The following is a 72,089-nucleotide window of genomic DNA, read 5'->3' on the forward strand; positions in this document are numbered from 1 at the left end:
TGCGGGCAATGTTGCAAAAATTTCGCCTAGGCACCGATTAATAGGCGCCTAGACGCTGGCCGACTAGCGTGTCACCATAATTGGTGGTCTAGGCATTTGGCTGGCTAGGTGACCGACTAGGATGCCTAGGCACTGATCGCCTAGGCCTCCTAAGCGCCGACTAGGTCTCCTAGGCACCGACTATGCCGCCTAGTCGGCCAATTAACTATTGGTCTATTCTTTTTTAAATGTGTTATTTCACTCAAAACAACATCGTTTTGAGCGAAATAACCTTAAATTGTTCAAATCTTAAATATTTTTTAAGTTAATATTTAATATTTTAATATTAACTATTAAAATATTAAATAATTTATAATTATCAAGTAAAATAAAAAATAAAATAAAAAATACACTGGTGCAAGGCGCCGATTAATCACCGATGTTGTTTGATAATAATACTAGACAGGTGGTGAAAAATAACAGAAAGACGGTGAAAAGATGGTGAAGTAATTTATCTGTATTATCGTGTGTGTGTGTGTTAATTTTTTTTAATTTTATGTTGGTAATGTAAAATGTAACGTATAGTATTGTGTGAATATTAGAGTAGTTTAATTATATTAATATATTATATGATGATGAGTTTTGCAAGTTTGTAAGTCAACTAGTGTTTGTATATACGTTTAGACTACTATACGTTTCATTAAGCACTAACTGCTTCAACTGGCTGTGGTTCTGAATCGCCTCCCCATTTCTTTATTCTGGCTCCAGCAAGCAAAGCCTGCATGCATTTAAGCATATATGATACATATATATAAACCAAAGATTGAGTGAGCTAGCTCATGGCTTAGAGATCGAAATCCAAAGATAGAGTAACAGAGAGCTTCAATAATAATATATATAATTGTACCTCCTTGTTCCAGTCAGTTCTGAGGACCATAACTATCACAGCAATGGTCTGAACCACATTTCCTATTAGCATTCCATACCAAATACCCTATATTAATCATTCACAATAAGTTTATTAGCTTTTAGAGGTCACACATGAAAAATTAAATTAAAAAATTAACTCTAATCTATCAAGCCTTGTTAACCGATCGAACACGACACATAAAATGGGACGGATATATTACTTAGAGCAAGCTTAATAGTTGAGTTTTTACCGCTCTAACAACAAAAGAGAGGAATGAAGGAGAAAAAATAAAGAAAAAATAAAATTCATTGTGGTTGCCAACACGCTAACGTGCCTAGTGGGCATGTGTAGTACTTGCACACCCCACTGAGTGGGGCTGTGCTTAACGGGCACCAATTGGCTTTGTTGTTGTTGTTTTTATGTTATATTTTAAAAAATTAATCATGAGTCTAAAAAAAAAAAAAAAAACTCTAGTCCCACCTTACTGAAAAATTTATAAAAAAAAAATCCACCTAATGGAACAAGAAACTATTGGGATGCCCTTAGCTAGCTAGGGTATGTAATCTTATGTTTCGTGAACTAATTAAACCTTTAGGGAGAAATTAAATTAAATAAAGCAAAAGTAGCATATATATACCTTGAGACCCTTGTTAAAGGCAAAGCCTAGTAGCAGACCAATAGGAATACCCACGAAGTAGTAGCATACAATGTTCACATATGCTACATGGCTTTGCCACCCTGCTCCAATGGCTACCCCTGCATTCAATTTTGAAACGTACGGAACTCAAAATATTTCATCAACATTAATATAATATAGGGCGGGGGACGAATTGAAAGAAGAGAATCGAAGATTTTTGCACAAATTACCAGAGAGTGTTGGCTGAAGGCTGTTGAGGGTAATGGTAAATCCTAACAATGGTGTAAGATCATATACAAGCTGCTGTACTGCGGAGCTTTTCGTAAACAATGGCGGATAACGGCTTCTGAGGACAATCGGAATGAGTCCTAGGATGATTCCGATGAATACCGAGGTGGTAATTGTGGCCACAATTACACAAAATTTTGCGCTTCTCGGATGTCTAGCGCCTAGCTCATTCGACACCCTCACACTACACACATTATGTTTAAGACTACGTTATTCTGTTAATTATATAAAAGTCATGATAAAAAATAATTTTGTTTCATATAACATTGTAGATCAATTACCTTATTGCGGCATTAAATCCAATACCCACCATTATCGTCCATTGCAATATATTAATGCTGCGAAGTGACCATCTTACATTAGTATAATCCTATTTGCACATAAAATTAAAAATTCTATACATAAATTAAATGAAGTTGGAAAATAAATACACACAAAACTCACCATATAGAAGTTGCATCAACTGAAATTTCAGCATTTTTAGTGTATCCAGAAATAAGAATAAGCGCCACAAAGTACCACATTTCTAAGCTGCACAAATCCCCAAAATATTGTGATTAGGGGAACATTCGAGAGATTAAAAATTGTATTAACATTTAATTCTGAAAATTTCTATTTTTAATTTCCCTAAAAATTTCCCTCAGCTCCATGATGTGGCTATATCATGAATTGGTTTTGATCTCACATGCATCTAATTAAACACTAAACTAACTAATTATAAATATTATTGAAAGAGACAATTTTGTTGAAATATCCAATTATATAGATATAGTAAGGATGAGAATTTGTTAAAACCAAACGGAGTAAAAGTTATTGGCATGATCCCCTACTACATAAAACCAAAAAAATAAAATCTTGACTTGTTAACTCCAAGGTTACAAATTCACTTTCAATGGTCTGCTCAGTTTGAGGAGACTAGTTTGTGCTGGTCAACTCTAGGCAATCTAGATAGATTTACTTCTGATGGTTCTTTGCCACGCTTAGTTTAAGCTGGTCAGCTCTAGGTAATCTAGAATGGTTTAGATCTGATGGTTCTTTGCCGCACTTAGTTTGTGCTGGTCAGTTCTAGGAAATCTAGATTGGTTTACTTTTGATGGTTCTTTGCCGCGCTTAGTTTGTGCTGGTCAGCTCTAGGCAATCTAGATTGGTTTACTAATGGTTCTTTGTCGTGCTTAGTTTGAGCGTGGTCAGCTCCAGACAACTTATATTAATTTACCTTAAGATGATTTATCTAGTATGTGATAGTGACAACGAATTTTCCTCCCTTAGTCACTAAAAAAACAATAATCTCTAAATTGATATTAAACTTACCAAAGCATTACTTCAGATGCAAGAGATAGGCGAAGAAAGGCCCTAAGATTCCCAAAGGCCTTCCGAGAAAATCCATTCCAAGCATCACCACAAGCCCAGGAGAAAATGTAAACCAGCTGCGCCACCATGATAAACAACCATGCGGCATTCAGCACCGCCCCCGCAGCCGGCAGCCCCCAATTGAACTTGAGCATAAATAGCCAGCTAAACACGACGTGCCCAGCCAAAGCCACGGCCGTAATACCAGCCATCACCAAGATCTTGCTCTGTGATTGCAAGAACTTCTGGACCGGAAAAATAATCACGTAAGCAAAGAGCTCCGGGATCATCCACAATGTAAACCTCCCAGCGGCTTTCGCAATTTGTGGATTTTGGTGAAGGGGTTTGAGGATTGGGGTGGCTAAAATGTATACTGATGTCAATGGTATGACTATAACCGTGAGAATAATCCATGATCTTTGCATGTAAATGCCCAGCATTTCTACTTTCTTTGCCCCAACTGCTTGCCCACAAAGTGTTTCTAGTGCACTTCCCATTCCATACTGCAACCAATTCAAGTTTGATAATAGAAGAAAAACCATTAATTAAATAGCTGCCAGAATGTTAGTAATTTGGTGAATAAATACATACCAAGATCCCAAAAGCAAAGCCAGCAATAAGATTGTTCTCCACTGCCACGGCTGCAAGTTGAATGTCTCCAACATGGCCGGCAAACACCTGAGTTATGGCACTAATGGAGTATTGGAAAACAAGAGTGCATATCGCGGGAACGGCGAGATACCATAGCTTCTTTGATTCGGAATAGAATTCCCTCAAGAATTCCTTAACGTTCTTGATTTCTTGGATATCAATTGCATACGCAGAACTCATGTTACGTATTCTCTGTGTTGAAGTTTGAGTATAGTACAAATTTAAAGGTGTCTCTTACGGTTAAAGTTTGTCCAGAACTAACCTAAATAACCATGCATGCCATCAAATGATAGTTGTATGTTATTAGGTTTCTTATCCTAGTCAAAAATAAAATCTAATTATTATTATTTCACCATATAACAAGTACTTAATATTATCCTAACTTACTTTAATATTATAATAATAAACTGGAAAATGTTACATGAATACTTTTATATTTTGAGAAATTTTTTTAATAAATGTTATTTTTTATTTGTATATGCAATAATATAAAATATGACTCAAATTAAGGTTTTTTTTTTTTTTTTTTACAAGCATATGACTCTCAGCTGTCGGGGAGTCAAGGCCATTGTTTCCTTCTTCAACCCACAGGCCACAGCTTCATTCGGCCAAAAGAAAAAAATATTCTATAGATGTCTACGTACGTTTTGATTAAAATTTAAGCTAATTGATCGAATTGAAAAAAAAAAAAAAAACAAATAAATCGATAAATATTTGATTTTTTTTTTTTTGAGATGATTAATAGTTTTATAATTCTAAAAGTTTTGTTTATTGATTAATTTGGTTCGTAAATATAACTAAAATTCTCAAATTCATATGCATGTTAAAGCAATAGTTATATCTTAGACCAGGATACATGCTCCAACTCATCCCTATTTTTTTTTTCTTTTTTACTTATACTTTTTTTTTTTCAATTTAAATTTATTTATTTACTTTTTTTTTACAAATATAATTATTGTATAACAAATATATCATTAAAACGTTTTAATTGAGATTTTTTAAATAACAACCATATTCATATATTTTTAAAAATTAATAATTAATTTATAGGTACATAAATTCATTACTTTAGTATAATGTTTATTTACATTAATTCATTAAGCTTTGTTTTTATAAACATATAGAAGGAACATTATGAATTACTATAGATTGAATGAAAAAATATATGATGTATATATTTATATATGATGTATATATGTATATATGATATATATATTTAGTTTAGTGTTTGTGGACATTAAAGTTTATGTTTGTGAATATAGAACAAATATTATAAACATAATACAAGATAATATTATTAGATATGATACAATATTTGACACTTAATATAAAATGACATCGTTCTTGGCCAAGATCCACCATACAAGGTCGATCATGGCCCAAAATATAATTTGGACAGGAACTTGTGTCAAACCGTCACACGAATCATATCCTTGCATGTGAGACAGGTCGGGTTGTCATACATGCTCGTTTACTAACGAAAACTGTTTTCTATTTTCTAATTTTTCAGTTTTCATTCTTGTTTTCCATTTTCTATTTTTTGTTTAGAAAACCTGTTTTTACTAACATTTATTTTTTTAGATTAACATTATAAAATTAACACAAGTTTAATTTCGAGTGATTTTTAGATATTATATTTAAAATATTTTAAAATATATTTTGTTTAAATAGAATAAATATAATTTTTACTTTTAAGTCCAATATATGTATGACTTTTTATATTTGATATCTGAACTAAATATATATATATAATATAACTAAAAATATATCTAAACCAATAACCTATTAAGTTCACATAAAAGTTAGTTTAGATAATATTAATATTTTTTTTGAGCTAATATTTAAAATATTTTTAGATATATTCATTTGAATGACATGTATATCAATATATAACTTTTTACTTTAAATTCTAATATAGTAATATATGTAAACTATCAATATCCAATATTTAAAACAAACTTGTATTACGATATAACATAACTAAAAATATCCGAACCAATATTGAGTCCAATCAAATTATAAAACTTGGTATATAGTTCAATTTTTAATTTTGATAATATAATGTGAATAATGTTTAACTTTAAGCATAAGCAAATAAGTTGTGTTTAAATAAGTAATGCATGTATAAATGATAAAAGATGGCGACTTTAGTACAAAACTTATGCACTTTAGCATAAGCACTTTGTAGGATCGCGTTCATGTGCGACTGCCTGCCCAGGAGAGAACTGAGAACTATTCAGCGCGCGCCACGTCCAAATCTAAAGGTGAGAAACACTGATTTTTTAAAAAAACGTGGCGGGATTTTTGTAAATAATTGAACATTGCAGTGCAAGTAAAATGTATTACAAGTGCAAGTAACAGTTTCATATATAATGCACCTCAGATCAGTGCATGTAAAATGTATTACAAGTGCAGGTAAAATGTATTACAGATGCACGTAAAATTTATACTGAGCATCAAAACTAAGTGCACCTGACATTATAACTAGGTGCACCTATAGTTATAAGTAGTTGCACCTAGGTGCATGAATGTTAACAAGGCAAAATTGCATGCACTTGTAGATGAAAGTAGGTGCACTTGTAAGTGATTTTACATGCACTTTTTACTTGCAAATGTGCACCAACTACTTGCACTTAAAACACATTTACATGCACCAAAGCTCGAGTTATTTACGAAATGTCACCACGTCATTTTTAAAAAAAAATTACATCTGATTTGTTAATCTGGACACATTGACGACGCTGAATGGTTCTTAGTTTTCTCCTGGACGGCCGTTCGCATGAGAGTGCGCCCATATATATATATATATATATATATATATATATATATATATATATATATATATATATATATATATATATATATATATATATATATATATATATATGGAAGGATTCATGTGCGAATATAGCTTCCCGTGCGGTTGTGCGGTTAGATCTGAGCCGTTGATCAAATCTAAATCAACGGCTCAAATCAATGAAAATTATAAAATAAAAAAAAACGCGTGTTTGGAAGAAAGCCACGTACCTTAAGTGTTAGATCTTAAGCACAAACTCACGCACATTAAGTACAAAACCCACGCACATTGTTGGAGAAGAAGACGCGCTTTTGGTAGACGCTTTTGGTTTTGGTAGACGCTTTTGGTCATTTAGACATGCTGCATGCTTCTTCATCCAACACACATTAAGCACAATCTCACGCAAACACAAAACCCACGCACTTTAAGTATTAACTACTAGACTTTAAGTTTCAACAATTACTGATATTAATCACTACCCTCACACACATTAAGCACAAACCCTACACAAATTAAGCACAAACTCCACTCACATTAAGAACAACTCTCACACACCTTAAACACAAAAGCCCACACTTTATGTTTTACTAACTACTCACATTAAGCATAACCTCACGCACATTAAGCACAAACTCACGCACCTTATGCACAAGACTCACACATATTATATACAAAACCCACGCACATTAATCACAGAATCGCTCACATTAATGTTGACCTAAATACAAAAATTACAAAATTGCCACCGCGTTTTTATTTTTATTTTTATTTTTTTTTTATTTTTATTTTTTAATTTTGGTAATCCTGGACGTTGATTTAAGCGAGATGAATGGCCCAGATTAAACCGCACAACCGCACCTAAGCAACCTAACTGCACCAGAACCTGATTTTATATATATATATATATATATATATATATATATATATATATATATATATATATATATATATATATATATATATATATACACTGAAGATATAAAATTATAATTGCACAATATTAGTATAATTGTCTAATAATTATTATAGTAATTAAAAAATTAATTACACAGATAATAGTATAATTAACTAATAATTATTAGGTTAAATAAGCACGTATATTTATATAATTACAATTAAATATAGGTCGTTTATTTTTTTAATAATTATAATTAATTCATTCAGATATGGAGGGATGAAAAAAGTAAAAGCAATATAATATAGTGAAAATGAATATAATCAAGGTATAAAAGAATAATTACATAGATATTAGTATAATTGCCTAATACTCCGTAATTATTATGGTAATTAAACTAAACATGTCTTTGGAATTTTTTTAATAATAATTACAATTAAATTATTTATTTTAGTAATATTACATAAATGATATTACATATCGATTTTGAAAGATAATTGCAAACAAACGAGTCATATTATTTAATTAATTGAGTGATACTTCTTATAATCAAATAAATATATATTTTCGTCAAAGGCCTTGTGATCGAGCGGCATAGCTGTGACCTCTCAAATGAGAAATCTTAGGTTAATTGAGCAATTATTTGCTCAAATTCAAGCAAAATAATATAAAAAAAATATAATCGATTCAATCTATTCATATTCATGGTTATAATTTATATAATTGTATATCGATCAAAATATTCTTAAAATATTACTATAATAAATCAATTTCGTGCAATTATATTATAAAGTTAAGTTGTACTCGAAAGATTTTAAAAAAGAAAGTAATACTAATTGAAGTAAAATATTAAGCGTAATTAATACTCGTCGTTACTAAAGCTGGCTAGAAGTCAAATCATAGAGATCTATTATTCCAACATGGAACAAAGAACAATGTACTGAGATTAGATAGATTGATAGATAGATAGGGTGTATAAAATGGTCATACCTTCCTCGTTGTAGCTTATCATTTCCCTCCTACTAAAAGTCGTTGGTCACGTCACCTTTCTTCGGATTAAAATATGCTTAAAGAAAACAACCCATCTCCGGTTTCGTCTTCTTGAAGCACGCGAATATTGCCGGTGATACGCTACCTTTCGTATCACCGGAGCCAGACTACTTATCACTTTTCATACTACTTATCTTGCGCGAGGTGCGTGATAAGTGTGCGTGCGTATCAGTGGCCCCTTTATTTACGAACTTAACACATGATAACGACTCGCGTTCAAACCCAAGACTAATTCGTGCAGTTACGTGGCGGGCTGTGCGTCCGCCACCTATATCACGCGCGCGTCAGTAGTTGCCACGTTCGGTTATTTGAAAGACGGGGATGTGGCTCCGCAGCACGCTCCAGGCCGCGCGTGGAGAGTATTGCCTTTTCCGTGAAAGCTCTCTCACGCTGTTTCGGTATTCTTTTCTCTCTCCTCTCTATTTTTATAGGTTGCATAGAGTGGAAATATGACTCATTTCGAGAAAGTTAGCTAAACGACGAGGGCCCACCGGAAAGCGCAGAAAACCTCTCTCTCTCCTCCGGAGCCGTTCGCCGCTCGCCGTTCACGGTTCACGTCTCCGATCTGTACTCTCTCTTACCTTCTATCTATATATGTGTCTAAGCTTTGAATCCGAGGTGTGTGTGTGTATGTCCGTATGGAGGTATTTTGTTTGATATCGTTTTTGTGATTGAGCTCATATGATTACGATTTGATTGATAGGTAGTGGAAACCCTAGTTGTTATGTGATATCTGGCGGTTTGTGAAGTGTTTGATTGCTGAATTTCGTGGATCTGTGAGGTTCTAGAGTCTTCTGAGGGGTTGATCAGTCAAAGTCATGTCTTCCTTGAGCAGGGAGCTGGTTTTTCTCATCCTTCAGTTTTTGGATGAAGAGAAATTCAAGGAAACAGTTCACAAGTAATGATTTTTATTTTTTGTTGATTTTTAACTTACCCAGGAAATGAAGTTCAGTAAAATTTTTTACTACTGCGGGGGTTTTTGAGATTGATTTTGTGTTTTATTGGTGATTGATTTTGGAAATGAAGGTTGGAGAAGGAGTCGGGATACTTCTTCAACATGAGGCACTTTGAGGATGCTGTGACAAATGGGGACTGGGATGAGGTAGAGAAGTATTTATCTGGTTTCACCAAGGTTGATGATAACCGATACTCGATGAAAATTTTCTTTGAGATCCGGAAACAGAAGTATCTTGAGACGCTTGACAAGTAGGTGCCATCTTGTCTTTGTGTAGTTCCATACATCTGTTTTTTTTTTTTTTTTTTTTTTTTTACGTAGTGAATTCTGATCATTGAGGTTGGCCTGTATGTTGGACGTCTGAATCAAGTTTTGAACTTTGCAGGCAAGATCAACCGAAAGCATTGGAAATTCTGACGAAGGATTTGAAGGTGTTCTCCACTTTTAATGAAGAACTGTTTAAGGAAATAACTCTTCTTCTGACTCTGAACAACTTTAGGTATATTCTTAACAAATCTTCTGTTGGGGAAAATGGTATATAGATGTCTTTATACACAACATGATGTTTGAATTAGCCAATTTGAGGGGCTAGCAGCATAGGATGCATAATTAATGGGACATGGACAGTTGAGCAAAATTATTGGGAAGATTCCATTGTTAGATAGTGCATGCTGTAACTGGGCTTTTAAATGTGTTGGGCAAAGATGTGTTGATGTAAGCCATGTAGGTTCAGCTGGCACTTGCTAGGGCAGAAAAGGAAATTGAAAAGATTACACAAGGGAGTAACTCAAATCATTATAATGGACTCATTAAATGCTATTTATTGCAGACTCACTCAATATTACCCATCCATTTACTTCTTCTCCCAAAACGTTGAATCCCCAACCCCAACGACCCCCCACATCCCGACCCGACAAAGCATGTGAGAGGATGTAAATCATGGTGACTCAATGGCTCAGTAGACAGGGCCAAATGCCGGTGTGGACAAGGGATCTGCCCACTTTGGGCATAATCCCACACTGCCGTTGTTGAGTTTCGAACCTTGTACCCATCCATTTACTTGTTTGGGTGTTTAGCAGTAGTATCTCACTCTGCCAGCAAGAGAATTCACAAGATAAATACTTTGGTCCAGTCCAATTATAGTCAGTGATATGGAAGTGAAGCAACCATCTAGACTTGGGGATTTATGAAAAGTAGGATGAAAATACAACATACTTTTCCAAAAGTATGGATTCACATGTTTCTCCAAGTCAATTTGTGAGTCATTGTAATGTCTACATAGTATGTGGGCCTGGTCTATGAAACACCTTCTGTATATTTATTAGTAGTTCGTTGACATTGATGCATATTTTGAACTTCAGGGAGAACGAACAGCTATCGAAGTATGGGGATACCAAATCAGCTAGGGCCATAATGCTTGTTGAGTTAAAAAAGTTAATCGAGGCAAATCCACTTTTTCGCGATAAGCTTCAGTTTCCTAGCTTAAAGAACTCTCGGCTGCGGACACTAATCAACCAGAGGTTGGTGGAAATAAAATATCTTCCTTCTATTGGTTCCCTCATCAATAGAAAACTCTAAACTTTTCTTTTTGAACTATCGTGGTGTTTATGATAGCGCAGTCTGAATTGGCAGCACCAGCTGTGCAAGAGCCCAAAGCCTAATCCTGATATAAAGACCCTCTTTGTAGACCACACTTGTGGGCAACCAAATGGTGCTCGGGCTCCATCTCCTGTCACTAATCCTCTGATTGGTTCCATGCCTAAAGTGGGCGGCTTCCCACCTCTAGGTGCCCATGGTGTAAGTATGCCCAATACATCTATTTGTTTTTCTATTGCTAGGGAAAGTTCAAAACTGCTATTTTAGCATACTATTGAGTTTCTATTTATTTTTTTTATTTTTTTTTGCCATTTTTATTAGCCATTTCAGCCAGCACCTGCACCAATTGCTTCATCTCTTGGAGGATGGATGACCAATCCACCCTCTATGCCACATCCAGCTGTTTCTGGTGGGCCAATAGGTCTAAGCCCTCCTAATAATGCTGGTAAATTTGTTTTCTTATTAATTGAAACCTATGCAATCATTGATATTTTTCTTTAGTGCTGTTTTGCCTTCCATTCTTGTTAAATTTGACTGATTATGTGATTACAGCATCTATGTTAAAGCGTCCTAGGACCCCTCCTGGTAATAATCCTGCACTGGACTATCAAACTGCAGATTCTGAACAGGTGCTGAAGAGGCCAAGACCTTTTGGAATGCCTGAGGAGGTACTCAATATGCGAGTTAATTAGGCCCCTTAATTAGTCTCTTAGAGTTTTATCATTGTTTTGGAGCTGTCTTACATTTCATTTATATATATGTGATTTTAGTCACCATATAACCATATTAGGAATTAGGATAAATCAATTCCCTTCTGGTGCATTCTATCTTTAGACATTTTAATGTCTAGTTGAGTCTCACTTGTATAGTGCTGTCTAATTTGGTATTGTTCTAAGGAATGTTGATATTTTGAAATTATTACAAAACTGTTTGTCTGCTCTCTAATTTATTAAATTTTCTAGTGCATGTTATTAATATTTGTTATGGATATGTGCAGGCCAACAATCTCCCTGTTAATATACTGCCTGTCATGTATTCTGGACAGAACCATGCTCGCCCGATGTATTCTTCTGATGACTTACCCAGGACAGTAGTAGCAAATTTGAATCAGGGTTCTACTGCTAAAAGCATGGATTTTCACCCTGTGCAACAAACTCTGCTACTTGGTAAGCTAACTAAGCTTTGTATCTGATAAATTTGTGTCGTGCAATTATTGTTTTTGCTTTTAATATCAAAGCTTGGTTTTGATTTGTTATTAAATCTTTATTGTCTTGGCCAAAAAATGGCGCTTTCATACTGGACTTTGATTGTTGTAACTTGTAACTAACCATTGTACGGAGTATTCCAGTTGGAACAAATACCGGGGATATTGCTATATGGGATGTTGGCAGCAGAGAGAGGCTTGCATTTAGAAGTTTTAAGGTTTGGGACATTGCAGCTTGTTCATTGACTCTGCAAGTAAGTTGCTTGTCTGAGTTCTCACATAGAAAGAAAAATGAAAATAATTTATCACTATGGCATTTCTCTGTTGTTCTCTTTGCTTATCTGTCATGGCTCATGTGTATATTTGTTGCATATAGGCTTCGTTGGCCAATGAATGTACTGCATCTGTCAACCGTGTGGCCTGGAGTCCTGATGGCACTCTTTTAGGTATGCATTCACAGTACTATTCTCTCTTGTATTTTCTACTCTGGGCAAGGGGCTGGGAGAGTTTGCTAGGGTTGGCCAAAATGGATTGTTTTAAGTGATATTACTAGGAGGGCTTCTGATTTTAAAAATAGAATTTCTGCTTTCGTAGGATAGGAGAACCTTAAAATTTGTTCTGATCTAAAAGCAAAGAATAATTTAAATTATTGGAGGTTCTGATTTCTTTATGTTCATTATGGATCTCTTTTATGATTCAGGTGTTGCATACTCGATGCACATTATTCATTTGTTCTCTTACCATGGAGGTGATGATCTACGCAACCACCTTGAGGTTTGTGTTGAATCTTCTAATCATTCTATTAGATTTTGTATTTCAATTGGTTGTCTGGTATCATAACTCATAGGGTTTATATGACTCTAGTTGATATAATTGTTTCAGATTGATGCACATGTTGGAAATGTTAGTGATCTGGCATTCTCTCATCCGAATAAACAATTGTGTGTCATAACTTGTGGAGAGGACAAGACTATTAAGGTATTTATTATTTTTATGAACTATTTGAGATTGATACAACTTGCATATTGAAACTAATGTGGTTGCTTTAGGTATGGGATGCTGCCTCTGGCTCCAAGCAATATATTTTTGAGGGTCATGAGGCACCTGTCTATTCAGTATGCCCTCACTATAAAGAAAATATCCAGGTAACAATTTGTTAAGGGTTTTCAATAATTAGGCATTTATTAATGGTTTATATAATCAGATCAAGGTTGAGACATAAAGTTGCAAGCCTCTTAGTTCTCTTGATTTTCCTTTTATACTTCTCTGGGAAGGAGACAAGGTTGTTGCATTCTGTTGGCTGCCATAAGGCTGCTGCAGTTAGGAGCTATGATTGGAAGTGTACATAAATAACTTTTTCTCAGTTGAGGAAAGGGAATTTGTGAACAAATTTTCTTCTTTTAGGTCTTTTTTCAGAATAAATTTGTTTCTTCTAATAAAATATCTGTTTTTCTGCTTTAGTTCATCTTCTCTACTGCTGTTGATGGGAAGATTAAGGCATGGTTATATGATAATATGGGTTCAAGAGTTGATTATGATGCCCCTGGTCATACTTGCACAACAATGGCCTATAGTGCTGATGGTACAAGGTAAGATAAACTTGTAAGTGCTTCTTTGTCTTGTTCATATGGCCATCAAGATGATATGTTTTTAGTTCTAAGTTGTGAGTATTTACTTTTGGTCAACAACAAATTGCAGGCTCTTTTCATGTGGTACTAGTAAAGATGGTGAGTCATACATTGTGGAGTGGAATGAAAGTGAAGGGGCCGTAAAGAGGAAGTATCTTGGTCTAGGGAAGAGAGCTGTCGGAGTTGTGCAATTTGATACAACGAAGAACAGATTCTTGGCTGCTGGGGATGAGTTTGTAATCAAATTCTGGGACATGGATAATGTGAATCTCTTGACAACTATAGATGCTGAGGGTGGATTGACAGTGAGAACTAGATCTTCATCTTTATAAATCTCCAATGCATGCATAGATAGCTTTTCATGTTTTATTTTAATCCATTTTCAGGCCTCTCCTTGCATCCGGTTCAATAAGGAAGGGATGCTGTTAGCTGTATCAACCAGTGATAATGGTATTAAAATACTGGCAAATGCAGATGGAGTCCGTCTGATCCGTGCTACTGAAAGCCGTGCTCTTGATCCTTCTAGAGTTGTTTCAAAGGTATGACTTGTCTTGATCTTTTAATTTCAAATCTAAGAAACACATTGGTTTTCACATTTATGATTCTCAGCAGGCCCCAATGATCACCTCATATTGTGCTTCTAATTCTACTGCTGGAACAAGCACTGCCGCTGCAGATAGGAATGCACGGGTCACACCTATTGTTGCACTGGTAACTTTGCTATATATCTCATTTGGTTGAGTGAGTAAGCTAAACCACATGTTTCTTGAAACTACACCATTATAAGAAAATTAATTAATTTACATTTTGGTAAGGAGTTCATGCTTCTGATTGAAGCTGGAGCATGTTTTTGCCTTTATGATGAGTCTCTGCATATTAGTAGATTGATTGTTGATGTAAATAATTTGTAGAATGGAGATAATTCCGGCAGCTTGCAAGATGTGAAACCTAGGATTTCTGATGAGCTGGAGAAGTCTAAGATTTGGAAGCTGACTGAAATTAGTGAACCAGGCCAACTTCGAACTTTGAAGCTTCCGGACAACTCATTGCCTGTAAGGGTATGTCTGTGCTGTCGTCCTATCTCTATTTATGGTGTGATAATTATATCTAGAGATTTCTCTTGGCCTTCCTATAGTGTGCCAGCCATTAGTGCATTATCACTTAAAATCACTGGCAAGAATCCATCTATGAGTTGTATGAAACTATTGTACGAGAATGAATCTACTTCACTCCTCTCTCAGAGGATGGATGAAGGTGTGTAGCCGTGTAGGTTGTGATGAAAGGTGTTAAGAGTCCCACATTGATAAAATAAGAGAGAACATATGGTTCTATAAGGCCATGGGTTAGACTAGCTAATTGATTGGATTCAATCTTTTAGTGTGGTTTGGCCCATGTGCATTATAGCCCAATTGAGTGACTCTAGCCCAATCTTAGTTGTTTATATAACAAAAGGTATGCACGTGGACAATCAAAGCAATTTTAATTAAGTCTTGGGTAGTTGGATGAGTGTTCTCTCTTTTTGTGTCTAAAAAGGAACCATGGAAAAAGTGAAAAGAGAAGAACGAAGTAAATGGGCTTGGGGGTGTTTAGGGTTATCAGAGAAAAAGAAGAACAAATTGATTTTCATTTAAAAACTGTTTTTAAATTTGACATTTGATAATATGATCAATATTGCCTGATTGTTCCTTGCAACATATTATTCTCTAAGATTAAAATGATCTAACTGTAGCTGTTTAGGTGTCACCTCTTATAGTCTTTCTCCCCCTTAATTGACTTACATTTGTTTTTTGTTTTTAATACATCCTCATTAATCTATGCATATATAACTACTTGAAGCATTACCATGGAACTCATTTTATTGTTTTATGCACATTTATGAATTCCTATCAGTGTGCTCTTTATGTATGTTTGTGGTTTAAGGGATGGTTTCACTGGCCTGCAATGCCCAATCGCCCATTGTTTCTCAATTTAATACAACCATTTAACCAAATTGTAATGTCCATTTCAGATTATTAGATTAATATATACAAATTCTGGAGGTGCAATTTTGGCTCTGCCATATAATGCGACACACAAACTTTGGAAATGGCAGCGGACTGAAAGAAACGCATTTGGAAAGGTAGTGGAACTTTGTGCTAAGTCTCTTTTCCTATTCTCTCATCAATTTCTTCTTGTTGCTTTTGATGTATGATTGTGTAATTTGTTTGACAATCCAGGCTACAACTACTGTAGCACCTCAATTGTGGCAGCCTACTAGTGGGATCTTAATGACCAATGATATAAGCGAAACAAACATTGAAGAGGCTGTTCCTTGTTTTGCACTTTCAAAGAATGACTCTTATGTTATGTCAGCATCAGGTGGAAAAATTTCCTTGTTCAATATGATGACTTTCAAGGTAGTGCTCTCTGATTTCTGTTCTTTGATTTTCTTAGATATAGTGCCAGAACAATGCTAATTGGCCATGACCATTAATCCAAAGAACTCTTTATCTTTAATTTTTATTTGACTATTTTTATGATATGTTTCCTTGCAGACAATGACAACTTTCATGGCACCTCCACCCGCAGCAACAAGTCTTGCCTTCCACCCTCAGGATAATAATGTTATTGCTATTGGCATGGATGACTCTTCGATACAAATTTACAATGTCCGCGTTGATGAGGTCCAATACTGTAAATATATATGCATGAGAGAATTTTTATTTTGAAGACAGTTATCATTCTAGCTAATTGTTCAATTCTTACGTTTTATAGGTTAAAAGCAAGCTTAAAGGCCATCAGAAGAGAGTAACTGGCTTAGCCTTTTCCAATGTTCTGAATGTTCTTGTATCAGCTGGAGCTGATGCTCAGGTACATACTTTCTGTACTCAGCAGGCTAGCAGACAACTACCATATCATTTTGTTAATAAGCAATTATGTTCTAAAATGTTTATCACCATTACCATTACCGGCCTGTCAATATGTCATCATCTCCCTTTCTGTCTATACCGCTTTTACTTCTTTGCAGAAACTAAACTTGTATATTCTGAGGATTTTAAATATTTTCTGCAAGTTTCTTTGCTGAGATTACACCTAGAAAGTAAGACTTGTGGTACAAATAAACTGTGGGTATTCATTTACCTTTCTTCAATTCATTTTAATTCTCAGCTGTGTGTTTGGAGCATGGATGGATGGGAGAAGAAGGCTAGTAAGTTTTTACAAAATCCTTCAAGTCGTGCACCAAATCCTGCCACTCAGACCCATGTTCAATTTCATCAAGATCAGATACATGTGTTGGTTGTACATGAGTCGCAGATAGCTATATACGAGGCATCAAAGCTAGATTGCATAAAGCAGGTAGGTTTGTACACTATATATTCTACAAGCAATGCAATAATGATTCATGTTATTTAACTGCCTGCATAAAGAATCTGAATTTACTAATCAAGTCTCGATCTCAAGTAGTGCTAGAAACAAATTGAAATGGATGATGAGGATGTCTTGTTGAACATATATACATGTGGTTTTCTGGCAGTGGGTTCCCCAAGATTCTACACTTGCAATCACAAATGCAGTGTTCTCATGTGATAGCCAGTCTGTATATGCATGTTTTGAAGATGGAAGCGTCAACGTTTTCTCAGCCACTGCTATGTCTCTCAAATTGAGGTGTCGCATCCACCCTACAGCATACTTACCTTCAAACCCGAGGTATGCCTCTTACCTTAACAACAGAACCGAATCAAAATATAAGTAGAATATACGCATCCTCAGTTTCTGTAATTATGATTTTACAGTTCCAGGGTGTTCCCACTCGTCGTTGCTGCTCATCCATCCGAAGCTAACCAGTTTGCGCTAGGCCTTACTGATGGCAGTGTGCATGTGGTCGAACCACTGCAATCAGAAGGAAAGTGGGGCACTGTTCCCCCACCGGAAAATGGTGCTGGCACTAGCATGAGCCCTGCCGCCGCCGCTGCAGCTGGTGGTTCTGATCAACCTTCAAGGTAGTAGTGGACAAATCTAACTCTAAAGAGGCCTTCTTGTTTGATTCTTCCTAGGATGTCGTCATAGATTGGTAGCACATACAGCTCCAGATGAGACAGACAGACAGACAGACATTGTGAAATATTGAATAGGTAGGGTGGGGGAGAAAAAGATGAAATGTTGATAGGCATAAATGTAAGACATGTGAAAGAAATAGGAAGTACCGTTTCGGGCTGTCAAGAAATTTTCCTTGTTTTGTGCATTTCTTTTAATTTATCCGAATAATGTTCATTTATATAATATAATATATATTTTTTATAGCTTCTTTCTTAATTGTATGTGTTTTTGTTTGTGCTTGATTCCCTCAAGATGTCTGTTTACTGATGTATTGTATTCAGTACTGCGCCAGAAGTGGCACAAGGGTTCCAACTTCCAAGGTATTTAGTACAAGGTTTCTCCGTATTAGAAATGCTCATAACTCTATGAGAATATATATATATATATATATATATATATATATATATATATATATATATATATATATATATATATATATATATATATATATATATATAATTGCACTCAGGTGCGAATGAAGCACCCAGGAAGGAATATGCGAACGAATCAGCGCGCGACACGTGTCCAGATCTAATGGATTAAAAAAATGCGGTGGCATTTTCGTAAATAATTGAACATCGAAGTGCAAGTAATTGTATTACAAGTGCATGTAAAATGTATTATAGGTGCAAGTAAAATTTACACTGAGCATCAATACTAAGTGCACCTATAATTATAAGTAGTTGCACCTATAGTTATAAGTAGGTGCACCTAGGTGCATGAATGTTTGCGGGAAGTGAATGCTAACAAGGCAAAATTACAGGCACTTATATGTGAAAGTAGGTGCGCCTATAGTTATAAGTAGTTGCACCTATAGTTATAAGTAGGTGAACCTAGGTGCATGAATGTTTGCGGGAAGTGAATGCTAACAAGGCAAAATTACAGGCACTTATAGGTGAAAGTAGGTGCACCAAGGCAAAATTACAGGCACTTATAGGTGAAAGTAGGTGCACCAATAGTTATAAGTAGTTGCACCTCTAGTTATAAGTAGATGCACCTAGGTGCATGAATGTTTGCGGGAAGTGAATGTTAACAAGGCAAAATTACATGCACTTATAGGTGAAAGTAGGTGCACTTGTATGTGATTTTACTTGCACTTCGATGTTCAATTATTTACGAAAATGCCACCGCGTTTGTTTTAATCCATTAGATCTAGATTTCGTTCGCATATTCCCTCCTGGACACTTATTCGCACCAGAGTACATATAAATATATATATATATATATATATATATATATATATATATATATATATATATATATATATATATATATATATATATATATATATATATATATATATATATATATATATATATACCAAAGCTAACGGATGACCATTTTGGCTTAAAATTCAATAGTCGAATGACCACTTTAGGTGCAATTAAAAGTCAAGGAACCAATTTGAGAAAATGTCATAGTCGGAGGACCATTTCGAAAATTAACTCAAATTTAAATTAAACTCATTTAGAACTTGCATTTTTTTTTTTTTTTTGGCACAAGTGTCAAATAAGCTCATCTATTACTTCGAAGTGTTCAATTCTCCCCATCATCTAAAATATAATGTAATTGGGCACATTTACATCTTAAAATTGTTCAATAAGCTTTTTTTGCAGGTTACTTCCGGTTTACGATGACTTGCCCGGTTATGATTAGGTGTCAGATTACATGGCATGATTATGTGGCATTAAAATAATTAAAAATTGTGACTAATTAAAATTTGCTCCCAAACAGTAAATAATTAAAATTGTTATTAATAAATGTTCATCATCATCATCATCATCATCATCTTCATCTTCATCTCTTTCAAATCGAATGCAGATACTCTTACTAGGAGCAGAAACCCAGAAGTCCCTCACTCTCTACTTGACTTCCCCTCGTCCAACATTTACGCCGACACGCTCCTCACGCTCGCCGCGCCTTATTCCGGCGAACTCACCCCCGACACCTGTTCGCTCTCTATCTCCGTCGTCGACCCGCCCTCACTTTCTCCGCTCCCCTTTTCGCTCTCCCCTTCCCTGCCAGAACCAAATACTCCGCGAAGCTGAACGTCCCACGGCAGCTCTCGGCGGTGATCTCTGCGAAGCATGCGGAGGCCGGAGGAGCGTGTTAGGATTCAATTTGGTGTGCGGATGATCGGATTGTGGAGGAATTCGTGATGGAGCAGCCAATTCCGCCGTACCTATTTGCGTTTGCAGTTGGGGAGTAAGGGTTCCGATTCCTCGCCTCCGACGCCGCCGCTGCTCGACGACGGATTGAAGAGGCAAATAGCTCCCTCGCCGCCGGAGCCTGAAACAGCAATGGAAACTGTCGAGTTATATGAGGAGCATAGGAGACGAGTGTGAAGTGAGATTTTTGTTACTGTACTCATCTGTATGCATATAATTTAGAAATTTGAAGAGATTTGTTACTGAAGAAATTTGAAGAGATTTGCATATAATTTGTTACAGAGCTCCCTCATCTGCTTTCTGATTTTCAATTTTTCTTTCTTTTTTCTGATTTTCAATTTTTTTTTTTTTTCTGATTTTCTATTTTTAATTGTTCATATTGAGGGAGAGATTTGTGAGTAATCGAACAAGTGCATCTCCTTTAAGATTTACGAAGATCTGTTTGGTTTGTTTGGTTTGGACTAGGGTTTTCTTGCTGTCAACAATTTAGGAAGTAAATACCACCTCATCACACACTTTTATTATATTAAAAATTACATGTAAGCAATGTGGATGGGTAACTTGGAGGTAACCTGCATACAAAGCTTATTGAACAATTTTAGAAAGTAAATGTGTCTAATTGCATTATATTTTAGATGGTGAGGGAAATTGAACACTTCCAAGTAGTAGATAGGGCTATTTGACACTTGTGTCTTATTTTTTTGTAAAAAACACAAGTTCCAAATAAATTTGTCAAATTTAACAAATACATTTTTTCGCATGAAATATGAGAAATGGGTTTCTTTGTATACAAAAAAAAAAAATAAAAAAATAAAAAAAATTGGCGCAGTCTATAGCAATGCAATAGATGTATTCTCCTAGGGATGGTAACGGGGCGGGAAATGGGGTCCCGTTCCCATCCCCGAAATAGCTCCCCGTTCCCCGGCCGAGATGGAGAATTATTCTCCATCCTCATCCCCGCGGCCGAGATGGAGAATTATTCTCCATCCTCATCCCCGCGGAGATTTTTCGGGGACGGGGAATTCCCGTCCCGTTTTTTGAGAAATATCAATGGGAAAAAAAAAAGTTTCAAGGATGGATGAAGAAACTGGTAGAAAAGTTACTTTAAGAAAAATATTGACAATTTTATACAATAACACAATTAACAAGCCATGGAATCACATTCCAAGAAAAACAAAAACATAAACAACTGATATTTCAATAAAAAATGAAAACAGCATAACTATTGATACTGCAATGCAAAAATAAAAAACAACGTGTGGGGGGTGGGGGGTGGGGGGTGGGGAATCGGAGGCATCGTCCCCGTCCCCGGTGGGGATGGGGAAATTCTCCCCATCCCCGCCCCCGTTCCCCGAACCCGTCCCCGTCGGGGACGGGTTGAATTGCCATCCCTAATCTTCCAAATGGAGTTGACGGTGATGGCGAAGTCGATGTCCTGGCCTTTTACTTTCAACAGACACAACTCTCTTCTATGATGAAACTATAGAGGAAGTTCCTATTCGTCGAAGTATCGAACACATGTCCCAAATGCATTTCTCGTATTTAATGCAAAAAAAAAAAAATGAATTTCTTAAATTTGACAAACTCGTTTAGGACTTGTGAAGTTGTGAGTCTTAGAGATTTAGGTATGTAAGGTATATGAAAACCAAACTTCTCCTACTTGTAATTTACTTTCAGACCCTAAGAGTAATTATTTTTATAAGAAAGAGGATACCTAATTACATCAAATGCCTCTACTAAGGCTCAAACATATCACCTCCCACATAGAAAAGCAATGTGATACCATTGGACTACAAAGTCCTTGGTTGAATTGTTGAAATGCACAAGTTGTGCACTACATGTGCACAAATTTTATATTACAAGTGCATAGTAGAGTAATATAAGTTAAAAAAAAATGTGTTGACATATTGGTAAAGTTTTTTAACTTTAAAGTGCATAAATTTTACATTACAAGTGCACAAGGTTATATTACGTGTGAAAAAAACGTTCTTTTTTTTTTAAAGCTGTTGATTTAGACAAATCAACGTCTCAAATTTGTCTGCAAGTTTTATCTGAGTGGCTCTTTTCACCTGATCTCAAGTTGGATCAAATGAGAACATGGTCATTTGTAAAAAATGAGGACTGATCTCAACTGTCCATTAGGATTTATTAATGGTTGAGAATTTTAGTAAAAAATAATGTTATCAGTTTTATAATTATTGAAAACTTTTAAAAGCAAGATTAATTTTATAATTATTACAAACTTGAAAGTTTAGTAATAAAAAGATCGCAGTCTTTGATTTCTCAATATGAAAGGTATAGATATGTTCACACTTTTTACAAAAGCAACACTTTCCATGTAAAGTGGTATAACTTCGCATCAATTATTACTCAAACTCTACATACTCCGTATTTATTAATGCATGCACAAATATTTGTACATTAATTATCATCAGATCATGTAAAAAGTAAAAGTAACTCGTTTTTTTTTTAATGCTACTAGCAAAAGTAAAAGTAAATAGGCTCGAACTCACAACCTTCCAAATGGAAGTCCAACCTAAATACCATTAGACCACAAAGTCCTGGTTCTCTTTCTTAACTTAAGTTTATTAAAACTATATTTAAAACAAAATACACACTCAACTACACATTGTCATCTAATATCTAATTATCTTTTCCATTTTATCATGCAAATATTAGGAAAATGTGTAAGTGTTGGACTGTAGTTAGCTTGTGCAAGTTACTGGATGATTTATTATATATGCATTTGACCTAGCCTTAATATGTGCAATAACGCAAACTGGTATGTGCATTTCACTGTGTTATACTTGCCGTTCTTTTTTGTGTTCGAAATCAATTTGTTGATTTTTTGGATACCTACCCTACATATAGAATAATTCCTTTAAAATAGGAGAGATTTGGCTGGCAATATTATCTCATTAATATAGAAGATAATAAAATTACTATATCACCCTTATTAAATTTATCCTAATTTAATTAGGGTTTAATATAATCTTAATCATTCATTTTCATTCATTGGATGATTAGGATGGAATCGATCTTATGATCATATATATATATATATATATATATATATATATATATATATATATATTATATATATATATATATATATATATATATATAATATATATATATAATATATATATATATATATATATATATATATATATATATATATATATATATATATATTATATATATATATTTATATATATATATATTATATATATATATATATATATACTAGTGTTTTTACGCGCATTGCGCGATTGGAATAATGCCCAATGTTTTTTTTTTTAAATAAATACTTTAAAGTATATCAAAACAAGATTATATTGGAATTGTTCATGCATAGATAATTGAATGTTAAATTTGCGTATTTAAATAGGCAATTTTAAGTTTACAAATGCAAGATAATATAGTCAAGATTGATTATAATTGTCAATAAAATAATTGTATAGGTATGGTTGAAACCAAATAAGGGATATAAGGGAGAGCAAATAAAAATTAGGGCATACAATATTAAATATATACTAAGAAGAGCTAACTGCTGATTGTCAAACAAAGATATTGCGAGATAGTTTCTCACTTCAATTTGTTGTGTGATTTGAATACTTTTTTTTTGTCAATAAATTTCCCAAATATTTAATATGGTTGGCTTAATTATATTTTTTAAAAACAATTATTATTATTATTATTATTATTATTATTATTATTATTATTATTATTATTATTATTATTATTATTATTATTATTATTATTATTATATACCCTTAGGTCATTTTACATGTTAATCTAAACAGCTAATTTTTTAAATATCTTTTTACCAACTGTTGATATAATTCGCTGGTCAAATTCGCTAATATAATCCGCTAGCGCTAACCGCTAACTCCTGATTGTCAAACAAGGACATTGCGAGGTAGTTCTCACTTTAATTTGTTGTGTGATTTGAATACTCTCTTTGTCAACAATCCCTAAGTAGTTAATATGATTGACTTTATTAATTGTATTTTTTTAATTTTTTCATTGGTATTAATAAAATACTTGGTAAATAAATATATATCATTATTTTGTATTATAACTTTTATATTTAATTAAAAAATAGTGCACAAAAAAGATAATAGACAATGAAGTGAATATAATCAATTGATGAATTTGAATGTAAAGAATTTTTACATTGGAGAAATATAAAGACAATATAACTAATAAAATTATTTCTCTTAATTAATTTATTGATAATGAATATTTTTTTTAATAAAGACACTGTAGGGACAATGTAGCGAATATAATCAATTGATGAATTTGAATGTAAAGAATTTTTATATTGGAGAAAAATAAATACAATATAACTAATGAAATTATTTCTCTTATTTAATTTATTGATAATGAATAATTTTTTTTTTTTGAATAAAGACATTGTAGACACATAATTCTAAATTAAAGAAATGCATATGTATTATTTTTTGTTGTAGCTACTAAATTATTATTTAATTTAAGGGAAAATGACACTTTTTCCCCTGTGTTATATACCTATAACATTTTTCCCCCTAAATTATTGAAGTGGCTGTTTTTTCCCCTGAAATGTTAAATGGACATATTTACCCTTAAACTAAATATTTAATTTATTTTTTTTCTCCAACAAATTATGACCATAATTTGGATCAAACCAAACAAACACTATAGCAACCAAACCGAAATATTCCAATTACAATTTAGAATCGAAATTCGATATTTAGAGTTTATTAAAATCGTGAACCGGATCGGACGGTTCATGTTCCGAACTGAAAACATAAAATACATTTATTGTTGAATTTATACTATTTTAAAATAAAAAATAAGATTTTAAAATAAAGATGGTTCAAAATCGCGAATCGAATCCGGAACCGCCGGTTCACGGTTCAAGATTCAATTTTTTTGATACATAATTTTAATAAATTGACATTTAAATATTGGGTTCTAGATTTGAATTATAACCGAAAACTATTAATTCGATTGCTTTAGTATCCGGTTCAATTCAAACCGATCCGTGGTCATCCCTACGTATACGCAATAATTTGTTGGAGTAGTAAAATAAATAAAATGTTTACTTTAATGGTATAAATGTCAATTTAATATATCATGGGGAAAAAGCATCACTTTTAGAATAATTGAGGGGGCTAATGTGCTTACCTAAATAATTGAGGGGGAAAGAGTGCTATAAGTATATAACTCAGGGGCAAAAAGTGTCATTTTCCCTTAATTTAATAATAGTAGAATAGAATACTAATTATGCCAACTTTGATTGGGATGGGGTTCGAACCTAAGACCTTTCTTATTGAAATCAATGAGGAAGTTAACGGTGAACTAACAGAAATTAACGGAAAAGTTAATATTTAACGGAAAAGTTAACGGATAATCATATTCATTAAGGATAAATTAGGAAATCTTAAGGAAAAATTAAAATCTGATCAATCTGAGCTATTCATTTGATTAAAAAATTTGACCGCCATTTTTTCTACCCATTATAGGCCTAACTCTCTTGGGCTCTTATTAGTATAGTAGATATATATATATATATATATATATATATATATATATATATATATATATATATATATATATATATATATATATATATATATATATAGAATAAGGATCAAAGAACTCCGTCCAGGGCAGTTTGGGATATGATGGTTGTTTGCCAATGCCATGTGTGGTGGTCAGGAGGTTCACAACGAAGTGGATTTCATGGACTACAGCTGATCAGCATCGAAGTACCATGCGTGTAGCGCATGTACCCCCGGGTCTGGCTTCAGTATTAGATGATGGTGTGATTTGTCGTGTGGATACGGGCTTTCACGGTCCAAATCATGCACCGGCTTATGGTTTTATAGTGCAGGAGATGGATGGAACCTTTGTGGCGGCAGGGAATGGTCCTCTTATTTGCCCATATGACCCCCTCTTGGCGGAAGCAATGGCTTTGTGTGAGGCTTTATCATGGCTAAGGGATAATGGCTACTCAAGGATTTCAGTGTGCTCCGATAGTCTTGTTTTAGTTTCTAGTCTTAAACATGCAAGTTCGTTTCGTACTTATTTTGGTTATGTTTTACTAGCTTGCAATCGTTTGTTATCGTCTATGACTAGATCAACAGTAATTCATGTTCGTAGGGATGATTTACAGGCTGCCCATGTTATGGCTAAGCATGTAACTGCCTCTTTGTCATGTTCTCTTTGGAGGGATATTCCTCCTTCTTTTCTTGAGCCTGGAATGGCTAATGCAATATAAGTTTATTGGCTTTCAAAAAAAGAATAAGGATCAAATAAAAAAGTTTCATTATGTAAAAAATGCGGATAAGTTACAACCATAGATGCAATCCAAATTAACAGCCCAAATTGGATTTTAATTAAAAACGTGTGGTGGCATATTTGTAATTTTGAGAAAATAAGTTAGTTTGTGTTTTGTTTTCGAGTATACATTTGTCCTTCATCGAGTGCACATTTCCCTTCTTCAAGTGCATATAATTTTTCTTCTTCGAGTGCATCACTTTTATTTCACTACTTATTTTCTATTTTGAGTGCACATCTTTGTGCCTTTGAGTGCAAATTTTTTGACCTTCAAGTGCACGTTTTGTAGCCTTCAAGTGCATGGTTTCCTTTCTAAGAGTGCATAATTAATTTCTCATTTTTTCCTTCGGTGCAGATTTTTTGTCTTCAAGTGCACAGTTTTATGCGTTCAAGTGCATGTTTCTTTGCCTTCAAGTGCACGACTTCTGGGCAGTATTTGTTATATCTTGTGCATTATTTTCAAACATATAATTAAATTTCTAATGAAATTTGTGAGATTTACAAATGATTTGTATAGGTAATTGGTTTAATAACACTTAAGTTGAATAATCTCCCTTTTTTGTACCATAAATTGCATCAATTGCATATCTATTTGAATTCGAATGCAAATTTTTTTTACCTTCCTCCAAATGCACCAATCCTATTTTCGCACGGAAAGTCTCGTGGGTTATATATATATATATATATATAAAAGGTTTTTTTTTTTTTTTTTTTTTTTTTTGCTAAGAAGAGTGAATGCCCGGCCTTTATGCGGAGAAGGAGAAGAACGAGGTAGCGGAAGACACCTTCCGTGACTGCTACTATAGGCATCTATCAGATTTGGTCAATGTCTGGCTTGGCAGTTAGTTACTCCTATAGCAGGTGAAAATTGCATTCTTTGGTTGGAAAGACGGTTAATTAGTAGGCGTGGTGTTGTGAGTGCAGTGAAAAGAGGAGGCTTAATCCATGCAATTTGGATGGAACACAACAATATTATGCTGTCTGGAATTGAAGGGTTCTAATTTGTATCTACACCAACATCACTTTGGCATGTTTTTCAACGTTCCTGGAGCTCCTGGCATAAACATGCGGTACAGATGGACAGCCAGACACCTAACAGTATTTCCACAAGGACCACATTACCACAACAGCAGTAAATTAATAGTATATATATATAGTACAGTAGACTACTAGTAGAGTAGATTTAAAAAGATTTTATCATCAATGCCTATTTTATGGGTTATATAATATGTGTGTCTAACACACACATTTCCATTAACAAATTCATAATATAAGCAATTAAATATTCATTAGTACATCCATGCTAAATTGCTAGCAAAAGTATTCATAAACCAAAATGAATTAAAACAATTAATGGCTTTTAACATGGCAAATTATAGAGTGACTTTCTTATTAATTAGACCATCTCACAGATCATCCTTATCTGTGAGATGGGTCGGGTCAAGATGAAAATGTAATACTCCTGAAAAATGTAATACTAATCAAGAACAAAGTGTTTGTTAATTGTAAGGGGAGCTGCAATACTTTTAAAAAAGTGTAATACTTTTAAATCAAAATGTAAAAATATTATATTTTTCTTCAAAAACGTCATACTTTCTTGTATAAGTAACAAACACTTTCGACCTTTTTACTAACTGGAAAATTTCTCCATTTTTCTGAAAACCAGAAAACTAGAAAATTGAATAACAGAAAATAGAAAACATGTTTACTAGCACAGTTTTTATTTTGAAACATGAAACAATTTCCTTGCTAGTTTTTTAAAAAATTGGAAAACTATTAAAAATTATTTTGTAAATGAAAAACAGAATCATTTATCATCTATTTGGCTATACATCCCACATTCTCACCATGATCTACTTATTTAGGTAAAGATAGAAATTTTAAATTGGAAGAAATAAAAGTATATAGAGTTTAGGCAAAAGAAAGTATTCAGAGAAAGTTTATAAGCCTGGATTTAAGAGATAAATTTTCATTATTTATATTTGAGAAAAAAAAATTTACAAATGTGTTCTAATATAAGTGTCTATAAAAATTATAACTTTTTGAATACCAATGGGTACTTATAATGCGTGGATGCTGTGACTGTACTGCAGCGCCATCTTCTAATTCCCAGTAGGTCCTATATATAGCAGGTGAAAGACTGGTGAAAGATTATTAGCAGGCCTGCTGTGACTGCAGCGAAAAGAGGGCAAACACAGTCAATTGACAAAACACAAACACAAAAGAGAATACAAATGAGTTCTGATACAAGTGATATCCAACAAATCGATGCAGATGCAACTGATATCCAACAAATTGATGCAGATGCAAGTGATATCCAACAAATCAATTCATTCAATAGAATTGATGCAGATGCAACTGATATCCAACAAATCAAAAACGTTAAGGAATTCTCGAGGGAATTCTATTCTGAATCAAAGAAGCTATGGTATCTCGCGGCTCCAGCCATATGCACTCTTGTTTTCCAATACTCTATTAGTGCCATAACTCAGGTGTTTGCGGGCCATGTGGGAGACATTCAACTTGCAGCCGTGTCTGTGGAGAACAATCTTATTGCTGGCTTTGCTTTTGGGGTCTTGGTATGTATTACTAACATCCGGACAGCTAGCTATTAGTATATTTAAATTCATGTACTAACAAATTGGATTAATGTTAACAATGCATTTTAAAATTTCAGATTATTGAAGTACATCTTAATCATTAATAGAACTTTATATATGAGATTTGACTCAAGCATTTTTTGTTTAACATACATCAATTTTAATAGTTTTAATTTTCTATTACATATCAAACTTGGTTGCAGTATGGAATGGGAAGTGCACTAGAAACACTTTGTGGACAAGCGGTTGGAGCAAGGAAACTAGATATGCTTGGCATTTACATGCAAAGGTCATGGATTATTCTCGCGGTCACAGTCATACCATTGACATCAGTATACATCTTAACCACCCCAATCCTCAAACTCCTACGCCAAAATCCACAAATTGCGAAAGCCGCCGGGAGGTTTACATTGTGGATGATCCCAGAACTCTTCGCTTACGTGATTATTTTTCCAGTTCAGAAGTTCTTGCAATCACAGAGCAAGATCTTTGTGATGGCTAGTATTACGGTTGTGGCTTTCGTTGGGCACGTGGTGTTTAGCTGGCTGTTTATGCTCAAGTTGCATTGGGGGCTGCCGGCCGCGGCGGTGGTGCTGAATGCCACATGGTTGTTCATCATGGTGGCACAACTAGTTTACATTTTCTCAGGGGCTTGTGCTGATGCTTGGAATGGGTTTTCTCTGAAGGCCTTTGAGAATCTCAGGGGCTTTGTTCGCCTATCTCTTGCATCCGGAGTAATGTTTTGGTAAGTTTAATATTAATTTAGAGATTTGCTTTTCTGAGTGACGAGCTTAGGGAAATTCTTAGTCACTGTCCAAAGGTGTATATTGGATAAATTTTCGTCTTGTGACTCTAGCGGGTAAATAACGAACTACAAAAGAGAAACCAATTTAGATTGCCTAGAGCCGATTAGCTCAAACTAAGCAGACCAATAGACAGTTCCTGTTGAAAGTTGAAGTTGTAACCTTGTGGTTATCAAGTCAAGATTTTATTTTTTTGGTTTTATGTAGTAGGGGATCATGCCAATAAATTATACACCGTACCATTTGGTTTTAACAAATTATCATCCTTACTATATGTCTATATCTAGATAATTGGATATTTGAACAAAATTGTCTCTTTCAATCATATTTATAACGGCATTATGAAAAATAATTTATATTTAATATGTTTTCTAGGAAAGTAATAATGCACACCCCTCTTAAAATTTCCCTCCTTATTTTCCTTCTTGATGGCAGTATCTAATTAGTTAGTTTAGTATTTAATTAGATGCATGTAAGATCAAAACCAATTCATGATATATCCACATCATGGAGGGAAATTTTTAGAGAAAAAATTAGAGGGAAAAATATAATTTTTCAGAATTAAATGTTACTTAATACAATTTTTAATATGTTGAAGGTTTCCTAATCACAATATTTTGGGGATTTGTGCAGCTTAGAAATGTGGTACTTTGTGGCACTTATTCTTATTTCTGGATACACTAAAAATGCAGAAATTTCAGTTGATGCAACTTCTATATGGTGAGTTTTGTGTGTATTTCTTTTTCCCCTTTTCCTTTTTCCCATTTTAGAAGCATGCTTTCTTTTTTCCTCCCGTGTTTTAATGACAATGAGGTATTAATCAATGATGATATAAACAATGTTATATGTGATAGCGTGACATAAATAAATTATTTCAAGATAAAAACTAATCATTTAATAAATATTCAATAAATATAATGATTGTGAAATCATGTAAGCCAATGTAAATTTATGTATAGAATTTTTAATTTTATGTGCAAATAGTATTATACTAATGTAAGATGGTCACTTTGCAGCATCAATATATTGCAATGGACGATAATGGTGGGTATTGGATTCAATGCCGCAATAAGGTAATTGATCTACAACGTTGAAAATATATCATTTCTGTTATTATAAATAAAATGAATAATATGTTTCAAAAAAATTGAATGATGGAAATTTTATTTTTATTTTTGTAAATTTGATGATATTTATAAAAATTTCATTGTCTATTCTTGTTAGTTTATATCATTGTCTATTTATAAAAATTTCATTGTCAAAAAGTATTATATTTTTCATTAAAAAATCACGTTTTTCTCATACTTATTACCTTTTTTCTCATAAGTAACAATAAAATAATTTATCCATGATTAATATTATATTTTTTTATTGAGTTAATACCCAAAATCGTCCTCGACTATAGTGGTTATTCTCAATTTCGTCCTAAACAACTTTGGTGACCTAATATCGTTCCAGACTTTTGTGTTTCGCTCAATTTAGTCCTCCATTTGTTATTCCGTCAAATTGGTGTTAAATAAAGGGACAATTCAGTAATGTCAATATTGATCTCTCTTTACTGTCTACTTGTGAAGTGCGAAATTCCTCTTTCTTGTACGAATTACACCCAGAATTACTCCCGGACCTGCAAATCAAATTTTATATTCGCAGTTTTAGGAGTAATTCGAAAAAAAAAAAAAGGATTTCGCAGTTCATATGTCTATGAGTATTTAATGCAAAAAAAAAAAAAATGAATTTCTTAAATTTGACAAACTCGTTTAGGACTTGTGAAGTTGTGAGTCTTAGAGATTTAGGTATGTAAGGTATATGAAAACCAAACTTCTCCTACTTGTAATTTACTTTCAGACCCTAAGAGTAATTATTTTTATAAGAAAGAGGATACCTAATTACATCAAATGCCTCTACTAAGGCTCAAACATATCACCTCCCACATAGAAAAGCAATGTGATACCATTGGACTACAAAGTCCTTGGTTGAATTGTTGAAATGCACAAGTTGTGCACTACATGTGCACAAATTTTATATTACAAGTGCATAGTAGAGTAATATAAGTTAAAAAAAAAAATGTGTTGACATATTGGTAAAGTTTTTTAACTTTAAAGTGCATAAATTTTACATTACAAGTGCACAAGGTTATATTACGTGTGAAAAAAACGTTCTTTTTTTTTTAAAGCTGTTGATTTAGACAAATCAACGTCTCAAATTTGTCTGCAAGTTTTATCTGAGTGGCTCTTTTCACCTGATCTCAAGTTGGATCAAATGAGAACATGGTCATTTGTAAAAAATGAGGACTGATCTCAACTGTCCATTAGGATTTATTAATGGTTGAGAATTTTAGTAAAAAATAATGTTATCAGTTTTATAATTATTGAAAACTTTTAAAAGCAAGATTAATTTTATAATTATTACAAACTTGAAAGTTTAGTAATAAAAAGATCGCAGTCTTTGATTTCTCAATATGAAAGGTATAGATATGTTCACACTTTTTACAAAAGCAACACTTTCCATGTAAAGTGGTATAACTTCGCATCAATTATTACTCAAACTCTACATACTCCGTATTTATTAATGCATGCACAAATATTTGTACATTAATTATCATCAGATCATGTAAAAAGTAAAAGTAACTCGTTTTTTTTTTAATGCTACTAGCAAAAGTAAAAGTAAATAGGCTCGAACTCACAACCTTCCAAATGGAAGTCCAACCTAAATACCATTAGACCACAAAGTCCTGGTTCTCTTTCTTAACTTAAGTTTATTAAAACTATATTTAAAACAAAATACACACTCAACTACACATTGTCATCTAATATCTAATTATCTTTTCCATTTTATCATGCAAATATTAGGAAAATGTGTAAGTGTTGGACTGTAGTTAGCTTGTGCAAGTTACTGGATGATTTATTATATATGCATTTGACCTAGCCTTAATATGTGCAATAACGCAAACTGGTATGTGCATTTCACTGTGTTATACTTGCCGTTCTTTTTTGTGTTCGAAATCAATTTGTTGATTTTTTGGATACCTACCCTACATATAGAATAATTCCTTTAAAATAGGAGAGATTTGGCTGGCAATATTATCTCATTAATATAGAAGATAATAAAATTACTATATCACCCTTATTAAATTTATCCTAATTTAATTAGGGTTTAATATAATCTTAATCATTCATTTTCATTCATTGGATGATTAGGATGGAATCGATCTTATGATCATATATATATATACTAGTGTTTTTACGCGCATTGCGCGATTGGAATAATGCCCAATGTTTTTTTTTTTAAATAAATACTTTAAAGTATATCAAAACAAGATTATATTGGAATTGTTCATGCATAGATAATTGAATGTTAAATTTGCGTATTTAAATAGGCAATTTTAAGTTTACAAATGCAAGATAATATAGTCAAGATTGATTATAATTGTCAATAAAATAATTGTATAGGTATGGTTGAAACCAAATAAGGGATATAAGGGAGAGCAAATAAAAATTAGGGCATACAATATTAAATATATACTAAGAAGAGCTAACTGCTGATTGTCAAACAAAGATATTGCGAGATAGTTTCTCACTTCAATTTGTTGTGTGATTTGAATACTTTTTTTTTGTCAATAAATTTCCCAAATATTTAATATGGTTGGCTTAATTATATTTTTTAAAAACAATTATTATTATTATTATTATTATTATTATTATTATTATTATTATTATTATTATTATTATTATTATTATTATTATTATTATATACCCTTAGGTCATTTTACATGTTAATCTAAACAGCTAATTTTTTAAATATCTTTTTACCAACTGTTGATATAATTCGCTGGTCAAATTCGCTAATATAATCCGCTAGCGCTAACCGCTAACTCCTGATTGTCAAACAAGGACATTGCGAGGTAGTTCTCACTTTAATTTGTTGTGTGATTTGAATACTCTCTTTGTCAACAATCCCTAAGTAGTTAATATGATTGACTTTATTAATTGTATTTTTTTAATTTTTTCATTGGTATTAATAAAATACTTGGTAAATAAATATATATCATTATTTTGTATTATAACTTTTATATTTAATTAAAAAATAGTGCACAAAAAAGATAATAGACAATGAAGTGAATATAATCAATTGATGAATTTGAATGTAAAGAATTTTTACATTGGAGAAATATAAAGACAATATAACTAATAAAATTATTTCTCTTAATTAATTTATTGATAATGAATATTTTTTTTAATAAAGACACTGTAGGGACAATGTAGCGAATATAATCAATTGATGAATTTGAATGTAAAGAATTTTTATATTGGAGAAAAATAAATACAATATAACTAATGAAATTATTTCTCTTATTTAATTTATTGATAATGAATAATTTTTTTTTTTTTTTTGAATAAAGACATTGTAGACACATAATTCTAAATTAAAGAAATGCATATGTATTATTTTTTGTTGTAGCTACTAAATTATTATTTAATTTAAGGGAAAATGACACTTTTTCCCCTGTGTTATATACCTATAACATTTTTCCCCCTAAATTATTGAAGTGGCTGTTTTTTCCCCTGAAATGTTAAATGGACATATTTACCCTTAAACTAAATATTTAATTTATTTTTTTTCTCCAACAAATTATGACCATAATTTGGATCAAACCAAACAAACACTATAGCAACCAAACCGAAATATTCCAATTACAATTTAGAATCGAAATTCGATATTTAGAGTTTATTAAAATCGTGAACCGGATCGGACGGTTCATGTTCCGAACTGAAAACATAAAATACATTTATTGTTGAATTTATACTATTTTAAAATAAAAAATAAGATTTTAAAATAAAGATGGTTCAAAATCGCGAATCGAATCCGGAACCGCCGGTTCACGGTTCAAGATTCAATTTTTTTGATACATAATTTTAATAAATTGACATTTAAATATTGGGTTCTAGATTTGAATTATAACCGAAAACTATTAATTCGATTGCTTTAGTATCCGGTTCAATTCAAACCGATCCGTGGTCATCCCTACGTATACGCAATAATTTGTTGGAGTAGTAAAATAAATAAAATGTTTACTTTAATGGTATAAATGTCAATTTAATATATCATGGGGAAAAAGCATCACTTTTAGAATAATTGAGGGGGCTAATGTGCTTACCTAAATAATTGAGGGGGAAAGAGTGCTATAAGTATATAACTCAGGGGCAAAAAGTGTCATTTTCCCTTAATTTAATAATAGTAGAATAGAATACTAATTATGCCAACTTTGATTGGGATGGGGTTCGAACCTAAGACCTTTCTTATTGAAATCAATGAGGAAGTTAACGGTGAACTAACAGAAATTAACGGAAAAGTTAATATTTAACGGAAAAGTTAACGGATAATCATATTCATTAAGGATAAATTAGGAAATCTTAAGGAAAAATTAAAATCTGATCAATCTGAGCTATTCATTTGATTAAAAAATTTGACCGCCATTTTTTCTACCCATTATAGGCCTAACTCTCTTGGGCTCTTATTAGTATAGTAGATATATATATATATATATATATATATATATATATATATATATATATATATATATATATATATATATATATATATATATATATATATATAGAATAAGGATCAAAGAACTCCGTCCAGGGCAGTTTGGGATATGATGGTTGTTTGCCAATGCCATGTGTGGTGGTCAGGAGGTTCACAACGAAGTGGATTTCATGGACTACAGCTGATCAGCATCGAAGTACCATGCGTGTAGCGCATGTACCCCCGGGTCTGGCTTCAGTATTAGATGATGGTGTGATTTGTCGTGTGGATACGGGCTTTCACGGTCCAAATCATGCACCGGCTTATGGTTTTATAGTGCAGGAGATGGATGGAACCTTTGTGGCGGCAGGGAATGGTCCTCTTATTTGCCCATATGACCCCCTCTTGGCGGAAGCAATGGCTTTGTGTGAGGCTTTATCATGGCTAAGGGATAATGGCTACTCAAGGATTTCAGTGTGCTCCGATAGTCTTGTTTTAGTTTCTAGTCTTAAACATGCAAGTTCGTTTCGTACTTATTTTGGTTATGTTTTACTAGCTTGCAATCGTTTGTTATCGTCTATGACTAGATCAACAGTAATTCATGTTCGTAGGGATGATTTACAGGCTGCCCATGTTATGGCTAAGCATGTAACTGCCTCTTTGTCATGTTCTCTTTGGAGGGATATTCCTCCTTCTTTTCTTGAGCCTGGAATGGCTAATGCAATATAAGTTTATTGGCTTTCAAAAAAAGAATAAGGATCAAATAAAAAAGTTTCATTATGTAAAAAATGCGGATAAGTTACAACCATAGATGCAATCCAAATTAACAGCCCAAATTGGATTTTAATTAAAAACGTGTGGTGGCATATTTGTAATTTTGAGAAAATAAGTTAGTTTGTGTTTTGTTTTCGAGTATACATTTGTCCTTCATCGAGTGCACATTTCCCTTCTTCAAGTGCATATAATTTTTCTTCTTCGAGTGCATCACTTTTATTTCACTACTTATTTTCTATTTTGAGTGCACATCTTTGTGCCTTTGAGTGCAAATTTTTTGACCTTCAAGTGCACGTTTTGTAGCCTTCAAGTGCATGGTTTCCTTTCTAAGAGTGCATAATTAATTTCTCATTTTTTCCTTCGGTGCAGATTTTTTGTCTTCAAGTGCACAGTTTTATGCGTTCAAGTGCATGTTTCTTTGCCTTCAAGTGCACGACTTCTGGGCAGTATTTGTTATATCTTGTGCATTATTTTCAAACATATAATTAAATTTCTAATGAAATTTGTGAGATTTACAAATGATTTGTATAGGTAATTGGTTTAATAACACTTAAGTTGAATAATCTCCCTTTTTTGTACCATAAATTGCATCAATTGCATATCTATTTGAATTCGAATGCAAATTTTTTTTACCTTCCTCCAAATGCACCAATCCTATTTTCGCACGGAAAGTCTCGTGGGTTATATATATATATATATATATAAAAGGTTTTTTTTTTTTTTTTTTTTTTTTTTTGCTAAGAAGAGTGAATGCCCGGCCTTTATGCGGAGAAGGAGAAGAACGAGGTAGCGGAAGACACCTTCCGTGACTGCTACTATAGGCATCTATCAGATTTGGTCAATGTCTGGCTTGGCAGTTAGTTACTCCTATAGCAGGTGAAAATTGCATTCTTTGGTTGGAAAGACGGTTAATTAGTAGGCGTGGTGTTGTGAGTGCAGTGAAAAGAGGAGGCTTAATCCATGCAATTTGGATGGAACACAACAATATTATGCTGTCTGGAATTGAAGGGTTCTAATTTGTATCTACACCAACATCACTTTGGCATGTTTTTCAACGTTCCTGGAGCTCCTGGCATAAACATGCGGTACAGATGGACAGCCAGACACCTAACAGTATTTCCACAAGGACCACATTACCACAACAGCAGTAAATTAATAGTATATATATATAGTACAGTAGACTACTAGTAGAGTAGATTTAAAAAGATTTTATCATCAATGCCTATTTTATGGGTTATATAATATGTGTGTCTAACACACACATTTCCATTAACAAATTCATAATATAAGCAATTAAATATTCATTAGTACATCCATGCTAAATTGCTAGCAAAAGTATTCATAAACCAAAATGAATTAAAACAATTAATGGCTTTTAACATGGCAAATTATAGAGTGACTTTCTTATTAATTAGACCATCTCACAGATCATCCTTATCTGTGAGATGGGTCGGGTCAAGATGAAAATGTAATACTCCTGAAAAATGTAATACTAATCAAGAACAAAGTGTTTGTTAATTGTAAGGGGAGCTGCAATACTTTTAAAAAAGTGTAATACTTTTAAATCAAAATGTAAAAATATTATATTTTTCTTCAAAAACGTCATACTTTCTTGTATAAGTAACAAACACTTTCGACCTTTTTACTAACTGGAAAATTTCTCCATTTTTCTGAAAACCAGAAAACTAGAAAATTGAATAACAGAAAATAGAAAACATGTTTACTAGCACAGTTTTTATTTTGAAACATGAAACAATTTCCTTGCTAGTTTTTTAAAAAATTGGAAAACTATTAAAAATTATTTTGTAAATGAAAAACAGAATCATTTATCATCTATTTGGCTATACATCCCACATTCTCACCATGATCTACTTATTTAGGTAAAGATAGAAATTTTAAATTGGAAGAAATAAAAGTATATAGAGTTTAGGCAAAAGAAAGTATTCAGAGAAAGTTTATAAGCCTGGATTTAAGAGATAAATTTTCATTATTTATATTTGAGAAAAAAAAATTTACAAATGTGTTCTAATATAAGTGTCTATAAAAATTATAACTTTTTGAATACCAATGGGTACTTATAATGCGTGGATGCTGTGACTGTACTGCAGCGCCATCTTCTAATTCCCAGTAGGTCCTATATATAGCAGGTGAAAGACTGGTGAAAGATTATTAGCAGGCCTGCTGTGACTGCAGCGAAAAGAGGGCAAACACAGTCAATTGACAAAACACAAACACAAAAGAGAATACAAATGAGTTCTGATACAAGTGATATCCAACAAATCGATGCAGATGCAACTGATATCCAACAAATTGATGCAGATGCAAGTGATATCCAACAAATCAATTCATTCAATAGAATTGATGCAGATGCAACTGATATCCAACAAATCAAAAACGTTAAGGAATTCTCGAGGGAATTCTATTCTGAATCAAAGAAGCTATGGTATCTCGCGGCTCCAGCCATATGCACTCTTGTTTTCCAATACTCTATTAGTGCCATAACTCAGGTGTTTGCGGGCCATGTGGGAGACATTCAACTTGCAGCCGTGTCTGTGGAGAACAATCTTATTGCTGGCTTTGCTTTTGGGGTCTTGGTATGTATTACTAACATCCGGACAGCTAGCTATTAGTATATTTAAATTCATGTACTAACAAATTGGATTAATGTTAACAATGCATTTTAAAATTTCAGATTATTGAAGTACATCTTAATCATTAATAGAACTTTATATATGAGATTTGACTCAAGCATTTTTTGTTTAACATACATCAATTTTAATAGTTTTAATTTTCTATTACATATCAAACTTGGTTGCAGTATGGAATGGGAAGTGCACTAGAAACACTTTGTGGACAAGCGGTTGGAGCAAGGAAACTAGATATGCTTGGCATTTACATGCAAAGGTCATGGATTATTCTCGCGGTCACAGTCATACCATTGACATCAGTATACATCTTAACCACCCCAATCCTCAAACTCCTACGCCAAAATCCACAAATTGCGAAAGCCGCCGGGAGGTTTACATTGTGGATGATCCCAGAACTCTTCGCTTACGTGATTATTTTTCCAGTTCAGAAGTTCTTGCAATCACAGAGCAAGATCTTTGTGATGGCTAGTATTACGGTTGTGGCTTTCGTTGGGCACGTGGTGTTTAGCTGGCTGTTTATGCTCAAGTTGCATTGGGGGCTGCCGGCCGCGGCGGTGGTGCTGAATGCCACATGGTTGTTCATCATGGTGGCACAACTAGTTTACATTTTCTCAGGGGCTTGTGCTGATGCTTGGAATGGGTTTTCTCTGAAGGCCTTTGAGAATCTCAGGGGCTTTGTTCGCCTATCTCTTGCATCCGGAGTAATGTTTTGGTAAGTTTAATATTAATTTAGAGATTTGCTTTTCTGAGTGACGAGCTTAGGGAAATTCTTAGTCACTGTCCAAAGGTGTATATTGGATAAATTTTCGTCTTGTGACTCTAGCGGGTAAATAACGAACTACAAAAGAGAAACCAATTTAGATTGCCTAGAGCCGATTAGCTCAAACTAAGCAGACCAATAGACAGTTCCTGTTGAAAGTTGAAGTTGTAACCTTGTGGTTATCAAGTCAAGATTTTATTTTTTTGGTTTTATGTAGTAGGGGATCATGCCAATAAATTATACACCGTACCATTTGGTTTTAACAAATTATCATCCTTACTATATGTCTATATCTAGATAATTGGATATTTGAACAAAATTGTCTCTTTCAATCATATTTATAACGGCATTATGAAAAATAATTTATATTTAATATGTTTTCTAGGAAAGTAATAATGCACACCCCTCTTAAAATTTCCCTCCTTATTTTCCTTCTTGATGGCAGTATCTAATTAGTTAGTTTAGTATTTAATTAGATGCATGTAAGATCAAAACCAATTCATGATATATCCACATCATGGAGGGAAATTTTTAGAGAAAAAATTAGAGGGAAAAATATAATTTTTCAGAATTAAATGTTACTTAATACAATTTTTAATATGTTGAAGGTTTCCTAATCACAATATTTTGGGGATTTGTGCAGCTTAGAAATGTGGTACTTTGTGGCACTTATTCTTATTTCTGGATACACTAAAAATGCAGAAATTTCAGTTGATGCAACTTCTATATGGTGAGTTTTGTGTGTATTTCTTTTTCCCCTTTTCCTTTTTCCCATTTTAGAAGCATGCTTTCTTTTTTCCTCCCGTGTTTTAATGACAATGAGGTATTAATCAATGATGATATAAACAATGTTATATGTGATAGCGTGACATAAATAAATTATTTCAAGATAAAAACTAATCATTTAATAAATATTCAATAAATATAATGATTGTGAAATCATGTAAGCCAATGTAAATTTATGTATAGAATTTTTAATTTTATGTGCAAATAGTATTATACTAATGTAAGATGGTCACTTTGCAGCATCAATATATTGCAATGGACGATAATGGTGGGTATTGGATTCAATGCCGCAATAAGGTAATTGATCTACAACGTTGAAAATATATCATTTCTGTTATTATAAATAAAATGAATAATATGTTTCAAAAAAATTGAATGATGGAAATTTTATTTTTATTTTTGTAAATTTGATGATATTTATAAAAATTTCATTGTCTATTCTTGTTAGTTTATATCATTGTCTATTTATAAAAATTTCATTGTCAAAAAGTATTATATTTTTCATTAAAAAATCACGTTTTTCTCATACTTATTACCTTTTTTCTCATAAGTAACAATAAAATAATTTATCCATGATTAATATTATATTTTTTTATTGAGTTAATACCCAAAATCGTCCTCGACTATAGTGGTTATTCTCAATTTCGTCCTAAACAACTTTGGTGACCTAATATCGTTCCAGACTTTTGTGTTTCGCTCAATTTAGTCCTCCATTTGTTATTCCGTCAAATTGGTGTTAAATAAAGGGACAATTCAGTAATGTCAATATTGATCTCTCTTTACTGTCTACTTGTGAAGTGCGAAATTCCTCTTTCTTGTACGAATTACACCCAGAATTACTCCCGGACCTGCAAATCAAATTTTATATTCGCAGTTTTAGGAGTAATTCGAAAAAAAAAAAAGGATTTCGCAGTTCATATGTCTATGAGTAAAGAGATGCCAATATTAAAATTACTGAATTGTCTATTTATTTAACACCAAATGGACAGAATAACAAATGAGGGACTAAATTGAGCAAAAACACAAAAGTCTGGGACAAAATTGAGTGAAACACAAAAGTCTGGGACGATATTAGGTCACCAAAGTCGTTTAGGACGAAATTGAGAAAAACCACTATAGTCGAGGACGATTTTGGGTATTAACTCTTTTTTTATTATAAATAACTATTCAACCCTTAACTAATAAATATTATGAAATACATTTTAATTTAAAAGTATTACATTTTTTCTTATAGATAACAAACAATTTATTCTTATTAGTTTTAGATTTAACAGTATAAATATTGCATTTCTATTGTGACTTTGACACATCTCACATATATATAAAGATTGGAGATTGGTGAGAGAGGCTCAGAATAGACTCATTCTTAAATTAACATAATGTGTGCAGTGTGAGGGTGTCAAATGAGCTAGGCGCTTGCCATCCGAGAACCGCAAAATTTTCTGTAGTTGTAGCCACAACCACCTCGGTATTCATCGGAATCATCCTAGGACTCATTCCGGTCCTCCTTAGAAGCCATTATCCGCCATTATTTACGAAAAGCTCCTCAGTACAGCAGCTTGTATATGATCTCACACCATTGTTAGGACTTACCATTACCCTTAACAGCCTTCAGCCAACACTCTCTGGTTTGTGCAAAAATCTTCTCTTCTTTCATCGCCCGCACTATATTAATGTTGATGAAATATTTTGAGTTCCGTACGTTTCAAAATTGAATGCAGGGGTAGCCATTGGAGCAGGGTGGCAAAGCCATGTAGCATATGTGAACATTGTATGCTACTATTTGGTGGGTATTCCTATTGGTCTGATACTAGGCTTTGTCTTTAAAAAGGGTCTCAAGGTATGCTTTTGCTTTAATTTAATTTCTCCCTAAGGGTTTAGTTTCTCAAAACGTAAGATTACATACCTGGCCTAGCTAAGGACATCCCAATAGTAGTATTGGGTGAGTTTTTCGTAGATTTTTTAGTAATTTGAGAGAGAAGATTTGAGTTTTTTTAGAATGTGGGACTTGAGAGTTTTTAAATTTGTAGACTTATGATTAAATTTTAAAGTAAATAATAAAAGCAACAACAACAAAGGCAGTTGGTGCCCATTAAGCACAACAACACTCAATGGGGGTGTGCACTGCACATGCCCACTAGACACGTCAGCTTGTTGGCAACCATCATGACTTTTATTTTTCTTTTTTTTCTTTTCTTCTTCTCTTTCATTGTTGGAGTTGTAAAAACTCAACTATTGAGCTTGCTCTAAGTAATACTCTCTCCATTACATTTTATGTGTCGTGTTCGATCGGTTAACAAGGCTTGATTGGAGTTAATTTTAATTTAATTTTTCATGTGTGACCTCTAAAAGCTTGTTGTGAATGATTAATATATGTAGGGTATTTGGTATGGGATGGTGACCGGAAATGTGGTTCAGACCATTGCTGTGATAGTCATGGTCCTCAGAACTGACTGGAAGAAGGAGGTACAATTATATATATTATTGAAGCTCGGTGTTACTCTATCTTTGGATTTCGATCTCTACAGCCATGAGCTAGCTCACTCAACCTTTGGTTTATATATATATATATATATATATATATATATATATATATATATGCTTAAATGCATGCAGGCTTTGCTTGCTGGAGACAGAATAAAGAAATGGGGAGGCGATTCAGAATCACAACCAGTTGAAGCAGTTAGTGATGATGATTAATGTAACCGATGGTCTCACTTTTAAATTCTTTTAATGAGACTTCTTTAATTTAGTAAATTGAAGATTGTCACTTTTCAATTAGCTAGCTAGTAGTTGTCCTCCTTCAACAGAGTGAACATTTTGAGTGCTATTAAAATCTCTTGAAACGTGTTGCAATACTTCTTCACTTATATATAAAAAATGAATCCTACTATCATACATGCTTGTAATTTGATCTATCATTATTTTCTTAATATCCCCGGCCTACAATTTTTTTTAATCAATTTTTGAAACATAATAATAATAATAATAATAATAATAATAATAATACTAACATTTATTTTTATTTTAAAAAAATCAGCCCCACATGACCACATGTTAGAAAATTCAAATCGGTGTTCTAGAAAATTATTGGTCATTGCATAAACCTTGGTTTAATCAATTCCAAAATATTAGCAAACCTATTTATTTGAGGAATTATTTTTCAAATAAAAATTCCTACAACTTAAAATCAAATCAATCAAAAATAGCTTCCACCGAAATTCAAATTAGACACCTTGGGCTACCCTCATGCCTTTTTTTTTTATAAAGGTCACTTAAAACATGCCACATTTAGCTAGAACCATGTCTTGAAGTAAGGTTTGCAAAAAAAAAAAAAAAAAAAAAAAAAAAAAAAAAAAAAGAAACACCTGCACTATATGTGATGGAGAAAATTGATCTAGGATATGACCCAGGGTGTGTATTTATATGGATCAATAACCTCCACCAAGAAGTGATTGCAGGGAATCAATAAATAAACACAAAGAATTTAACGTGGAAACCAAAACGATGAAAACCACGGGCCTTTTTGGGCTAAGCCAAGCCGGATTTTTTTTTATTATATTTGTAGGTGTAGTACATGTACATAGGTAGGTAGGCCATGGCCATGAAATATTTGGAAGAAGAAAGAACCTATACGTAGAAGAGAGGTCCCCAGTTTGAGACTGGCGTGAATCTTTATATAATGTTATTTGTGCAGTTGTAACTTCTCGTAGCATTTCCTCTTTTCTTGCCATGATGACCTCTTCTCTTTGACTAATATATTGTTATTATTATTATAAAATAAAATAAAATAAAATAATAATAATAATAATAATAATATGGCATGCATATTATATTATTCCATTATGAGTCCCCACTTTCTTAACCGCAAGTATTTTTCGGTATAAGAAAGTAGAAAAACGGATGTTCACCGAATAAAAATGATAACACTCGAAGTGCATCCTTAACGAGCAGTGTAGTCTGGACTGCATGTTTGTGCGCAGAGCACCAAGGTACGTTTGTACGCAGAGTACCAAATTAAAGTATGTTTGTGCACGGAGCACCAAATTAAAGTATGTTTGTGCGTGGAGCATCAAATTAAAGTATGTTTGTGCGCGGAGCACCAAAGTTCTGACTTCCCTGCTCGGAGCATTGAAGATGATAATGAAACTCACGGTCAGGTACACGGAGTACCTAGGGGTTCATTACGGTCATCTCCTGTAATTGCCATATGACAAATGATTAGCGGGGCATGCCCTTAGTATTTGTTTAAATGTGAAATTAAAAGTGAAGATAGGTTCGGAAATCCCTATATCTCCCTTTAATTTAATGTGACTAACACCAAACTTATTCGTTGAAACGATAGTTGTAAGAGGTAGCGCAAAACTTACCCTATAATTTAGGTGGCAGCACAGGGCTTGCCTTGAAATACAATTGGTAGCACAGAGCGTACCATATCATATTATGTGAGTGGCAGCACGGAGCTTGCCAAATTATGATGTTGTTCGAATAAATTAGCGGTTGGCCACATCAAATTATTAAATTATTAAATAATAATAATAATCATAACAATAATAATATAAAGAAATCTAATAATTAGAGAAACTTATCTCGTAGTGACAGTTAAGGTTGTTCACTTGCTTGGCAGAGATGAGAGACGGTGAGAGAGGCTCTGACGAACGTAACTCGGACTAACTTCAACATAATAGGATTGTTGGGCAGACCAATGTATATGGAATATGCTAATAATAGGCTCTTCCATTAAATGGTGAGCAGGGGCAGACCCTGTACCACCGCTAAAGAATGCAAGGTTGAAGCCGGCCGCGCGCGATCGCAACCATAGATTGAATACTTTGTTCATGGCTAAGTGATGTCGGACCTCATTATAACATCACTAGAGAGAATCAATGCCGGCTCTGCCGACACTGGGGCCGAGCCACCCTCGAAAAATAATCACATGTTAGAGGTGCATGCATGCGTACCACCTTTATCTCCCTGTTGCCACTTGCCAGCATGGAAACATTTCTTCTAGATCAATATTGAGCATCCAGATAAGCGCTATGAATTAGCTTACAACGAAGTTGGCTTGTGAATGGGCAAAGGACAGCATTAAGATCAATTACGTTCCCCCTATACTAGTATATCAGAACCTCCCCAACTGACAAACTAAGGCCTGCGATGCTGTTCGCCGTTTCCTGCAGCCTTCTCATCTGTATCCTCAGCGACGGAACAATTTCGGAAGACACCATTTTCACTTCGTTCTGGTTTTCAAAGAACAGATTCGCCAATGTCACCAACGCATTCACTAGGAAGAGAATAATAATAAGAAACAAGAACATTGCCATCGTGGGCGTGTGTTCCTTAGCTTGATCTTCATAGCCATGGTAGTGGCTACTGCAATCAGTATTACTACATCCCAGAAAGCCATGTAAGCAGCGTGCCATCGTACTACTCACAAACAAACTGGTATCAAAAGCCTCTCTAAATCAAATTAAAGAATATAAGAGTTTGGACACAAGAGAAACGCCATAAAAGGGTCCGCCATTGTAAGGGCCTTGCCCCTCTCCAGTTTTGCAGCTAGCGTTTCTCTTTTCCTCTATATTCGCCAGCGGCGCGCCAATGGTGGCCGCCGGAATCTCCGTGGCGCTCATCAACAGATTCAGGAGCGGTTCTTCTTCCACTAAGCCAGCCCGGGGATGATCTACGTTTTGGTGGTAGTCGCAGTAACTCTCACCTTAAAGTCTGGGAGAGGTGAAGATCCTCCGAGAGGAATCGCAATCTTCCGGCCTGATATTTATCGTCTGGCGTGCGTCCTCGGGCACGGGAGATCGTGGGGCCGTTGGGATTTCTCGGGACTACCGGATGGGGTAGAGGTTCCAGTGAGCTCCTACGTAAAGCCAACAGGGGAGATTGGACCATCGTGGGAGCGAGTTATAAGTTCTGGAAAAGCCTTATGGAAAGATAGAGATATATTTTGACAATGGGACGCTGGAGGAGGTGAATGGGGAGAGACCTCGTACGACAAATAAAGCAATGTGATCGTTAATTGCGATAGTTGTGATAAACTGAAAGTAGAGAGCATGCTTGAGTGTGAACAGCCGCTCTCAACAAGAGAGCCATTGATGGAGAAAATTGATCCGGGATATGACCCAGGGTATGTATTTACACGGATCAATAATCTCCCTAAGAAAAATATATAAGTAATGTAAAGAGATGATTGCAGAGAAGTGAGAGAATCAATAATTGAATACAGGGATTTATAGTGGAAACCAAAACGGTGAAAACCACTAGCCTTTTGGGCTAAGCCAAGCCGAAATTCCTTTATTATATTCGAAGGTGTAGTACATGTATACAGGTAGGCCATGGCCATAGAACCAAAGAGAGAGTAGAATGTGTAGAAGAGAGGTTTCCAATTTGAGACTGGCGTGAATCTTTATATAATGTTATTTGTGCAGTTGTAACTTCCTGTAGCATTTCCTCTTTTCTTGCCATGATGACCTCTTCTCTTTGACTAATATATTGTTATTATATAATAATAATAATAATAATAATAATAATAATAATAATAATAATAATAATAATATGACATGCATATTATATTATTCCATCAACATGATTGATGAGATATTCATGGTCAAGTGAAACCACAATTAATTATAACCTAAAATCCTATTTGTATATTCTAGTATTTACATTCTAACTGCATCTTCAAATCTTCATTAAATTTTAGATGCGTGTTTATGCACAACAGTTCATAAATGAGCTAAAAAGTGAAGAACATCTTACTATATTTAGGAGTTCATACCTGCAGAGAGTCCCATAATGATAAAGTGTTAGGGAAGAATCCTTTGGCTCTTAATTCCTGCCAAGTTCATATTTTTGCATTTATGAAAATTTGTTGGCAGCATGTCTGTTGATGTGGCAGCTGGAATGGGCTGTAAAATTTGTAAATATTTGGCTCTTGCTGCACTCCTATGTATTACATTACCACTCTTATAATAATCTAAATATATTATCTGCATTCCATTTCATTTTTTTTTTCTCTGAATTTCATTTCTTAATTATTATTTAAAACTATACTCCGTATTTGGTTAGAGGTAGATTACAAAAACAAGTAGATCTTAATTAGATCTAATATTTGTTATTTAAATTTTCACCATTTTGCCAGCTTCATAATTTTGCAGTTGTGGAAATTTGTTGGCAGCATATCTTTTGATGTGGTTGGATTAGTTGATGAATGGGCTGCTCGCTTCTTTGAAGAGCTTGATTACGTTAATGAGGGAGAAAATGAGACATTTTTTGCAGAGATTTTGAATTCAAGGAAGGTTCTTATAACATATCTCTGAGAAACATATCTTTGTTAGTATCATGTACATCATCTTTATTGCCTTTCATTTTCTACAACTGCTTGATACATGTTTCTTCCATGTTGATTGTCATATGGGAATTTGATATGCACTCCAGATGGAAAGATAGCTATACTTGATTTTGGTAAGAGTTCACTCTATAAGAGTACATTATGGAGAGTTCACTCTATAAGAGTCATTCTAGGTTATACTTGGTTCTATATGAGATCCTTCCATGAGGATAATTTGCAGAAAATCTCATTCTACAGTAAATATAGCTTTTTGCTTTGAACTCCTGAGGTTTGGGAAAGTCTTGTTTTCCTTTGAAAAATTTCAATGTTCAAATTAGTAGGTCAACAACAAAATGGTGAAAATTTAAATACTCTGTAACAAATACTGATCACAGAACTAATGCAAGCTATACAATTATATGGATTACAAGCTGTGGAACCTTGTGATAATCTCTTGGACTCTGAACTGCTTCTAAGGGATCCATGCCCAAGACAAAATGGTTGAGGACAACTTGGGTTACTGTTGCAATTATATTCGTCCCACCGCTATCTCCAATCACAGCAGCCAACTGATTATCCTATCAATATTGCAGAAGGAACAGCTACTTAGAACAGGTAACACAGTTATTACTTATTAGTCAAGAATTGAGGATATGGTTGTCGAAAGATCACAAGTATCCTTGTCTTTACTTTTACTGTAAACTGTTTTGCAGAGGAAGAAATGGGAAGATATTTTCACAATCAGCCATAGACAAGTAGAAAAGAACTTATTCACAATCATCCATGGAGAATGTACCTTAAGACCAACGATGGGGGTCATGGAGGATAATGGTTAATGAAATTGGCTGGGGAGGGAGGGAGCTTATCGGGGGATACTTCTGTAGTTCTGTAGGCGCTGAGAAATCTCCCATTTCGTTATTGATACTGCATTTCGATGAGAATCTAGAATACAGAAGTGGCCAAATTAATAAAAAAAAATTAGGGGGGTTTTTAAATTAATAAGGCTTTCTGGCGGCCTCGGCATAAGACGCCTACATGAGACTAATATGGCCTATATGGTCAAATTGGGGTGGCGGCTAAAATCAGAACCAGATAGTCTGTGGGCTCAAGTCCTGCTGACAAAGTATAAGCAAGCCATCGTCCATCAACCGGCGACGCTGGGGAGGAGGAAGGTGTCGAATGTTTGGAGAGGTATAAACGCAGCTTGGAATCACCTGGAGAGTGGCTTACTCGGGTGGTCCGAAATGGCAAGACAACTAGGTTTTGGATGGATAAGTGGCTCCTGTCAAAACCTATGTATCATCAAATGCTTAGTCCTATGAGTTTACAAGACCTCTATGGGAATGTGAATGAGTACTGGGACCGATCTCGCGGATGGAAGTGTGAAAAATTTGAGCACATACTGCCGCAAGAAACGATCGCGAGGCTGGCGAGCTTCATTCTGGCGGAAGATGACGCGGTTGATAGAGTAGGTTGGGAACCGGATGCGCATGGTTGCTTCTCAGTCTGGTCGGCGTATGAGAGTATTACGCAGAATGAGGTGACGCCGGTTGACGAGGAATGGGCATCCATCTGGAATTTACGCCTACCGGGAAAAATCTGTATTTTTCTTTGGCTTGTGAAACATGAGAGAATCCTAACGAACGCGGATCGAGTGCGAAGAAAGATATCGACTAATGACTTTTGTTTTCGATGTGCAAGTCGAATGGAGGACTTGGATCACCTTTTCAGGCGATGCCCCGCTGCGGAAGCAATATGGACCGCGGTGCTGCCTCGCCGGACTATGAACGACATGAGGATTCTGGACTGGAAAGATTGGCTCTCGGCCAACCTGCAAGGAGATGCAACGCTGGGATTCGCAGCTGGCTGGCCCGAAAGATTTGGCGCCAGGCTATGGTGGTTGTGGCGCTGGAGGAATGACGAGATCTTCAATAATAAGATGGTGCCAACCGAGAACAAAGTGGCTTGGGTGCAGAAGTATGATGCCGAGATCGAGGCTGCGTTTTCCAAATACAGGAACCAAGCAAGAACGACCACGCACCGCATGGAGACTTTGGTGGCCTGGGAATCACCGCCCTCTGGTTGGTTCAAACTTAACATTGATGGCTGTTGTAAGGGCAATGGGGATGCAGGCTGCGGTGGCATCCTCAGGGATACAAATGGCGATTGGCGTGGAGGTTTTACGTACAACATCGGAAAGTGCAAGATTGAGGAAGCAGAGGCCTGGGTGGTTTTGCAGGGCATCAGGCTGGCGAAGGATGTTGGCGTGAGGAAGCTAGTGATAGAAGGGGATTCAATGGCGATCATCAAGAGCCTGGACAGGAGAATGGAGGAGTTTGAGCCCCGAAATAATATTATTCGCCAGTGCAGGCGTGAGATTATGGCGTTTGTCGAAGTGGCGTACAAACATGCGTATCGAGAACAAAACAGGGTGGTTGATAAGTTGGCCACTAGATCCTTGACTCATCCAAGAGGGACTCGATACCTTGTAGACTCACCACGAGAGCTTTGGGACACTTTTTACCAGGACCAGATCGGCGCGAAGTTCCCGAGACGAATCCCTTGTGATAGGGGAAATGGCAATAGCTAGTCTTGTTTGGGTATCCCCCTCCTTTTTTATCAAAAGAAATATTAATAAGGCTTTCCGCGACCATACTACTGTTGTACAACATTTATTAAAAGCCCTTTACAACAGTTGCATATTAGTTGTTCTGTACTACCCTTCATAGATACCCTTCATTTATCTTTATACTATAAAAACCCTTCATTTATGTTTATTAATAGAGTTAATTCCAGCAATAGTCCTACGACTATTGTGATTTTATAAATTTGGTCCTCATCTTTTAATTTGGACAAAATAAACCCTTAACTATCAGAATTGTTCCATCATTGATTATTCTGTTAACCAACCGGTAAATAGATGTTCGCAAATTATGCCATGGAATCGTGTTCACCGAGAATGGTGAACACAAGGCAAAACGACGTCGTTTTTAGGCCAAAAAAAAAAAAAAATCGCGGATGTGGAGTTAACGGCACGCGTTTGATCAAATTATGAATTTTCTGTTATGAGATTATGAATTTTATGAAAATTCATAATCTCATAACAGAAAATTCATGAAAATTCATAATCTCATAACAGAAAAGTGAATGTGTAGGCATGGTTCCAAAGTGAATGTCCATACATGGATTCATAATTTATGAATGTCCGTGATTTCGGACGAGAATATGTAGGCATGGTTCCAAAGTGAATGTGCAGGCATGAATTCATAATTTATGAATGTCCAAAATTATGAATGTAATGAAAATTCATAATCTCATAACAGAAAATTCATAATCGCATAACAGAAAATTCATAATCTCATAACTGAAAATTCATAATCTCATAACAGAAAATTCATAATCTTATAACAGAAAATTCATAATCTCATGGTTCCAAAGTGAATGTGTAGGCATGGTTCCAAAGTGAATGTGCAGGCATGGATTCATAATTTATGAATGTCCGTGATTTCGGACGGGAATGTGTAGGCATGGTTCCAAAGTGAATGTGCAGGCATGAATTCATAATTTATGAATGTCCGAAATCTTTGTTCACCTCAAATTAAAGTGAAACCACAAAATGTGAAAATAAAGAAGAAAAGTCACACAATTAATTAAGAAAAAAAAAATCTAGTTACAAGTCAACAACGAACACTTCTTTTTTCTCTCTAGGGTTTGCTAGAGTTTTCTCCTCCCCTAGGGTTTGCTAGGTTTCCGACGGTTTCCTACGTTTTTCCGGTGATCATCACTGTTTGGCGACGCTAGTCGCAGCGGGCAAGTGCGTATGGCAGCGACGGAGGGGGACGGTGTAGCGGCGCTGACACGACGGTGGGCGGACATTGTTCTAGACGAGGAGGAGGATGCCGTGTTTGCGCCGGCAGGGATGGCCGAAGGCGGTGGCCAGGCGATGACGGAGCAGACGTGGGGCGTTGTGGGCCGTTTTCTGACGAACAAAATCATTAAGGCAGAGTATATGCGGCAAGTCATGGCATCCGTTTGGCAACCGGTACGAGGGGTTCAGGTTTCGGAAATTCAACCGAATCTGTTCCTCTTTGTTTTTTATCATGAGACGGATGTGGAGTATGTGCTGGAAGAGGGGCCGTGGTCGTTTAACAATCATTCGTTAGTTTGCAAGAGGGTTCCGGATGGTGTGATGCCGATTGATGTTGTGCTGGATACGATTGATCTCTGGGTACAAGTGCATGATTTACCGATGGGATACACGGGGATCCCGATTCTTGAGCAGGTTGGAAATTTTATTGGAACTTTTGTCAAACTGGACGAGAGGTTTATTGGGGAGCCTTGGATCACGTATTATCGTATTCGGGTGTCTATACCGGTTGATAAACCGATTAAGAGAAGGATGAAATTGCTGAAGAGGGATAGGACAACATGTTGGGTTAACTTCAGGTATGAGAGGCTGCACACTTTCTGTTTCTGTTGTGGTATGCTGGGTCACTCCTATAAGTTTTGTATAAAGGCTCGGGAAGCAAGAATACCGGTGGAACAGTATCCGTACTCTGCGGAACTACGAGTTGGAGGAAACCGAGGGCCACGGGAGATAGGGGATCCTTGGTTGGTTCCTCTCGGTGGAAAGCCGAAGGACTTTCCGATGCATGGGAATCCGAGCCGCCGACCGGTGGTACGGAGTAGCCCGGTTGAGGAGACCGAGAGGTCCGAGACCGAAGAGGTGGTGGTGGCAGTGGCCAAGCGTCGCCGTGAGAATGGAGGGGATGGTACAGATGTGACGATGGTGGATGGCTCAAAAAACTTGTTTACGGCGGGTTCTGGATCACAGACCCGCCCAACCCAATGAGTACGCTGAGTTGGAACTGCCGTGGCTTGGGTAATCCACGGACAATTCGAGAGGTGGTGGACATGGTGTCCAAAAAGCAACCCGACTTTGTATTTCTAATAGAAACTAAGGTAGCGCGAGATCATGCTGAGCGTCTTCGTGTTACGATTGGTTTCGAAGGCTTATTTTATGTTGACAATGATGGTTTGAGTGGTGGATTAGCGTTATTGTGGAAGAAGAATAATACGGCGAGACTCCTTAGTTACTCAAGAAACTACGTTGATATTGAGGTAACTATGACAGGTCATCCGGCCTGGAGAATGACGTGTTACTATGGTTATTCGGACCGTAATAGGCGTGCTGAATCATGGGATTTGTTGAGAATGTTGGCGGCAAAATCGAATCTCCCGTGGGTGGTGGTGGGTGATTTTAATGATTTGCTATACCAGTATGAGAAGAGAGGGGGAAATCCACATCCGAATAGCCTTCTTCGAGGTTTTGGGGAGACGATTGAGGATTGTGGATTGGCCCAGTTGCCAATGATTGGATACCCATATACCTGGGAGAAGGGGAAAGGGACTGCAAACTGGATTGAGGAGAGACTTGATAAGGTCCTAGTAACGAACGAGTGGCGCAATATAATTCCCCATGTAAAGGTTATGAATTTGAGAACCAGGAAGTCAGATCATTCAGCCATTTTTTTCACAGTTCAGGAGGAGGTAGGGAGGGATGGGGTTAGAAGAAGGGGTTTTAGGTTTGAGATGGCATGGTTATATGATGAGGGATGTAGGGGTGTGGTGGAGCAGGCGTGGCAGGAAGGGAGAGAGCAGGGTTTACAGGGTTGTGTTCAATACTGTGGAAACCGGTTAACACGATGGGGTGGGGATCGGTTCCATAAGTATGGGAAACAGATTGTGCAGCTGAAACGGGATCAACAACGTTTGAGAGGATGCACTGACTCGGCCTCTCTTGTCGAGTTTCAGCGAATAGAGCAACTTCTGAGTCGCACTGAGGCCCAGGAGGATGCATACTGGAGGCAGAGGGCCAAGCAGCACTGGCTCAAGGAAGCTGACGCCAATACCAAATTCTTTCACAGGTATGCCTCTCACCGAAAGAAAAAGAATACTTTACTTAGATTAATGAATGACAATGGGGATTGGTTGGAGGGGGATCCCATGAGAGATATCATTCTGGACTATTTTAAGAATATTTTCAGCTCTGGGGGTCCGGGAACTGGAGATGATTTTTTTGGGGGGATAGAACCCAGGGTATCACAGGCGCAGAATGACTCACTATTACGGCCATTTAATCTGGAGGAAGTAAAGGATGCATTGTTTGCAATGTATCCGGATAAAGCACCAGGACCGGATGGAATGAATCCAGGTTTTTATCAGCATTTCTGGGATGTGGTAGGAGGGGATGTTGCGAGTTTTGTGCTAAACTGTCTTGAATCAGGTGACCTCCCGTCTGGCTTGAATGAGACAGATATTGTGTTGATCCCTAAAAAGAGTAATCCAGAGTTAGTAACTGATTTGCGCCCTATAGCACTTAGCAATGTCATTTACAGAATAATAGCTAAAATGATGGCTAATAGAATGAAGCCTTTGATGGAAGGAATAATATCTGAGACACAGAGTGCTTTTATCCCAGATAGATTGATAACAGATAATATTCTATTAGCTGCAGAAGTGGGGCACTTTCTGAATCGAAAACAGTGTGGATTGAGGGGCTGGGGTGCACTTAAGCTGGATATGGCTAAGGCGTATGATCGAATGGAGTGGCCTTTTCTCCGTAATATGATGATGGCATTGGGTTTCCATGATAGATGGGTTGATTTGATTATGAAATGTGTGACCACAGTCTCCTATAGTATTCTGATAAATGGCTCAAGGAGTGACCCAATAATACCCACGCGTGGTTTGAGACAAGGAGACCCGCTATCCCCATATTTGTTTATTATCTGTGCAGAGGGACTCTCGTTGTTACTACAACAGGCTAACAGAGCGGGATTAATTCATGGATGTAGGGTAGCAAGAGGTGCCCCTCAGATTTCTCATTTGTTTTTTGCGGACGATAGCCTTTTATTCTTTAAGGCTAATGTGGAGGAGGCTAATGAGATAAAGAAATGCCTGACTGTATATGAGGATCTATCGGGACAGGTGGTTAACTACCACAAGTCGAGTATTTGTTATAGCAGGAATACGAGTAATGTGGATAGGGAAAGTGTGGCCCAAGTTTTGGGGGTGGAGCAGGCACCAAACTTTGGCAAGTATTTGGGTCTACCTTCGTTTGTGGGTAGGAATAAAAAGGCAGCTTTTGCATATATTGAGGATAAAATATGCCAAAGAATTGGGTCGTGGAATAAAAGGCTATTGTCTCAGGCAGGGAAAGAAATACTGTTGAAAAGTGTGGCACAATCTATGCCTACCTTCTCAATGAGTGTTTTTTTGCTACTTATATCAGTATGCACGGCTATAGAAAGAACGATGAATAGATATTGGTGGGGTTCTGGGACGGACAACCGAGTTCACTGGAAGGCTTGGGACAAGCTATGTGTTCCTAAGAAGTATGGTGGATTGGATTTTAAGGACCTACGTGCATTTAATCTAGCTATGTTGGGGAAACAGGCATGGCGAATGCTCACTAAGCCTGATTCCTTAGTAGCTCGTGTTTACAAAAGCCGATATTTTCCCAGGGATACTTTCATTGATGCGCAGGTAGGAAATAATCCCAGTTTTTGTTGGCGGAGTATAATGGCATCAAAGAGCATAATTTGTAGTGGGGTCAGACGAAGAATTGGGAATGGGGAAACTACATCTATATGGACCCATCCATGGTTACTGGATGACCAGGACCCTATGATACAAACAGAGATGCCTATACAGTTACGAGAGGCCAGAGTAGTGGGGCTAATAGATCAACAAACTGGTACATGGGATAATGAAATTTTATCGGATTTATTTCAACCTACGGATGTCGAGAGAATTATGAGAGTACCTGTATCTCGGGATTATAATGATGCATGGTATTGGTACGGGGACCCGAGAGGATTATATTCTGTGAAAAGCGGGTACAGACGATTGGTGGGAGATTATGAGAATAATCAAGGCCCCTTTATTAATTGGTTAGCTTTATGGAGACTAAAAATTTCACCAAAGTGGAAAATGTTTCTCTGGAGAGCTATTTGTGATATTTTGCCTACAACTACGAACTTGCTTTTAAAGAGGGTGGAGGTGAACCCATATTGTGCTATGTGTGGGATATCACATGAGAATACAATGCATGCATTAGTTTTGTGTGATTTTGCAAGAAACATTTGGGATCAATCCAACCTTACAATCCCCAATATTGTCACGGATATTTTTCATGTTTGGTTTGGGGAACTTCTAAATATTTTAGATTCTGATGGAATGTTATATGCAGCATCAATTCTATACAATATTTGGAAAGCTCGAAATGGTGCAGTTTGGGAAGCATTTTTACCACGCCCGGGGTCCCTACTCAGAGCCGCAGCGGCAGCCAAGACCGCATGGACTCAGTCCCGCCCAGCCGTGGCTGCCACTGCCACTGCCACGCTGCCGACAGAAAACCGTCACGCTGCCCAGGCGAGTCCCACCGCCGGCCGCGGTGCTGCCGACGCCGCCGGATCCTCTGTGCCGCCAGTGAGAAGATGCAGGGTCGATGCGGGATATCTACACGAGACAGGGAATGCAACTGTAGGGGTCGTTTTATTAGATGGAGATGGAACCTATATCTCGGCACTAACCGCGCCGCTACCGGCCTGTACGTCACCACTTATGGCTGAGGCTTTGGCGTGTAAGGAAGTTTTATCATGGCTAAAGGATCGAGGTGAACAGAATATTGAGATCTACACGGATTGTTTGACACTACAACGCTACCTTACATCATCAACCACTGCATTTCGCTCTTACGTTGGCTATGCCATTGATAGCTGCAGGCAAATTGCCGTTTATTTTCACTCATGTTCTTTTAATTATATTTCTAGATCGGACAATTATTTAGTTCATGCTTTAGCCACTACGGCTTATCAGCAACCTGATACTATGTACTGGGATACTCACCCACCAGACATTATTTCAGCATTTTTCTAATGAAGCACCGCAGAAAATTTTCAAAAAAAAAAAAAAAATTAAGAAAAAAAAAAAAAAAAAGATAACGGTGTACTAACACCGTTGGAACCGTGTTCACCATGAATGGCACGGTTCCATGGCATAACGTCTCATAGATGTTAATGAAGGGTTAAAAAGATAATTTCCCCTGCTGGGTCATTTCCTCACTGTCCAAATCCCCCATAGCCAATCTGGAGCATGATGCATTTATTGAAGAAGAGAGCACTAGCATGTGAGAGCATGAAAAATCCAATCTGGAAGTCTTCTCTCTTGAAGATTAAGCATTTACTCCGGAAACTTCACATCGACGGTGGAGTAATCATCACTATCATCACCCGCACCACCGCCCACCACCGTTTGATCTGCCGCGGTTTAGGGAATCGGACTCCGCTTTGGAAGAACACAATGTTCTGAGATCAAAGAAGAGTGGGTTTTGTGTGTACGACATGAGGGGATTGGACTGCGACAGAATGGACAAGGGAATGGAGGATGTTTGGTCATGGATGTCGGATGGTGTTCGACATAACCAGCCATGTTGCAGGGGGAGTGATGATGATCGTGGGATTGCCGACTATGGAGAGATGATTATGGAAGCCATGGGGCGTTGTGCCAAGTCTTATTGTAAGAGGAGAGTTAATTGTTTGCTGGTGGTGGCTGACATGGAAGAAGCTTGTAAGGATTTCAGTTTTGGTGATGTGAAGCATGTTGAAGTTATAAAGATGATCTTTTCATTAATTAATGTAACAAAAGCAAAAAGGTCATGCATGCATGGGCCAAAAGTAATTAAAGCAACTAACGTATGTAATCTGTTATCTGTGGTGTAAAATGGTGGTAGATGAGAACCCAATGTTGATACTGACACATGGCGACATGTTAACTGTGGAGGAGAGGGTGGAAACTAGGCTGAAGCTATGCAAATGTGTGGGCATATCGGAGACCACCGGCGCCTATGACATAGCGCGTCTGTCGGAGGGTGGGATTCTGCCGGAAGAAGGCCATCCGGTGTCGGCATTTGTATGGTTCTCTATATTAAGGAGATCGTCGGAGAAGGGAGTAGGAAGAAGCTAACGAAAAGACCATTTTAGCCCCTATATTAACACCTAACAAATTGATCTTTTAACGGAAGGATCAATGCTGGAACAAATCTGATAGTCAAGGATCTATTTTGTTCAAATTAATAGACAAGGATTAATTTTGAAAAATCACAATAGTCGGAAGACCATTGTTGTAATTAACTCTTTATTAATATTACCCTCTCCTTTCAATTCTTAAAAAGAAAAAAAAAAAAAGTATCATTTATTTTAGGAATAAGAGTCAAATAGGTCATCCAACTGCACAGGATAATACAATTAGGCCACTGAACCTAAAAAATCAACAATTAGGTCCCTAAACTAATCAATTTCAAACAATTTTTTCAATTTCAAGGTTTCCAACAGGTCAACAGGTCATTCTCTCAAATTAATTATTTTTTTTAAAAAAAGTAAATTTAAAAAATAATTAATTTTAAATTTTGTTTAAAAAAAAAAAAAACTCCGGCCGGAGACAATCCGGCCAGTCAAGTTTTTTTTTTTTTTTTAAATATTTTTTTAAAATTTAAATAATTAATTTTAAAAATTTATTTTTAAAAAATAATTAATTTGAAAGGATGACCTGTTGACCTGTTGGAAACCTTCAAATTAGAAGAATTGTTTGAAATTGGTTAGTTTAGGGACCCAATTGTTAATTTTTTAAGTTCAGTGGCCTAACTGAATTATTGTGTGCAGTTGGATGGCCTATTTGACCCTTATTCCTTTATTTTATCATTCGTCTCATCCAAAGCCGGTTATGAAAAAACAGGCATCTTGTACAATCACTTAATTTGAGTCATATTTTATATTATTGCATATACAAATAAAAAATACGGAGTCCACAATTATTAAAAATTTCTCAAAGTATATAGTATTCATGTAACATGTTTATTATTACTCCGTATAATATTAGGATAATTTATAATAATATTAAGTGTTTGTTATATGGTGCACTAATAACTAGACTTTATTTAGGATTAGAAGTCTAGTTAAGTTTAGGAGATCTAATTACATATTTAAGGTCCACAATTCCCTCACTACTAACAATTATTATACATCATTTAGAAAGAGTTTAGCAGAGAGATACTCAAGCAAACTCTACCTGTTCCTCACTGTTAACGTTCATTCTTTATACACCATATAGGAAAAGCATAGAAAGAGCATCTTTCTGAGATATTCTTACCAGCAGAAGACTACTCAATGGTTGGAGGTTAGTATTTATGTTATGATCCTAACTATTATGTATTTATGTTTCAAAATTTATTTTTTGATATCAACTTTTAACAAAAAAAAGTTTAACGAATTTCTTTCTTAAAAAAAATGCTTAAGTCTTTTAAGAGGAAATATGATTATGCTTTTTGAAATATTCACGTACTTTAGAGTCAAGATTAGTCTTAAAATTCCTCCCAAATGTTCTGTCGGGCCGAGGTGTAGGGGACCCTTAGGGTTGGGGTTCAGCCTTTTGGAAGATTAGTCTTAAAATTAAATCGATGAATATTGAACCATGTGTATTCCGACCCGAAAGTTTAATTTTTTCTTTTGAAAGCAACCAAAAACGACATATATTAAAGGTAAACTGAAATAGAGTCAGATTAGATAAAATTTCAATACATAACAGTAGACTGAATAAAAAATATAAATGTAAAAGTATGAGCTATTAAATTCCTTGATCTAGGGTCAATCTTGATTAAACAATTATTAATTAAAAATAAAGAAAGTCCTTAGGGTTGGGTTTAACCTTTTGGAAAGAATTAAAAATAAAGAAATTCATATTTCAGCCGAAGGACATACATAATTACATACTTACGGGTTACGCCAAAATTGGCCTACTCAATAAAGAGGCAGAGGTCAAACATGACTCCTGGAGACTCTGTCTGCTACGAATAAAATCTTTGTACTCTAGTCTCTAGCAAACCAAACCCAAATCGCGTGCGCCAAAAGCCAAAAGCCTAAAGCATCCCTGATCCATCTTGACTTGCAATACTTGAATAACACTTTAGGGCTCGTTTAGTTCGCGAAAATAGTTTATGGGAAGTGAAATTGAAATTTCATGAATTTCATTGTTTGGTTGGTGGAAAAAGAATTACTGGGAATACTAATTCTATTGTTTGGTTAGCTTTGAAATGATAAGGAATAACGAGTATAAAAATTTATATGCCCCTACAAATTAATAAAAGTAATATAATTAAAAAAAATTAAACAAGAATAAAATAGACATTTTATCTCACTTTTTCTTCTCATCTTCCATAGAAAACAAAATCCTTGTTTTCCTCAAATTTGAGGAATTTATTTTCTAATAAAACAAACACAAGAAAACAACATTTTCCTCCACTTTAAGGATTTCCATGAACCAAACATCCCCTTACGGTTTCTTTCTTGCGTTTGAGGATCAAAATCCTTCTTTGATGGAAATTGCTGCTCGATCAGCTTCTTAGGTATGCACTGTTTAGTCTGAATTTCGATCCTCTTTTCCCTTATTTTAACCGGCCCTGTTCGTTCTTTTTCTTTGTTTCTTTTTGCTGCTGAATGCTCCCTTAATCTGCCCGATATCTTGTTCCAATAGCGTGACTCTGCCTCTATGCTTGCTCTTAGCTTTTAATATCAACTTCTTTCAAAATTTATTTTTGAAATACAATTTAAGCCAATTCTTTGACTCTATCTTACAACATATTTGACCATAAAAATTTTAAGTTGGAAAAAAATTGAGGGCCTTTTTGCAATGGCCTTAGGGCAGATGTCTCTCTAACACAGAGAATACATCGATGGAATCCATGCAGATATAAGTGATATCCAACAAATCCATGCAGATATAAGTGATATCCAACAAATCGAGGATACAAGTGATATCCAACAAATTGAAGATATAAGTGATATCCAACAAATCGAGAATGTTAAGGATTTTTTTAAGGAATTTAATTCGGAATCGAAGAAGCTATGGTATCTCGCCGCTCCGGCCATATGCACTCTTGTTTTCCAATACTCCATTAGTGCCATAACTCAGGTGTTTGCCGGCCATGTGGGAGACATTCAACTTGCAGCCGTGTCTGTGGAGAACAATCTTATTGCTGGCTTTGCTTTTGGGATCTTGGTATGTATATATGTATCCGGGCCTTTATTTACCAAATTACTAACATTCCGGCAGCTAGCTATTAGTATATTTAAATTAATGCTATTAGAATATTAAAATTCATGTACTAACAAGACATTTTAATCATTTTATATATATAGACTAAAATTGTTATTTTTCCTAAATTTAATTAATAGAACTTTATATATGAGGTTTGACTCAAGCATTTTTTGTTTAACATATGTCAATTTTAATAGTTTTTCTATTACATATCAAACTTGGTTGCAGTATGGAATGGGAAGTGCACTAGAAACACTTTGCGGACAAGCAGTTGGAGCAAAGAAACTAGATATGCTTGGCATTTACATGCAAAGGTCATGGATTATTCTCGCGGTCACAGTCATACCATTGACATCAGTATACATCTTAACCACCCCAATCCTCAAACTCCTTCGCCAAAATCCACAAATTGCAAAAGCCGCCGGGAGGTTTACATTGTGGATGATCCCAGAACTCTTCACTTATGTGATTATTTTTCCAGTTCAGAAGTTCTTGCAATCACAGAGCAAGATCATTGTGATGGCTAGTATTACGGTTGTGGCTTCCGTTGGGCACGTGGTGTTTAGCTGGCTGTTTATGCTCAAGTTGCATTGGGGGCTGCCGGGCGCGGCGGTGGTGCTGAATGCCACATGGTTGTTCATCATGGTGGCGCAGCTGGTTTACATTTTCTCGGGGGCGTGTGGTGATGCTTGGAATGGATTTTCTCGGAAGGCCTTTGGGAATCTTAGGAGCTTTGCTCGCCTATCTCTTGCATCTGGAGTAATGCTTTGGTAAGTTTAATATCAATTTAGTGATTTTTTTTTTTGAGTGACGAGTTGAGGGAAATTGCCAAAGGTGTATACTGGGTAAATCTTCGCCTTGATCCTAGCCAGCAAAGAACTAACATTACATTGATAAATCAATCTAGGTTGCCTAAAGCTAATCAGCTTAAATTAAGCGGGGAAGTCGAACTTGTAACCTTGTGGTTACCAAAATTAGGATTTTATTTTTTTGGTTTTATGTAGTAGGGGATTATGCCAATAACTTATACACCGTACCCTTTGGTTTTAACAAATTTTCATTCTTACCATATCTAGATAATTAGATATTTTTCAACAAAATTGTCTCTTTCAATAGTATTTATAACGTCATTATGAAAAATAACTTACATTCTCAAAAAATGAAAAATAACTTACATTTAATATATTTTCTAGGAAAGTAATACTACAAACCCTTTCTCAAATTTTCCTCCTTATTTCCCTTCTTGATGGCAGTATCTAATTAGTTAGTTTAGTGTTTAATTAGATGCATGTGAGATCAAAACTAATTCATTATATAGCTATATCATGAGGGAAATTTTTAGAGAAAAAATTAGAGGGAAAAATATAAATTTTCAGAATTAAATGTTACTAAATACAATTTTTAATGTGTTGAATGTTTCCCTAATCACAATATTTTGGGGATTTGTGCAGCTTAGAAATGTGGTACTTTGTGGCACTTATTCTTATTTCTGGATACACTAAAAATGCAGAAATTTCAGTTGATGCAACTTCTATATGGTGAGTTTTGTGTGTAATCATTTAATAAATATAATATTCATTAAATATAATGATTGTGAAATCATGTAAGCAAATGTATATCTATGTATAGAATTTTTAATTTTATGTGCAAATAGTATTATACTAATGTAAGATGTTACTTCGCAGCATTAACATATTGCAGTGGACGATAATGGTGGGTATTGGATTCAATGCAGCAATAAGGTAATTGGTCTACAATGTTATATGAAACAAAATTATTTTTTTACCAACCATGACTTTTATATAATTAATTGATACTCCGTAGAATGCTCTACAACATTGAAAATATATCATTTCTTTTATTATAAACAAAATGAATAACGTGTTTCATAAAAATTGAATAATGATATTTTTTTTGTAAATTTGATGATATTTATAAAAATTTCACTGTCTATTCTTGTTTATAGTTGTCAGAGTACCTTTTCAACATCTAATAGGGCGTTTGGTTGGAAGGGAGGAATTATGTGGGAAAGGAATTGTAATTCTATGGGAGTTGAATTACTGGGAATAAAGTGGGAATTTAAATTCCAGTGTTTGGTTGACAGGAATAGAATTACTGGGAATTTCAATTTCAATGTTTGGTATACATGGGAATTGAAAGGGAATAAGTAGTATAAAGTCAAAAATGTCCATTATTGTTGTTAGACATTAATTTTAAGTTAAAAAGGGAAGGGGTAATTTTGACTCATCACTATCTTTTTTCCCCAGGAATTAAAATACCAGGGGGGGCATGGGATTTTAATTCCATGAAAATGGAGGAATTACAATTCCATGGAATGGCAATTCCCTCCAACCAAACTACGGAATTTAATGGCCTTTGGAATTAAGTGGGAATTAAGTGGGAAGGGAATTTAAAACCTCTCCAACCAAACGCCCTGTAAGAATTTTACTATAATTAAATCGTTAATAAAAAAAGTGACACTCATTTCATGTTACATTATTATATAAAATATTTGATATAAAAATTTGATCAAAATAACATTTTCTTGAATTGCATCTATTTGATTTAGGCTTTAAAGTGCATAATTATGGAATAGAATCCAATGCAAGCTTTAAACATAGGCAAATTCTTCGGAAGACTTGACGTGTTGAGTTTTTTTTTATAAGTATTACATTTTTGCCTACATAAGTATTATATTACCAATTTATCATTTTTCATCATAAATAATTTTTCAATTTCTAATATTATATTTGATTTTAAAATATTACATTTTTCATTAAAAATATTACGTTTTTTCTCATAAGAGACAATTAAATAATTTATCCATCATTATTAGATTGGACGTTAATGGCTATATGCCCCTCACGTGTACGGTGGATTTCAACCAACACGTGGACCGGTTTCTTACAAGTGGCGTTGAGTTTCGAACCTATGATCTTTGGTCTGGCTCTGATACCAAATTGAAGCATGTGCTCCATCTCAACTAAAACCCTAAGCTGATAGTTAGATTGCACGTTAATGGCTATATGCTCACAATTAATACTATATTTTTTTTCTTATAAATAACAATTCAACCCCTAAATAAATAAATATTATGGAGTATATTTTAATTTAAAAGTATTATATTCTTTTCTTATAGGTAACAAACAATTTATTCTGATTAGTATTAGATTTTTGGTATAAATATTGCATTTCTATTGTGACTTGACATGTCTCACATATATGGGTTCGTGAGAGTCACTCTTAAATATAATGTGTGCAGTGTGAGGGTGTCGAATGAGCTAGGGGCTGGACATCCGAGAACCGCAAAATTTTCTGTAGTTGTGGCCACAACCACCTCGGTATTCATTGGAATCATCTTAGGACTCATTCCGGTCTTCCTTAGAAGCCATTATCCGCCATTGTTTACGAAAAGCTCCTCAGTACAACAGCTTGTATATGATCTCACACCATTGTTAGGATTTACCATTACCCTTAATAGCCTTCAGCCAACACTATCTGGTTTGTGCAAAAATCTTCTCTTCTTTCGTTGCCCGCACTATATTAATGTTGATGAAATATTTTGAGTTCCGTACGTTTCAAAATTGAATGCAGGGGTAGCCATTGGAGCAGGGTGGCAAAGCCATGTAGCATATGTGAACATTGTATGCTACTACTTCGTGGGTATTCCTATTGGTCTGCTACTAGGCTTTGTCTTTAACAAGGGTCTCAAGGTATGCTTCTTTTGCTTTAATTTAATTTCTCCCTAAAGTTTTAGTTCACAAAGCGTAAGATTACATCCCTGGCCTAGCTAAGGGCATCCCAATAGTAGTATTGGATGGGTTTTTTTGTAGATTTTTTAGTAAGGTGGGGGAGAGAGGATTTAAGTTCTTCTCAAATGTGAAATTTGGGAGTTTTTTAATTTGTAGACTCTTGATTAATTTTTAAAATATAAAATAAAAACAACAACAACAACAAAGTCAGTTGGTGCCCGTTAAGCACAACAACACTCAATGGGGGTGTGCACTGCACATGCCCACTAGCACATCAGCTTGTTGGCAACCACCATGACTTTTATTTTTCTCTTTTTTCTTTTCTTCCTCTCTTTCATTGTTGGAGCTGTAAAAACTCAACTATTGAGCTTGCTCTCTCTCCATTACATTTTCTGTGTCGTGTTTGATCAATTAACAAGGTTAATTTGATTGGCTTGTTGTGAACGATTAATATATGTAGGGTATTTGGTATGGGATGGTGACCGGAAATGTGGTTCAGACCATTGCTGTGATAGTTATGGTCCTCAGAACTGACTGGAACAAGGAGGTACAATTATATATATTATTGAAGCTTGCTGTTACTCTTTCTTTGGGATTTCGATCTCTACAGCCATGAGCTAGCTCACTCAACCTTTGGTTTATATACATGCTTAAATTCACGCAGGCTTTGCTTTCTGGAGACAGAATAAAGAAATTGGGAGGCGATTCAGAACCACAGCCAGTTTGATGCAGTTAGTGATTAACGAAACGTAGTCAAAACAAGCACTAGTTGACAGCAACCTTTGGTTTATGCAGGCTTTGCTATAAAGAAACTGGGAGGCGATTCAGAACCACAGCCAGTTTGAAGCAGTTTTCTGTTATAAAGATTAATTATTGTGGATATTATGAGGATTGATTATGTAACGATTAAATATTTATGTTTGCATTATTGCTTTCCGTTACAAGTGTATATTATATATATTGTTGTAATATGTAAAAACAGATGAGGAATGAGATGATCTACCTTCCCTCTTCATTCTCTATTCCTTCTTCTCCTTACTTACGTTTATATTATTTTATTTAACACGTTATCGGTATTTTGCTCTACCTCTTGCTTCGACGCATTGGTGGATTTTGTTTTTATTACATTATTGGAAATTATGGATTTTCCGACCATCTGAAAATTATCTTAAATCAAGTCGAAAGCTTTGTTCCGACCACTTTTGATATTAAAATTTATATTTAGTATTACTGTATTGAACTTTTTAGAGCGGCGAGCTGAATCCTTTGCAGACGACTTAAATACGCGACGGGGTATTGTAAGTGGTAGGGTGGCCTTGCTGCCACGATCCTCTGAGATTCAGTCATTTGTCACTCCGATTCGTTCCTCCCACCCCATATCTCAGGGCTCTTTGTCGCTCCGATTCGTCCCTCCCACCCCATACATCCTGCATTTCATCACTCTCTCCCAATCAACCCAATTCTCGCTCCGATTCGTCCCTCCCACCCCATACATCCCGCATTTCATCACTCTCTCCCAATCAACCCAATTCTATCCACATTATTAAGCGAGAGGTTCCGCATTCCTAAGTTGCGGACTGATGCGGAACGATGGTGCCTAAGTTGCGGATTGATGCGGAACGATGGTGCCTAAGTTGCGGACTGATGCGGAACGATGGTGCCTAAGTTGCGGACTGATACGGAACGATGGTGCCTAAGTTGCGGACTGATGCAGAACGATGGTGCCTAAGTTGCGGACTGATGCGGAACGATGGTGCCTAAGTTGCGGACTGATGCGGAACGATGGTGCCTAAGTTGCGGACTTATACGAAACAAATTATAAAATTATTTTTAAGAAGATCATATTGTTTAGAGAAATGAAAAATGGAGGAATGGAAAAACAGAAAACTGGAGGAGGAGAAGAAAAACTGGAGAAATGAAGTAAACCACCCCAAAATGTCTTTAACTATAACTAATTATGGAGTTCTTAATTGTGTAATACGTATCGTCAAGTATCCTTTCTTTTAGTTTTCCATTTGAAATATTTGGCTACAGTGCTCAAATATTTTGTTGTAAATCATTGTATTATGGACACTTACGTGTCAAATCAGTGTTTTAGAAAATTGCTCATGGTATAAACCTTGGTTTAATCAATTCCAAAATATTATCAAACCTATTTATTTGAGGAATTATTTTTCAAATAAAAATTCCTACAGCTTAAAATCAAATTGATCAAAAATAGCCTCCACCGAAATTCAAATTAGACACCTTAAACAACTTCAGTTCTCTTTGCCTATCCGCATGCCTTTTTTATTATACTCATAAAGTTCACTTAAAACATGACACCACATTTAGAACCATGTCTTGAAGTAAGGTTTGCAAAAAAAGTATTGTGTTGTATTATAAACAATCAACCTACAATATTTTGAAAATGAACCAATATTATATTAAAAATAAATATAATATAAAAACATATATTAAAATAAAAATATCAATATGAGTGTTATTTAAAAGATTTTAATTAGAACTTTTTAATGATATCTTTTATATATTAATGTTTGTATATAAAAAAAAATGAACTTAATTAACTTGAAAAAAAAAATTAATTTTTTTGAAAGCAAAATAACACGGAAATATTATTAAAGTAATGCAGTCAAAAAGTATGGTGGGAATCAGACCACTCAAAGTGAGACAACCAAGCTCCATCAACCTTAGCAAGTGAGTGAGCAGCTTGATTCTGATATTTGTGTAAATACTAAACCTAGCGATCTACAATAGAAGAAACGGGACTAGGACACTCATGCATAATAGAGCCTACATAAGAATGATCAACATAATGTTTTAATAAACTAGAACATACACATGGAGCCAGAAAACTCAAGTTGGAGGGGATAATATAGTAGAAAAAATTTACAATATTAATCAACATTATAATTAATTGTACCATATTATTATATATATCATACATTATTATGATTATTTCTTTAGAATTTTCTCACATAATAATAATAATAATAATAATAATAATAATAATAATAATAATAATAATAATAACACCATTTATTTAAAGAGTAAATACTAGGAATGACAATTCTACTCGCACCCAACGGGTTACCCGCATCCCCGCCTCAATGGGTAATAAAATACCCGCATAATTTAGGTAATGGGTCCGGGTATGGGGGAAAAGTTTTAAACCCGCGCGGGTATGGGGGCGGGTGCGGGGAGAGGTATTCCCGCCCCCGCATGTATATATATATATATATATATATATATATATATATATATATATATATATATATATATATATATATATGTATGTATGTATGTATTGTGTTATTTATTTAATCTCTTAGATTTTTGGGTAGTAAGGGAAGGTCTTAACTCACTAATATTACAACTACTAATTATTTTTTGGTGCTAGTGGCTAAGATTTTATACACTAATGTTGAAGTTGGAAGCAAATGTAATATTCAAGTTGGTAGTTATTTGGTGAAGACTTTGATGCATTAATATTATAAATTATAGTAATAAAAATTTTATTAGATGTAAGTTTCATATTATTAATGAGACTAAGCTAATGTTACATGCAAAATCCCCACGGGTATTCCCCGCACCCGCAAAATCCCCACGGGGGCGGGTATGGGAACGAAATTCATTACCCGCGCGGGTGCGGGTGCGGGTGCGGGTGGGGAGTGGGGTGGGATTGCGGGGGCGGGGGTATCCCCCGCCCCGCCCCATTGCCATCCCTAGTAAATACCCAAAATGGTCCCTCGACTATAGTTAAATTCACAAATTGGTCCTCGACTTTCAATTTCAACCAATTAAGTCCTTAACTTTGCAATTTTGACACGATTTGGTCCTCCATCTATTTGACCATTTGTTGACTGTGATTTTTGAGGGTATATATGTAATTTCATGGTCCATCGTCGGTTTTTTAAGGTTCTGGTTGCATTTCCAGACCGCACTGTTACATTTGAATCCACTTCCGAAAGCAATCTACCAAATCCGGTCGCCTTTCTTCATCCTCCCTTTGGATTCAATGTAGTTGAGTTCGTACCAGAGTGAAGAAGACGGCGTGTTTCCGAACCAGTGCAACATCATCCTGAGGCCTCCACGTGCTCCGACGAGAGCTGAAGGTTCTTCTGGAGATCGTCGATCACGGTCAACAAACGGTCAAATAGATGGAGGACCAAATCGTGTCAAAATTGCAAAGTTAAGGACTTAATTGGGTGAAATTAAAAGTCAAGGACTAATTTGTGAATTTAGCTATAGTCGAGGGACCATTTTGGATATTTACTCTTATTTAAATATAGATTGTCAATTTTTATCAAATAAAAAATTTTGTCAATTATTTTGTCACCAATTTTTTTCATAATTAATTGATATTCATTTTACTGATTAATTGAATATTTCAAAATTTAAAAAATAAATGTCAAAATCAAGATCGCGAATTAAATAATCAATATTAATTTTTGTCAATTTCAAAACTAATCATTTAAACTAGCAAATGTACATATTCAAAGTATAAATAAATAATTAAAACACACAATAAATTACTAATTAATTAGTCAACATAACTAATAAAACTAAAGCATATATCTCACGTTTGGAGAATTTTTAAATTAAAATGGATAATTGATGACCTCCATTATTAAAATCTTGATAAAAGAAATAAGATAAAAAGAAAATAGTGACTTTAATTATTTGATTTATTTTTTTTATTTAATGAATTTGAACTTTATTATATATATATATATATATATATATATATATATATATATATATATATATATATATATATATATAAGAGCGTTCATATGTGGTCATGTTATTAGGTGTGGCGGTGTGGTCGTATCTGTGTCGTTGAATCAGTTTAATCTAACAGTAGTGGCTAATTTTGAGGATTTTCGCGCGTGGTGGTGTTATAGTAATTATAGTGGCCATTTATAGCGGCCGGGTTCCTGAATACACCAATAGTGTTGACAACATGCACCAATAGTGTAATAAAACACACCACAGTGAAACACACCAATAGTGTATTCCCGAACACTGTATGGTGTATTTATTCATATCTAATGGCGCATTTTTAGTGATGTGTACCCAATTGGTGCATTTCATAACATGGATTGTGTATATTTGTATAACAATTGGTGCGGCCGCACTGACCACACGGGAAAGCGTTGCCGCACCTGAACTTGGCACCAATGAGAATCTACAAATACACTAGAGTAAGGTTAATAATGCACCAATTACACAAATAAAACACGCTCTAATGTGTGAGTAGTCAAGCTGTTTGATCTACGCAAGCGCCTCTCAAATTGCTAATGCTTTCGCCATAAGAGGGTCTTGAATTGGATGCATGGACAAATTATTCTGTTGACCCAAATCCAAAGATACACAATTTAAATACTAAATATTCACAATTTATTTTTTTGAAAAATTTATATTTACAAATTTCTAAAATTAGAAACACAATTTATATTCTAGAAATTAACAATTTCAATACTATCTAGGATGCATTTAGCAATTATATCGCGGACCATGGTCCAAAAACGTCGTTGTTTCTTTAAGTAAAGAAACGATAGCCGTTATAGCTTAACGGAACACGTATTTTTTGTGTGTTAATTACCAAATGAAACTACAGTGTATCTAAATTGACACTGCCTCACGTATTATTTTTATATTTTCAAATGAAACTGCAATTGAATTGGAATAAAACTGTAGTTGTGTTGAAATGAAACTGCAGTGTATATAAAATGAAACTGAATAGTAATTTCACATATTTAAGTGTATATTGTCCAGCGAAACATATCAAAATGATATTGTAGTTTTGTTGAAATGAATCTGCAATGTATATAAAATGAAACTGAATAACATTTTACATAGTTGAGTGTATATTGTGCAATGAAACTGTAGTTATATCGAAACGATAATGTAGTTGTGTTGTAATAAAACTATAGTGTATATAAAATGAAATTGAATAATACTTTCACATATTTGAGTGTATAATATCGAATTGAACTGTAGTTATATCGAAATGAAAATGTAGTTATGTAGAAATGAAACTGCAATGTATACAAAATGAAACTGAATATGTTATTAACCAAAGTTACTTTTTGCGGACGGCACGGAATAGGTGCATGTTTCTTTTCATAGATACGACACTGTTTTAATGTCTGAACTATAATACATTGTGGATCGCGGTCTACAGTATAATTTGCCGGATGCATTGCAGTGGGCCATTTCTTGCGACCTTGAACCCACCTTGGGCCGAGGAAATAACGAAGCCGTACATACGTAGGCTAGCTGACCGCCTTTCCGGTTGAAGTCCGGCGTCGACGTTGCAAATCACAGCATCCACGCCTAGCAGTCACGCAAGATGCATCTTCTCCTTATTCGCCCTCTTCTTCTCATCAATCACAGCATACTCTTTATCTTTTGGAAAGAAAGATAAAAGAGTATGTAGTCACGCAAGGTGCACTTTCTTAAATTAAATTGCCTAGGTAATTGAAGTTGCTGAACTAATTTAAAATTTAAATAATTAATTTGAGTATTTAAGACTGCTATAGTCAGTATAGTGTTGTACGTACTGTTGGTTGAGTTACTAGGTAAATCAAGTAAATTTGAAAAATTCTCAATTATATTCTTTGCAATTGAAAGTTTGCAAGCAGCACAGAATTTGGTTTTAATTTATTATTTGCTGTTTCAACGTCTCCCAATAGTAGTGTTGTACGTAGTGCTCTTTGTGAGTTACTAGGTAAGTCAATTAAATTTGAATATTCTCAATTATATTCTTTGCAATTGCAAGTTTGCAGCACACAATTCGGTTTTAATTTATTCTTTGTTGTTTCACGTCTTTCAGGCAATACAATTTAGTGAATTGACACAAAGACAACAGGTTCAGTTTGTGTGTTACTGCTTTTTCAATTTTTTTTTTATCATACAAACTTCCAAGTTCTTCAATTCTCCATATAATTAAATTACGTATTGTTTCACAATTATTGTTTATTGTTTTATTTACATGACATAATAATTATGATTTCAGAATAATATATTCAAGAATTTGTTTCTTGATTAATTATTTATTCGTAAAAATTAAAAATAAATTTTTATTTTTTCATTAGGATTTTATGTCTTTTAGGAAATATTCATTTGAGTTTGAGAAGCGTAAAAAGAAAAGAAGAATTAGAATTGAGCAACTAACTCAATCTCAAAATGGAGCTCTTGAAAAATTCATTAAAAAAAAAAAAAAAAAAAAAAACTCAAATAGATGAGCAAAAATGATAATGTCGAGGAAAAATTGTTAGATGTTAATCTTCATATACAAGATCAAGATGATTGTGAGATTGGAAAAAATTTAAATGATATTGTACACAACAATGATAGGTATCACTGTGACAATGGAAATAATAAGAATGTTGATAGTTGTTTAGATGATGTTGGTCACAGTGATAAACC

At 34.9% G+C, this 72,089-nt stretch overlaps 6 protein-coding genes across 8 annotated transcripts in view; 5 read left to right on the forward strand and 1 right to left on the reverse strand.

Annotated features, from left to right (window-relative positions):
• Nucleotides 1-679: 679 nt before the first annotated feature.
• LOC109164753 (protein DETOXIFICATION 29-like) lies at nt 680-3,995 on the reverse strand. The gene is made up of 8 exons (XM_019313302.1): nt 3,756-3,995; nt 3,126-3,667; nt 2,259-2,345; nt 2,096-2,152; nt 1,757-1,998; nt 1,527-1,645; nt 887-973; nt 680-757 (listed from the first exon to the last, which is right to left on the reverse strand). The coding sequence occupies exons 1-8, from the start codon at nt 3,993-3,995 to the stop codon at nt 680-682; spliced, it is 1,452 nt and encodes a 483-aa protein (XP_019168847.1).
• Nucleotides 3,996-9,009: 5,014 nt separating this feature from the next.
• Nucleotides 9,010-18,233, forward strand: LOC109165628 (topless-related protein 4-like). Of its 3 annotated transcripts, none has more exons than XM_019314476.1 (26): nt 9,010-9,175; nt 9,261-9,455; nt 9,584-9,763; nt 9,898-10,011; nt 10,874-11,032; nt 11,132-11,309; nt 11,430-11,553; nt 11,661-11,776; nt 12,106-12,274; nt 12,457-12,566; nt 12,689-12,758; nt 13,013-13,086; nt 13,195-13,290; nt 13,362-13,457; nt 13,774-13,901; nt 14,011-14,245; nt 14,327-14,479; nt 14,550-14,651; nt 14,852-14,998; nt 15,949-16,059; nt 16,157-16,336; nt 16,475-16,603; nt 16,695-16,790; nt 17,088-17,276; nt 17,455-17,627; nt 17,714-18,233. In XM_019314476.1, exons 2-26 carry the CDS (start codon nt 9,376-9,378, stop codon nt 17,922-17,924), a joined length of 3,420 nt encoding a protein of 1,139 aa, XP_019170021.1. In that variant the 5' UTR covers nt 9,010-9,175; nt 9,261-9,375; the 3' UTR covers nt 17,925-18,233. The 3 variants fall into 3 exon arrangements, with proteins under 3 accessions (XP_019170021.1, XP_019170020.1, XP_019170022.1); XM_019314475.1 differs by having other exon boundaries at nt 9,010-9,124; XM_019314477.1 differs by having other exon boundaries at nt 9,010-9,124; nt 14,553-14,651.
• Nucleotides 18,234-28,746: 10,513 nt separating this feature from the next.
• On the forward strand, nt 28,747-36,170 carry LOC109164754 (protein DETOXIFICATION 29-like). Its single transcript, XM_019313303.1, has 5 exons — nt 28,747-29,091; nt 29,316-29,857; nt 30,549-30,635; nt 30,932-30,988; nt 35,609-36,170. The coding sequence occupies exons 1-5, from the start codon at nt 28,747-28,749 to the stop codon at nt 36,168-36,170; spliced, it is 1,593 nt and encodes a 530-aa protein (XP_019168848.1).
• Nucleotides 36,171-38,464: 2,294 nt separating this feature from the next.
• On the forward strand, nt 38,465-43,117 carry LOC109164756 (protein DETOXIFICATION 29-like). Its single transcript, XM_019313304.1, has 8 exons — nt 38,465-38,809; nt 39,034-39,575; nt 40,267-40,353; nt 40,650-40,706; nt 41,799-42,037; nt 42,131-42,249; nt 42,789-42,875; nt 43,026-43,117. Exons 1-8 carry the CDS (start codon nt 38,465-38,467, stop codon nt 43,107-43,109), a joined length of 1,560 nt encoding a protein of 519 aa, XP_019168849.1. The 3' UTR covers nt 43,110-43,117.
• A 17,093-nt stretch (nt 43,118-60,210) lies between these two features.
• Nucleotides 60,211-65,379, forward strand: LOC109164757 (protein DETOXIFICATION 29-like). The gene is made up of 9 exons (XM_019313305.1): nt 60,211-60,217; nt 60,551-60,861; nt 61,129-61,670; nt 62,352-62,438; nt 62,586-62,642; nt 64,163-64,401; nt 64,495-64,613; nt 65,113-65,199; nt 65,317-65,379. Exons 1-9 carry the CDS (start codon nt 60,211-60,213, stop codon nt 65,377-65,379), a joined length of 1,512 nt encoding a protein of 503 aa, XP_019168850.1.
• A 5,943-nt stretch (nt 65,380-71,322) lies between these two features.
• LOC109164706 (phosphatidylcholine:diacylglycerol cholinephosphotransferase 1-like) overlaps nt 71,323-72,089 on the forward strand; it is a 4,784-nt gene continuing 4,017 nt past the window's right edge. The window contains exons 1-2 of the mRNA XM_019313249.1: nt 71,323-71,388; nt 71,494-71,529. The gene's annotated coding sequence lies outside the window, so the exon portion shown is untranslated. The remainder of the gene's footprint in view (nt 71,389-71,493; nt 71,530-72,089) is intronic.

Source organism: Ipomoea nil, unplaced genomic scaffold (genome assembly GCF_001879475.1).
Source record: "Ipomoea nil cultivar Tokyo-kokei standard unplaced genomic scaffold, Asagao_1.1 scaffold3069, whole genome shotgun sequence".
In the NCBI taxonomy this organism is placed as follows: domain Eukaryota; kingdom Viridiplantae; phylum Streptophyta; class Magnoliopsida; order Solanales; family Convolvulaceae; genus Ipomoea; species Ipomoea nil.

Bases quoted from the DNA above. Each gene is read 5' to 3' on its own strand.
- LOC109165628 (XM_019314476.1), top strand. From the start codon at position 9,376: ATGTCTTCCTTGAGCAGGGAGCTGGTTTTTCTCATCCTTCAGTTTTTG. The intron at 13,902-14,010 runs GTAAGATAAACT...AACAAATTGCAG, and splicing joins TATAGTGCTGATGGTACAAG to GCTCTTTTCATGTGGTACTA. The intron at 14,246-14,326 runs GTGAGAACTAGA...ATCCATTTTCAG, and splicing joins ATGCTGAGGGTGGATTGACA to GCCTCTCCTTGCATCCGGTT.
- LOC109164757 (XM_019313305.1), top strand. The intron at 62,643-64,162 runs GTAATTGGTCTA...TAATGTGTGCAG, and splicing joins GGATTCAATGCAGCAATAAG to TGTGAGGGTGTCGAATGAGC. The intron at 64,614-65,112 runs GTATGCTTCTTT...TAATATATGTAG, and splicing joins TCTTTAACAAGGGTCTCAAG to GGTATTTGGTATGGGATGGT.
- LOC109164753 (XM_019313302.1), bottom strand. From the start codon at position 3,995: ATGAGTTCTGCGTATGCAATTGATATCCAAGAAATCAAGAACGTTAAG. The intron at 1,999-2,095 runs GTAATTGATCTA...TAATGTGTGTAG, and splicing joins GGATTTAATGCCGCAATAAG to TGTGAGGGTGTCGAATGAGC. The intron at 974-1,526 runs GTATATATATGC...TGATTAATATAG, and splicing joins CCTTTAACAAGGGTCTCAAG to GGTATTTGGTATGGAATGCT.
- LOC109164756 (XM_019313304.1), top strand. From the start codon at position 38,465: ATGAGTTCTGATACAAGTGATATCCAACAAATCGATGCAGATGCAACT. The intron at 42,250-42,788 runs GTATGCTTTTGC...TAATATATGTAG, and splicing joins TCTTTAAAAAGGGTCTCAAG to GGTATTTGGTATGGGATGGT. The intron at 42,876-43,025 runs GTACAATTATAT...AAATGCATGCAG, and splicing joins GAACTGACTGGAAGAAGGAG to GCTTTGCTTGCTGGAGACAG.
- LOC109164754 (XM_019313303.1), top strand. From the start codon at position 28,747: ATGAGTTCTGATACAAGTGATATCCAACAAATCGATGCAGATGCAACT. The intron at 29,092-29,315 runs GTATGTATTACT...ACTTGGTTGCAG, and splicing joins GCTTTGCTTTTGGGGTCTTG to TATGGAATGGGAAGTGCACT. The intron at 30,989-35,608 runs GTAATTGATCTA...TGTGGTGGTCAG, and splicing joins GGATTCAATGCCGCAATAAG to GAGGTTCACAACGAAGTGGA.